At 47.0% G+C, this 61,701-nt stretch overlaps 1 protein-coding gene and 1 long non-coding RNA gene across 2 annotated transcripts; one reads left to right on the forward strand and one right to left on the reverse strand.

The window, feature by feature from the left end:
• The first annotated feature begins 3,356 nt into the window (after window positions 1-3,356).
• Window positions 3,357-9,671, forward strand: HMGB1 (high mobility group box 1). Its single transcript, XM_019447863.2, has 5 exons — window positions 3,357-3,498; window positions 5,745-5,907; window positions 6,132-6,277; window positions 6,767-6,941; window positions 7,972-9,671. The coding sequence occupies exons 2-5, from the start codon at window positions 5,758-5,760 to the stop codon at window positions 8,146-8,148; spliced, it is 648 nt and encodes a 215-aa protein (XP_019303408.1). The 5' UTR covers window positions 3,357-3,498; window positions 5,745-5,757; the 3' UTR covers window positions 8,149-9,671.
• LOC128776252 (uncharacterized) lies at window positions 9,132-40,590 on the reverse strand. The gene is made up of 2 exons (XR_008421353.1): window positions 40,073-40,590; window positions 9,132-10,973 (listed from the first exon to the last, which is right to left on the reverse strand). It is a non-coding gene; the product is annotated as an uncharacterized LOC128776252 (long non-coding RNA).
• Window positions 40,591-61,701: the final 21,111 nt, after the last annotated feature.

The raw sequence follows: 61,701 nt of genomic DNA on the forward strand, positions 1-61,701 counted from the left end.
GCTTGCGTGCACTCTCTCTCCCTCTCAAAAACAAATCAACATTTAACAAAAAATGATGATGCAGTTGGCATGTATCCTCACTTTTAGTATCCTAACATTTACTTATTACTTATTACTCTATTTTCCTGCCTTCTGATTTAGAGAGACCCCCAATGCTTATCTCCAAAGATGGAAGAGGAAGATTAAAACAATAATTTGCAGTAAGTACTCTTTCAGCTGTTAATTCGTTTATTCAACACACTTTATTTGGTGCTTGCCCGATGCCAGGCACCCTGGTAGGTGCTTGGGATACAAAGATAAGCTAGGGTGCCTGCCTTTAAGGGATGCAGTACAGTCGGACAAGCAGACCCATAACTGGATAAGCACACTTGTGAACACGATAAATAATGCACAGAATATTATGGGATCGCAGAAGAGAGGCCCGTCACCTATCCTGTAGAGGAGATTGAGGCAGGCTTCAGGAAGGCTGTAAACTGTATTAGGGAAGGTCTGCAGTTCAGTTAGCTAAATGAGGTGTGGGAGAGAGCATTCAGGCTTTTTGAATTAGGTATCTTTGTAATTTAAGATCAAACACCCAAGAACTCTAACGTACACGATATGCCACTTTCTGGCCAGTGATTCATGTTGAGGAAGGAAGGGGTCTACCTTCATGAATCAGTGAACATCAAGGTTGCAGGATTAGAGCTAGAAGTTGTAGGCTTTCTTGAAAAGCTTCTTTCCTTGTTTGTTATGCCTTTCCCTCCCTATATAATGGAAAAACAAACATGAGAAATGTTGTGCCTGTAAGTGGAGGTTTTTATATTCCTCTGACCTGGCCTCTGTTACACTTGGGAATATATAAAGGCATCTTCACTAGAATGGATGAAGGTTAGTGTTTGAGTCTAGGATTGAAATAAAAAGACTTCATTAGATTTGCAACCACTGCCCTCATAAAATTAAAAATCATAAAGAAAAACTCCAAGTTAACTGTACTTGATGCTTTCTAAATCATGGGTTTGAAGGGATGAGCATGACACAATTTGAAACCTTTGAAAGAAAAGTTTAATCTTTCCAACAACCCTGTGACCACCTCCATTTTATACTGAGAGAATTGAAGAAGCAACAAAGAGGTTAAAAAACTTGCCTAAAACACTCATTATGATGAGCACTGAGTGTTGTATGTATGTGATGAGTCACTCAATTCTACTCCTGAAACCAATGTTGTCCTGTATGTTAGCTAACTAGAATTTAAATAAACACCTGAAGGGGAAAAAAAAAAAAAAAAAAACTTGCCTAAGATTATAAAGTTGGTAAGTAGCAGAGCTGGGATTTGAACCCAGGTCTCTATTTAAATCTAGTGCCTATCACTCACCGCACCGTCCTGCTGAAATCGAAACCTGTGTGGGCCCGTACTTTCCTGCAGTTCTGTGACCATGAATTTAGCCTGGCAGGAGTTAGCTATTACAGAAAACTGGTAAAAATCGTGTCGTTGGGACAGGGCAAATCCAACATTGCTCCTGAAAAATGCCGATAGTGCTATCTTCAAATAATAGTCAGATTTTGATATCATGGACGCCGTTTAAAATGTAGACAATTTTTATGAATATTTTGTAATATAGGCCTCGAGAAGGTAAAGCAGAATTGAGGTAGATATGTAGATTTGAATGGATCGCAAAATGTGATTCATAGAGAAAGTAGACAAGGGTAAATATGTGTGAAAATAACAAAATAAAAGTTACCTTTAGATGTTTGCTTTTTAAATATTGCATGTACGTTATGCTAGTTTATATATTAATAGTATGCTGATTTTCACGTGCATTTGTATGTATTGTCCATTCCACAGGACTGTAATCCCTGAGACCAGCCTTTTTAAAAAGGTTATCTATAGGTCAGGAAAGGTTATCGAAGCCTATTCTCAAAGAGCCTAACAAATGGGAGCAAACGCATTAGCTTATGGATGCTTAGAGTGGATATAAGAAACGAAATTAACATAAGAAAATGATTTGTTTTAACTTAGATCTATCACATTTGGGAAGAATTGGCTGGTGGATTTAAAAGTGTATAAACATTCCATTAGAGGGTGAAAAAGGGGAAGTCTGTTATAACCGAATAGGGGTGTGGTCTGCATAGGCTAAGGAGGAATAGATAATAGTTTCATAAAAGACTGATAGAAGGATAGCCTTCAGAACTGGCCCGTGATAGCTAGTACATTTTCTTTACAGACGTAATAAGTATGTCTGTTAATACCAGCCAGCTTGGTGAGTTAGAGAAACCACAGCCTGTGGATTTGGGCATACGCACTCTCTGCCTGCATCTAATCCTCGGGTAACAATACACCTACAACTGCTGTAATCCTAGAGCAGTTACATGGATGCACTAAGTGGTGTGATGGGAGGGAAAGATAGCATCACAAGGATTCGTTTGATTATAACAGTAATCCACACCAAGTCAAAGAAAACAGCCAAACAGTTAAAAATGCGGTCTCTAATGAATTTGCTAATTCTAGCAGGCCCTCACGAACGGTTCCTGCTAGAGTACCCCGTATCAGAACGAGGGAGCTGTGCTTTAATTACATGGAATAATTATTTGATTTCCAGGAAGTTAAGACAGTGCTTTGTATTTACATAAAAAGTTCTAGACATGCTGGGAAACTCGATCAAACCAAGAGAAAGAGTGAAACTGAACGCCTGTTCAGGGAGTCAAGATTTCGGCTGCTCAGCAAGCTTGTCGTTCCGGCTTATGAGCCCAGAAAAGGGGTGTTTTAAAACCGGCTGACTGGATCGTGTCACTTGGTTAGAGGAAAAGCCCTGCCCTTCCCGAGATCTAGAGGGTAACGCAACCATATGCTGTTGAGGGGCTCGAATCTTGGCTGCCTTCACCCCTCTGCACTCGCAGACACCCCAGTTTTCAGGGGACGTGATCTCGTACCGTCGCCCTCACTTTTGAAGGTCTGTTAAAATTCTGGGGCCTCTTATCTCAGTGGCTTTGGAAGTGAGTTTGGGGTAAGAAGGGGGGGGGAGGCCTGTGAGTGTCTCTTTTGCCTGAGGAGTTGGAGACACTTGTGGAAAAGTCAGGCCCTTTTCGCCCCGGCGGCCGCTCCGGTGTGGGGCTGGCTTGGGTTAGACACATGCACACATACACCATAGAGCTCTGCTTTCCCGTAGCAGCTGCTGCCTCTGCCTCTGCCTCTCCCGCCTCAGCCTCTTTGCCCGGCATACACACACATTCAGATTTGCGCGCTGTTTCAATCCTTGATGACGTGTCCCCGGAGACAGCCAATAGCAAACGGGCTCTGGTCAGGACAATGGGAGGTATCGGGCCAATGAGCGAGCCCCGTGAGTTGGCGGTAGCCAATAGGAGCCGCGCTGGCTGGAGAGTAATGTTACAGAGCGGAGAGAGTGAGGAGGCTGCGTCTGGCTCCCGCTCTCACAGCCATTGCAGTACATTGAGCTCCATAGAGACAGCGCCGGGGCAAGTGAGAGCCAGACGGGCACTGGGCGACTCTGTGCCTCGCGGAGGGTGAGTCTGGGGCAGCGCCGCGGCGGGGAGAGCGCCTCCGGCAGCTCCCCACCCCGCGCGGTGGCCGGATCCCCGCGGCCGGGAGCCGGCGGGTCAGGATCCACACAAAGGCAAATGAGGGGGGACCGTGGGGGGAACTGCGCACGGAGCGAGCCTCTTCTCGGGCGCCGGGAGCCCTGCCCCGCGCCGGAACCCCGGCCCACAGGCTGCCTGAGGCGCTGCGAACCCCGAGCCCCGCGAGTTTCCACCCCCGGCGGCGTCCGCGCTGACTGGCGCAAAAAAATTTTTTTAATTAAAAAAAATTTTTTTAACGTGTTTTCGGCCCCCGGGCCGAATGTTCGGGCGGCCGGCGTGCGCGGGGGGCGGCGGGCGGCGGGGCCGGCGGCGGGAGGGCAGGCGGGCGGGCGGGCAGGCGGGCAGGCGGCGGCGCTTCCACGGGCTGCATTGGCCGCCGCAGAGAGCCGGGCGCCGGCGGCGAGCGCGGGCGGGCGGGCGGGCGGGCGCTGCGGGCGAGGCGGCGCGGTGGGCCGGGGGCGGCGGCGCGGGGCCGGGCCCGCCGGCCTGTGCCCGGGCGGCGGCGGCGGTGGCGGCGGCGGCGGCGGCGGCGGCTCGGCGGCGGGGGGAGCGGCGCCGCTGCGCTCGCTGGAACATGGCTGACTCGGCCCGGCGCTGCTGGCTGGAGAGAAAACAAGGCGGGCGGGAGCGGGCGGGGGAGCTGGGCGCAGCAGTTCCGAGGCAACTTTTTTTTTCCTCTCTTCCCAGCCCCGCGTTCTCCGTGCGGGGGCGGCCGGGGCGCGCGGGCCCGCGCGGAGGGGGACGGGGAGCGGCGGGCCGGTGGGCGCCTCCCGGGGCGGCCCCCCACCCCCGCGGGCCGGGAGGGGGGAGGGTCCGGGCCCGCGCGCCCCCCGCCCCTCCCCCCCCGGGCTGTAATGGCCGAGTGTGTGCGCCAGAGCGCGGCGCGCACCCCGCCCGCCTGCGCTCACACTCACACACTCACACACTCACACACACACACACACACACAAAGGGAAGGAGCCATATTCTCGCTCGCGCTCGCCCTCGCGGCGGCGGCGGCGGCGGCGCAGGCGGGGAAGACGCGCAGCGGCCATTCCGTGCGCGCCGGCCCCGGCGGCCGCGGGCGGAGCCAGCCCCCATTTCGAGCGGGGCTTCTCCCTCCGCCGAGCCTGACAAAATGGGGGAGGCCTGCGGGGCCTGCGCCGGCGGGCGGGCGGGCGCACGTGGCGGCCCCGGCGCGGGCGGGTCGGGCCCGGAGGCCCGGCCGCGGCCCCGCGTCTCCTCGGCCGCCCCGCCGCCACCGAAGTTCTGGGGGTGGGGGCCGAGTGGCGGGAAGGTGTGCGGGGCCCGTCTCGCGAGGCGCCCCGACTTTCGCAGATTGAAAAAAAAAAAAACAAAACAACACTCCTGGTGGGGGGGGGGGGCAGGCAGAGCCACGAGCAGGAGTGGCTTTTGTCCCTCATCCTTGTTTACTCGAAGAAACTTCAGACCGGACGTGTTTAGTCAGAACTGAAATACATCTCGGGGCCAAACCGATAGGAAACGAGGCTGCCTCGCGGTGGCAGCCGCACAAATACCACCGCCAACCCCCCCAGCCCGGGTCCCGGCGCTGGAGCTTTCTCCTCCTCCCTCCTCCCGGCAAAGTTTTGTGCAGAGAGTATTTTTAAAGTCCTCGTTGGGAAAACTTGAGATAGACGGTGGTTTAGGCCCGTAATTTGCAGACGCCGACTCGCTCGGGCCCTCACCTATTTTGTTCCCGACGTGGTGCCGACCCACGAACCGGCAGCGCCAGTTTTGTGGTCCCTGGTTCTGTTGATCACAAAATGGTTTTGTGCCTTTAAAAAGTTTTTAAATGTCCGCCTAGGTGTTCATTCGGAGCGGACACCCGCAGATGAGTAAGGATTACTGTATGAGGATGCCATTGTGTCTACGCTTTTTTGAGATCACACTGGAGGACCGTTGTGTGTGTGTGTGTGTGTGTGTGTGTGTGTGTGTGTGTGTGTGTGTGCGTGTGTGTGTGCGTGTGCGTGTTTCTTTTTGCTTGGCATAGCCTCTTCTAGGCATTAGCTATCCCTGCCATTTTCTTGTTTGGTATATTATGGGAGGTTCATGCCACTACTGTGTTAACGAACCCAACTTTGGTTTTCATTCACTCCCCACAAAGTTCAAGTGCTTGTAGAATCCCATAATTTCATTGCTAACCTCAACCATTTCTTTTTCTCTCTTTTTAGAAAATAATTAAACATGGGCAAAGGAGATCCTAAGAAGCCGAGAGGCAAAATGTCATCATATGCATTCTTTGTGCAAACTTGCCGAGAGGAGCACAAGAAGAAGCACCCAGATGCTTCAGTCAACTTCTCAGAGTTTTCTAAGAAGTGCTCAGAGAGGTGGAAGGTAAGGGGGCTTAAAACATAATTGAGGGATTTTTAAAAACTTAAATCCAAATCAAGGTCTTTAAAAAGCCTCGGTGCCACTTGCATAACGTGAGTAGGGATGTTAGAACAGGCCGCTGAGTGAGTACATGGCAAAGGATGCCGGTTTTAGTCCTGTTAGTACTTTTGCGACAGTTTAGTAGGATTTGGGTTACCGATTTCAGTTTACAAATGATTCTTTTGTAGACCATGTCTGCTAAAGAGAAAGGAAAGTTTGAAGACATGGCAAAGGCGGACAAGGCCCGTTATGAAAGAGAAATGAAAACTTATATCCCCCCTAAAGGGGAAACAAAAAAGAAGTTCAAGGATCCCAATGCACCCAAGAGGCCTCCGTGAGTATCTTACCTATTTCCAGGAGGGTTTTGCAGTAGAATCAGATAGAAATTTAGCAAGCCACCTTGTGGGTTTGGGGTGTGTAATCAAAAGTTTCTTAGCTGGTAAGTGCCTTACGTTGGTCTATTTGGATATTGTAAGTAGAATTCCTGTTGAATGGGAGGAGCATTTGAATTAGACATTGGCCTTCTTCACTTAATCTGTCTCCTAAATGTACCTTTCTTTTGTTTCTTGAGAAATACCATCTCTCCGAAATACTTAAAATTTCACAGAATTGCTTTTGGAGCGCTTGCATTTATCAATAGTACATGTTCAATTAGTAGCCTCCTAAGTCAAATAGCCGTGAATGGAGGTTTGGTTGTGAAGGGTATTTAGCATATTTTAATATTTGCACCCTGTCCGGTGCCTGATAGAAACCAGCAGCAGCTTTTATATAGCAGGACAACACACATTCCATAGTAAACTGAAAATTAAATTTCTCTTTTTAGTTCGGCCTTTTTCTTGTTTTGTTCTGAGTATCGCCCAAAAATCAAAGGAGAACATCCTGGCCTATCCATTGGTGATGTTGCAAAGAAACTGGGAGAGATGTGGAACAACACCGCTGCAGATGACAAGCAGCCTTATGAGAAGAAGGCTGCGAAGCTGAAGGAAAAATATGAAAAGGTAAGAAGTGTGCATTTGTTCGGTGTAATGAGGAAAGGGTATGCCCGACATTAGATTACACTTGGTACCTCATCTCAATTTCCTACTTTCTTGCTTTGGATTTCTAAGAATTCGGGGTGTAATGCAGTTTTCAGATTCACAGCTCCTTTCCGTGTGCCCCTGGCTGTAGTCTTAAATCTTTTCCATCCTTCAGAGAGTATAGAAGTTCAGATCAGTTGTTAATTTTTTTTTTTTTTTTTTTTTGACTTGGGTATAGCTTCCATACACTTAAGCTGGCTTTCTTATTCTCTGATTTAAATTTACTGGTAGTCACTTTTAGTCAAGTGATTATTTTAAATGGTCAGACACATAAAAATAGTCTGGGCAAGATAATGAAGACCGTGTCCTTCATAAACCTGTCCTGAAGTATTTGTGTTCCCTTCCTTCAATAACAGAAATCCCAACTTTATGAATTTCAAAAAAGTTATGTTGAACTGTGTAGTAAGTTGATAAAGAAAAAGCTTTATCTCCTATACTTTGAATAGGAGTAGCAAGTTAAATTTTAGCTTATTTAGTCATCTGGAAAAATGTTGATTTCTAGATGTTTCTTAATTGCATGCTTGCTGGCAGATTTACTTTTTTTTTTCTTTTAAGACAAAATTTCCTACTCCGGATTAGGGTCTGATAGAAACCTGTAGATTGCTGTTTTGCATTCAGAAGGTGGCAGTGTCTACCCTTTAATCAAAGTCTCTACATTCTAGTTTTAATCAACTAAAGTTAGGACGTGGTACCTAATCGTACTTCATTGAGGCGCACAACATTGCAAATATTGGACCATGTCATTCCATGAGTTACGGGTTATTAATTGCAATTCTCTCGGTGCGTTCAAATGCATTCCTCCGTCCTGGGCGTTTATGGGATCGGGGTGAGTGCAGATACGTGGTTATTTTCGCGGAACTGGGATCTTGATTTTTCGTAAGTTACTTTTCCTTCTCCCCTTGCTTAACTGTCCTGTCTCTCCTTCCACTTTTTCTTGACTTTATTTTGGAAGGATATTGCTGCATACCGAGCTAAAGGAAAGCCTGACGCGGCAAAAAAGGGAGTCGTCAAGGCTGAAAAAAGCAAGAAAAAGAAGGAAGAGGAGGAGGACGAGGAAGATGAAGAGGACGAGGAAGAGGAGGAAGATGAAGAAGATGAAGAAGAAGAAGAAGATGATGATGATGAATAAGTTGGTTCTAGCGCAGTTTTTTTTTCTTGTCTATAAAGCATTTAACCCCCCTGTACACAACTCACTCCTTTTAAAGAAAAAAATTGAAATGTAAGGCTGTGTAAGATTTGTTTTTAAACTGTACAGTGTCTTTTTTTGTATAGTTAACACACTACCGAATGTGTCTTTAGATAGCCCTGTCCCGGTGGTATTTCCAATAGCCACTAACCTTGCCTGGTACAGTATGGGGGTTGTAAATTGGCATGGAAATTTAAAGCAGGTTCTTGTTGGTGCACAGCACAAATTAGTTATATATGGGGATGGTAGTTTTTTCATCTTCAGTTGTCTCTGATGCAGCTTATACGAAATAATTGTTGTTCTGTTAACTGAATACCACTCTGTAATTGCAAAAAAAAAAAAAAAGTTGCAGCTGTTTTGTTGACATTCTGAATGCTTCTAAGTAAATACAATTTTTTTTATTAGTATTGTTGTCCTTTTCATAGGTCTGAAATTTTTCTTCTTGAGGGGAAGCTAGTCTTTTGCTTTTGCCCATTCTGGATCACATGGATTATTACAGTGTTTATCTTTTCATATAGTTAGCTCATAAAAAGCTCTGTCTACACCCTGCATACTCATGATGAGGGTAATAAAAGTTGAATTGAGACAGTTTTCATCCATAACTGAAACTCCAATCTTGATCAGTTGATGGCAGATTTCACATAGCCCAGTCACATTTACGAAGTGAAGAGTAACCACAGCATGGGATTAGTAGAATCAAACATTTTGAAAGTCTGTCCTTGAAGGACTAAGAGAAAAAGTATGTTCTAATCTTTACATGAGGACTCTACATTCTTGAACTCCCATTACCATGTAATGGCAGTTATATTTGCAGTTCCCACGTTAAAGAAGACCGGAGAATGTATCCCCAAAAGCGTGAGCTTAAAATACAAGACTGCCATATTAGATTTTTTGTTGACATTAGTCCCAGCAAAGGCTCTGGAAAAAAAAAAAAAAAAAAAAGTGCTGGCTGTAAATGTCTTCTATTTCTCTAAATACGGATTTCTTAGGAAACTTGACTCTCCATTAAAGGTATTTTTAATTAATTGGGCCAACTTCTAAAATGTATGCCACACTGAAAATCCGGTATATTTTCCTATATTGTAGTTTGCTCCTTTATATAAATCAAACAGGCCTGAGGGAAGAAGACGCTTAAAACTTTGTATTTCAGTAGGAGTTATCGGATTTGAATTTGATTTTTCTTTACGAAACCCAAACTCATTCATTAGGGTCATGTTTATCTACTTAGCAGTTTAGGGAACAATTTGGCAATTTTGTGGTTTTTGAGATTATCGTTCTCTTAAAGTGCCAGTGTTTTAAAATAGCGTTCTTGTAATTTTACACGCTTTTGTGATGGAGTGCTGTTTTGTTATATAATTTTGACTTGGATTCTTTCCATTTGCATTTGTTTATGTAATTTCAGGAGGAATACTGAACATCTGAGTCCTGGATGATACTAATAAACTAATAATTGCAGAGGTTTTAAATATTAGTTAAATGGCTTTCACTTAAGATTTTAAGGTTTCGTTATATATACATATTTTAATCTTTCCAATAGTATCTCTTAGCCGACACCATTTAAACAAGTATAAGGTCTGGCAAAGTTCTTCCCTTTAAAAATACTTGGTTTATAACTACAAACAGCTTAATGATAAAAAGTTTTTGTCAAACAATTGAGCGTGTTCTCCGAGGAGGCTATAGATCTAGGTGCGGAAAAATTAAATTTATTTTCAGTATGTTGGGTTGAACAAGATAGTAGCTTTTCAAAAGCGAGGCACCCGAAGCAGTTAAAACACAATAGTGATCATAAAGCTGAGTTTACCAATTTTCTAAGTCCATGGAGACGCCTCGGTTGTGTAAAACTTCATTGAATTCTTAGTCAAGAGGAACAAGCCCATCTCCTGACTTTCGTGCGCATCCTTGCCGTAGCAGAGGCACCGCCACGGTCGACATCTGTTGCTAGTAAGGGATCCAATTAAAAGTGGATTCTGCCTGAAGGAAACTTGCAACTTGGTGGGTATGTCATCTACCAGTGTTGTCAGATGCTGAGAACGGGAACGAGTTTTTTGGTGTGTTAACTGGCTTCAGATCTTGACAGGAAAAAGTCTTCAATCAGGAAGCTAATAGAGTCCTGTGTAGTGTTTTCAGCAGTATCCCTAGGGCTTGGAATTTTAGGTAATTCAGCATAAAGCCTTTGTGCAATTGGGAGGATTTGTTTTCAAGTTTATGTGCGAGAACTATTTTAATGTTTAGAAGTAGTCACAGCACGAGGGGCATAAAGATTTTCTTTAAAAAAAATTTTTTTTAATGTTTATTTTTGACAGCATGAGCAGGGGAGGGGCAGAGAGAGAGGGAGACACAGGATCCGAAGCAGGCTCCAGGCTCCGAGCTGTCGGCACAGAGCCCGACGCGGGGCTCGAACTCACAAACCGTAAGACGTGACCTGAGCCAGAGACGCTCAACCGACTGAGCCACCCTGGCACCCCGGGCATAAAGATTTTCTGAAGAAAGTCGGTATAAAGTTGAGGATTAAAGTTGGGGCACTTAACATCAGAGTGTGGATCAAAACCCAAGTCCCAGTTCCCTGACTTGCCTGTGTAAGGGTGGCACCGTGGCAGGTTAGTTGCTATAATTCTGGTAGTCTTCCATCGAGGTGTTGATATTTGCTGGACCTGTTCATTTTCTTGAGTCAAGTCTGAGAAAGGAAGTCTTTTTTTTGTGTCCTGTGCACCACAGGGATGAAAAATGGTGGTAGAGTTGTATAGCGACTAGCTATATGGAAAACTACACTGGAGAGACAAAATAGTGATGCTTTGAGTGAGAAATGCGGCCAACTCCCTTGCTTGGCATCACGTAATCTATGATGAAAGTTCAGATACAGGTCAGTTTGGTACAACACGCCTTCTGAAAGGCCCTGAAATAGCTCTCTTTCCGGTACCTGGCAGCCGCTTTTTGCATATGACGGTATCACTACGAATGTGAATAAATCGAATGCTGCCTATGGCTGGGAATCTGTTGCTCGGGTGTGAACCATTGGCTAGTAATTAGGGTCTTCTATTAGTTAAGGGATGGCGGGGAGTTCAAGCTTTTTTTATTTGTGGGGTTTTTTAATTCATTCTTAAATGACTTGAAAGGCCTTTTAAAACTACGGAAAAGCCAGAAGATGGTCTGGATCCCTATGCGGCAAAAGATGCAGGCTGGTTCGTTCTCTTGTCCTCTTCCAATAGCAAAGACACGAACGGTAGCGCTAACACTTGCCATAACTTGGGAAATTCCCTGGGTCGGAGCCAAGTTGCTCCCTGGAGTTAAAAGACAAAGATGTTGCTCTGTTCTAGGAATGCTGCTGTTTAACCACGTGCCGTGGTGTAGAAATCTACACCACACAACACCGGATGACACAAGCACGGCTTAATGGGCCGCCCCAGCATATGCAGTGCCCATATTCCGGTCTAAAATAAAACAGACCATTTCTGCCAGGAGGAAGTGTAATCACTTGGGCCTTTGGGCATGCCCGTTGGTTTGGACCCTCTATATAAATTGAACTTTCCGGTCAGCCACTGAAAAAGAGGGAGGTACTAATAAAGATCTGGGACAACATGAAGGGATTATGATAGATCTGTAAATAACGGCACGAGGAATGGTAGGCAAGGGTCGAGTCTGTGGAGACTGGAAGCCAGTGATGGTCAGAATATCCGCAAAAGGGGGAGCAGTTAAAGAGATCCTTGTGAGTTTTTACGATGTACTTTCTTTTCCTCTTTAGTCGTACAATTCAGACATGGAAGTGACGTCACATAGTATGCTATCCCATAATCTGATCAGTACTGATGGTAATTCACGCTCCCTGTTTTTTGCTGTGTCTAACAATACGGTGATGAGTATCGGCGTATATTCCTTTTAGGCGTAAGTCTTTACACTTCCTGAAGTAGAATTGCTGACTTGAAGGATATGTGTGTTTTAAAATTTGGGGCAGACCAGAGCCTCTGGGTGGTTCTGTCAGTCGGGCGTCCAACTTTTGGTTTTGGCTCAGGTCACGGTCTCCTGGTTCCTGGGTTTGAGCCCCACGTCCGGCTTGGGGCTGACAGTTTGGGATTCTCTCTCCTCTCCCTTGCTCTGCCCCTCCCCCACTTGGGCTCTCAAATAAACTTTAAAAACAAAATAAAATTTTTGGCAGATATTGACAGATTGCCCCCCAAACGGTTATGCTTCCCGTGAAACATCTTAATTTTTATGAGAAATCGGGATTTTTACTGGTTATTCTTTGGGTCCACGAAATACTATCCATCTTTTAACGATGAGAAATTCAAATACTGAAATATTGCCATTTGTTTAGAGCCACCCAAACACAAGAAGGCAGAATCAGAACTGAAAGACTGAAAGACTCTTGGGTTGACTATTGATTATTAAACTACCGAACAAAGTATTTCTCTCAAAAGTTACTGCGATAAGGAAATACTTAAGGTTTCCACTGTGTAAAAATGAGAAACACCCTTCATCCTAATCTGATAGTTTTATCTGAGGAGGGTGTTCTTTTTTTTTTTTTTTACTTTCTTTTTCTTTTTTCTTTCTTTTTCTTTTTTTTCTTTTTTTAAGCAAAGATTGCAAGATTTTGTATCGATCATTACAGGAGCTACAGCTGGCAGTTTTGGGAAGCGAGTCAGGCTACAAATTGTAGTTAGGGATCCTGCAGGCCCGATTCTGGGCTTTAGAAGGATGGCGTGTTATTTGCAAAGTGGGATGGATATTGAGAATCTGCCTGAAATGGAATAAACTTGACCACTGCTTCACCTCCTGGCCAGAGAGGGTACTTTAGAAAAGAAGGTCATACTCTAAGTGCATTTACAAATGCAATTGTGATAAGGAGCTTTATTTTTTTTTTAATTATTTTCTTTAACATTTATTTATTTTTGAGACAGAGAGAGAGAGCATGAACAGGGGAGGGTCAGAGGAAGAGGGAGACATAGAATCTGAAACAGGCTCCAGGCTCGGAGCTGTCAGCACAGAGCGCGACGCGGGGCTCGAACCCACGGACCGCGAGATCATGACCTGAGCCGAAGTCGGACGCTTAACCGACTGAGCCACCCAGGCGCCCCTGTTAAGAAGCTTTAAAGTGGAATTAAACTTAGTTCCTTAAGGTTACAGAGAATCTCTCATTCCAGGCTTTACCATATTTTTGTTCATTTGGTTTCAGAGATCATCTTCTAAGGTGTTCTGAACATAACCAGGTGAGAGAATAAAAGTCCTAAAACAAAATATCCATTGGGTGTGAGGGAATACTCCTAAAGGTGGAGAAAAACAGGCAGCTTCATTAAACACCCTCCGGTGCCAGTGCGATGCCCAGGAAGGGGTGAAGAGTTGAGACGAAAGGCTCCTCAGAGCAAGGACATCCAGTCCCAGTCCCCTCCCTACCCCGCAACCCGAGCTTTAGGGAGGCTCGGGCCTTGCCCTGCCGTCTGAAGTCAGCCTTCCTGGGACTCGGGCATAGTGCAGGGCTAGGCACACACCGGAGAGCGGGTGGCTGCAGGAGGAACAACAGTCGTCGTGGCTTTGGTGGCCTTCGTACGGCACCTGCAGGCTCACAGCACGCGAGTGGCAAAGGCTCCGGGGCTCCGGCAGTCCCTGCGTGTCTTTGCAGAATAGTGGTGGAGAGGCCCGCAGAGCTTCCGAGGCCAGGGCAAGGACCCAAAGCAGCATCAAAACAATGGAGCAGGGCCAAGTTCACAGTAGGCGCAAAAAAGAGCGGGAGTTCCTTCCCCTTCCTTGTAAGGACTATAGGAAGGAGCTGGAAGGCATCCTCCCTCCTCCTTCCTTTCCTGCCTGGGTTCTCCTGTTGATACGCAAGCACATTCTGCCATCGCTGTGAGCCCTCTCAGGACTTCCTCCTCCTATTTACTGGGACTCAGAACGCTTCCAGGCAAAACAAAAATACGACCAGAGGAACTTATAAGCTACCTGATTCTAAAGGGCAGAGAAGCATCAGAAAAATATGTGCTGCTGCTGCTGTGTCCTTAAGAATTGCAGCGTGAGGGGCGCCTGGGTGGCTGGGTCGGTGGAGTGTCTGACTTGGGCCTAGGTCACGATCTCACGGTTTGTGGGTTCGAGCCCCGCGTGGGGCTCGCTGGCTGTCAGCGAAGAGCCCGCTTCGGATCCTCTGTCCTCCTCTCTCTCTCTGCCCTTCCCCCACTCCATTTGCACGCTCTCAAAAATAAATAAAACAAAAACAAACAAAAAGAATTGCAACATGAGCTTATACAAGAAGGACGGAATGCAACACACTGCACACTACAAGGACTTCTGAAAAACTGTTTCCCCTTATAATGAATGAAATTTGCATTCACTAAAAGATAACAAGCAAGAAAATCAAAATCTACAATACTACTAGTCAGACTTAATATACTGTGTGCCCTTCTAATTTTTTATATATAACATTGGCATAGAGTTAATTAATTGAATGTATATAATTATAATTTTAAAAATTGAGGTGAGATTCACATAACATAAAATTAAACATTTTAAGGGGCACCTGGGTGGCTGAGGCATTTAAGCGTCCAGCTTCAGCTCAGGTCATGCTCTCATGGTTTGGGGTTCAAGCCCCACGTCGGGTTCTGTGCTGACAGTTCAGAGCCTGGAGCCTGCTTTGGATTCTGTGTGTGTGTCTCTCTGTCTCAAAAACATTAAAAAAAATTTTTTTTTAATGAAACATTTTAAAGTGAATAATTCAGTGGCATTTAGCACATTCACAGTATTGCACGACCACCGCCTGTCTAGTTCCAGACGTTTTCATCACCCCAAAAGGAGATCTCATACCTATTACCCCTCCCCTTTAGCATTTGGCAGAAACCAGCCTGCATCATCTCTATGGATTTACCTCTTCTGGATATTTCCCACAAATTCAGTCACGTGTGGCCTTCCGTGTCTGGCTCCATTCACTTAGCATAACGTTTTCAAGGTTTGTCCGCATTGCAGTATGAATCTGTGCTTCATTCCTTTTTACAGCTGAATGTTCCCCGGTGTGTATGTTTCACGATTCATTTAGCCACTCGTCCACTGGCGGCCCCTGAGCCTGTTCCCCTTTGGCCACTGTGACTAGTGCTGCTGTGATGATATGTGGACACATATATGGTGGAATCCCTATCTTCAACTCTTCGGGGTGTATACCTAGGAGTGGAATTGCCGGATCGTATGCTAGTTCTGTGTTTAACTGCTTGAGGGACCACCAAACTCGTCCACAGCAGCTGAACCATTTTACATTCCCTATAGTGATGTAGAAGTGTTCCAATTTCTGCACAACCTCTTCAACATTTCCCATGTTTCTTTCCTCCTTCCTTTCTGCCTTTCCTTCTTTCCTTCCTCTCTCCCTCTCCCGTCCTCCCTTCCTTCCTTTCTTTTCTTTCTCCCTCTCTTTTGTCTTCCTTCCTTTTTTATCCTTCCTTCCTTTCTCCCTCCCTTCTCTCTCTCTTCTTTCTTTTCTTTCTTCTCTTTCTCCCTATCTTCTTCCTTTCTTTCTTTCTCCCTCTCCTTTCTTTCTTTCTTCTTTTTTCTTCCTTCCTTTCTCCCTCTCTTCTTTCTTTTTCTTTCTCTGTCTTCTTTCTTTCTTTCTCCCTCTTCTTTCTTTCTCCCTCTTCTTTCTTTCTCCCTCTTCTTTCTTTCTCCCTCTTCTTTCTTTCTTTCTTTCTCCCTCTTCTTTCTTTCTCCCTCTTCTTTCTTTCTTTCTTTCTTTCTTTCTTTCTTTCTTTCTAGCCATGCTAGTGGGTGTGAAGTAACATCATTGTGGTCTGGGTTCACATTTCCCCAATTATTAATGATGTTGAGCCTCTTCTCATTGCTTGTTGGCCATTGTCTACCTTTGGAAAACTCTCTAATTCAAGGCCATTGCCCATTTTTAAATCGGGTTGTCTTTGGTTGTTGTATAGACACTTTTGTTTTCTAAAAATGGTGACATATTCCTTGTTTGCTTAACAGTCCGTCTTCAACAGAAGTTAATGTCATGAGCTATTGCTGTTCTGCATTCTTTTTAGTGCCTGCGTGGTATCCCACTGAATAAATGTAAAATCCTATAAATCATCCAGTTAATCTCATTAGTTATTAGACATTTGTGTAGTTTCCGATTTTTTACCGTTGTGAATAAGGCTAAGATGACTATCCTCTCCTTATACGCGTACCTCTGTACCCATGATTATTTCGTGGGTTGTGTAAATATATTCCTCAAAGTGAAATTGCTGAAGCAAAGGATGAGCCAAATTTGGGGGGTTTTACCAAGCTGCCTTCAGAAAGTTTTCACCCAAATGTAATAACTTAAAAAAAAAAAAAAAAAGGGCTATTCAGACAATTTTTACATATAAGGGATACAGAGTAGGGCCATGGTCTCTAAGGTTTTATAAAGGTTCAAGCCTATAGAAGTGGGGGAAATTGTGAAAGGGGTAAACCTTCAAAAGCCAGCAGATGAAAAGCCTGAAAAGCCTGGAGAGCCATTGGGTTGAAATGTCCATTCCCCTTTATACTTCTGTTATTTTACTACTTTTCAGGTTGAAGATTAACAGAAAGAGCTTTTATATTCAAGTAATTGCAGGACTACAAAAGGAGAACGTGTAGATCAATTGGAATGCGTGAAAAAACCGACAATTTTGCAAAAGCCCTCGAGCTTTCTTGCTTTTCATTTCACTGTATCACTGTTCTTAACAATAATCTACATAATTTCCAAAACATGCTAATTAATCATTTGTATCAGAGTTCTCTTCTTTAAATAAGGCAAGCCGTATTTTCACCTATGGTTTAAGACCAAGACGTAGATCTCCAATTTTTCTGGGGAGTACATCTTAGCGAATGGTGGCCAACAGATCAACATTAAATTGGATTAATCATAAAAAGCTCATCTCGTAGGGGTGCCTGGGTGGTTCAGTCAGCAAAGCATCCGACTTCGGCTCAGGTCATGGTCTCACGGCTCGTGAGTTCGAGCCCTGCATCGGGCTCTGTGCTGACAGCTAGGAGCCTGGAGCCTGCTTCTGATTCTGTGTCCCTCTCTCACTCTGCCCCTCCCCCGCTCATGTTATGTCTGTCTGTCTGTCTGTCTGTCTCTCTCTCTCTCTCAGGGATAAATAAACGTTAAGAAAAAAAAAATCATCCTCTAGTCAGTCCCATAGGAATCCATTTCATACATTGATGAGTATTGGACTTGACACTATATAGATCAAACCTGCAAAGTAGTATAAGTTTCATGTTTCTTTCAAGATCAACATTCCAAAACCTGATGTCATGAATTTTTATGCACTGAGCTTCTATAGATAATTATAATGGACCCTTAGAAATAAAATGGATTCTGTTTTTAAAAATTAGAGATATGTTGTTGCACAATAGCTCTATTGTAAACATATGACGGTTTTTAAAAAATTAAACGTTAAGGTCTTAGGGGTTTTTAAAGAATTGCAGTTAAGAATCAACTAACCTGAAAAAAAAAAAGATGCAGTTTGTTTACTATTATTTTTTGCTTTGTCTTCATCGTTAGGCCAAATCTAATTTTTTCTCACATTTAGGGCCAAGCTGTCTTAGTAGGCAATTATTAATAATAATGTTAACGGGGTACCTGGGTGGCTCAGTCGGTTAGGCATCCGACTTCCGCTCAGGTCATGATCTCACAGTTCGTGAGTTTGAGCCCCGCATCGGGCTCTGTGCTGATGGCTCAGAGCCTGGAGCCTGCTTCGGATTCTGTGTCTCCCTCTCTCTGTTCCTCCCCTGCTCACACTTTGTCTCTCTCTCAAAAATAAACATTAAAAAAACTTTTTTTAAATAATGTTAACACCTCACTAAAAACAAATCATAAGAATATTTCCATTTTGTGTTATTATAAATAGCTCTTCTTTCCAATGGGAAAAATTAAGAAACTACCGTTACAAACAGAAATAAATCTCAAAATATATCTTTACCAGCTCTCATGCCCCCGCCATCAAATTAGGATGAAGAGATGAAAAAAAATGAATAAATGCTCATGTCAGAGTTTAACATGTGACTTGACTTCTTTTTATTTAAAACTTGTAGACAAGAAAGAGTAAGGCATGTGGTAACTACACGGACTTGTCGAGGAGCCGGTGATAGTAGATGGGAGTTTGGGGATATTCTAGTCAAGCTTTGGCAGGTTAGGGGACAACATGTGGGCCAGAGATGATGACCAGAGGTACGGCGGGTCACAGCTCCAGCAGGAGCTCCCAGGTAACTGACTATGCAGGACCTGTTCCAGGGAATATACATATTTTAACATCTATTTATCTTGGACAGACAGCGAGACACAGAGCATGAGTGGGGGAGGGGCAGAGAGGGAGGGAGACACAGAATCCGAAGCAGGCTCCAGGCTCCGAGCTGTCAGCACAGAGCCCGACGCGGGGCTCGAACCCAAGGACCGTGAGATCATGACCTGAGCCGAAGTCGGCCGCTTCGCCGACTGAGCCTCCCAGGGGCCCATGTGCCAGGGAATATTTTCTACAGCTGTTAACATTCCCTTGATGGAAGAGACTCACTGAGTAGCCAATCAAAGCACTTCCTTTGAGATGGAACAGCCCTTTGGATCCACATTCCAGGGGGAAAAATCTAGAATCATTTTTTCCAGAGGTAGGCAAGTGGCTGCTAGGGGCAACATGTTGTGATTTCACCGCAATAGACTTGACGGGAGTAACTTCTGCTGGTTTTCAGAAATTCCAAGAAATTCCTAAAACTGTTACTCTTTCTCCTGAGGGCTCAGGCGTGTGGCTCTCCATAAAGTTTCTGGTGTCTTTAATTCCGGGGAGGGAGGCAGGCAGGTAAGTCATAGAAATGGTCAGATGACAGCTTATCATCTACTCTGGATGCTTTCCCAGCACCCAATTTTGGCTCAAAACGTAAAATAGAACCCATCCGGTGTCACTCCAGGGAGTTAAGAGGAGAAAGTCCGAGGAAGATTTTTAAGACATAAACTAGCAAAATATTTTCACGATGAGGCTGGTCAAAATTACCGTTGCAGTCTAAGTTCACACCCAGGATGAAGAAGTCTTTCGATTTTTTATACAAGGTTTTTAAAAAAAATTTTTTTTTTCATTTTACTTGAGAGAGAGCGCGCGCGCGCGCGTTCGTGAGTTGGGGAGGGGCAGAGGGAGAGGGAGAGAGAATCCCAAGCAGGTTCCATTCTCTGTGCCGAGCCGGACGCCCGGCTCCATCATTCCACGACCCTGGGATCACGACCTGAGCTGAAATCCAGAGTTGGACGCTCAACCGACTGGGCCGCCCAGGCGCCTCGTATTTTAAAATACAAGGAATTTGAAAGACATTCCGTCACCAAAATACGGCTGCTTTAAGCACATGAGGTACCGTCAGTGTATGATTTTATTGCGTGGAGGGGTCCTCTCCCTCACTTGAATTGGCCTCCCATGACTTCTAACAAAAAACGATCAAAGCAGGGCAAACACTCAAATGTCTTTTCCTTGAGAGTCCAAGGTACAAAAGAACGTCCCCTGGTCTGCAAATTCTGCGTTAAGGCTGACCCCGGTCTCTCCTTTCTACTCGGGTAGGTTCTGCTGATCCCACCAGATCCTTCCTCTTCGGACACAAATCTCCAGAGAAACAGGTGCCCGGGCCGCTGAGGTAGCTGGTGAGGACCTCAGGTACCTCTAGGGCCGGTGCACATCCTACAGATTTCTCCAAAGAGATCAATGGCTGTCATAGCCTCACTCCCCTCACCCTGTCCTGAATTCTGGACTCCAAAAATCTGTAGGCATTGGTGTCGGATCCACAGTTCCCTATCTCTAGGCACATTACCTTTGTGCCAAAGTCCTTGTGCACAAGATTTCTATTTTCCAGGGGTGCCTGGGTGGCTCCGTCGGTTGGGCGTCCGGCTTCGGCTCAGGTCACGATCTCGCGGCTCGTGAGTTCGAGCCCCGCGTCGGGCTCCGTGCTGACAGCTCGGAGTCTGGAGCCCGCTTCGGGTTCTGTGTCTCCCTCTCTTTCTGCCCCTCCCCCACTCACACTGTCTCTCTCTCTCTCTCTCCTTCAAAAATAAACATGAAAAAAAATTTTTTTAAATGACACGAGATGACGTGAAGGAGTGATGATGACACACATCAAATGAAGGACTGTAAAGACCACTAGCATTTAGTCAGGTCCCACCCTATGGGTCGCAAAAGATATAAGCCCACGAAGAATTCATTGTTTTAAGCCCCAAATAAATCCAGTTTCGTTCCATAGGTTTCTCACAACACCTCCGCCTAACGTGAAGTTGAGGTGGGACGGTAGGCGGCTTGCTCCTTCGGGACCTTCGTTCATCAAGAGCGACTCTGAGAGAAACCCCGCGAAGCCTCCTTCACCTCTGCGGCCTTCTAGTTTCATGGAGAAGACAGACAACGAACGAGTGAACAAATCCACGGGAAGGAGAACCTCAGATGCCACTAAGGGCCGCGAAGATGAGAAAACAGGGTGAATGAGAGAGCGCGCTAGCTAGAGGGTCTGGAGAGTTCTCTCCGCAGATCCAGGACGGGGATAGTTCCCGTGCAAACTTCGTTAGGAGTTCTCCAGTGGGCGCGGTGAGGAGAGGCTCTGCTCGGTGGTGACCCCCCTGGGGCCGGCCCTGGGGACCCTGCAGGTCACCGTTGCCCAACTTCCCCAGGCCTTCCCCTGGTCCCTCAAGGCCCTGCCCGTCCTCCCAGTTTTCCCAGTGCCCCCGCCCCCGCACCCCCCACTCTCCGCTGTTGTGTCTCACTCACGGCCTCCGAGGAGAGGCCTCTGTCCAGCTCTCAGGATGCAGAGGGCTGCAAATAGCCCGGACGGCTGCCGCTGGGGGTCGGGAGGCCCGCCAGCCGCTGCCACCGCGGGGGCCAGGCCGCCCGGGGCCTCCTCACGCCCCGGCACAACCCTCCTCGATCTAGGCCCGCTCACTAGGGCAGAGCATGGCTTTTATTTTCTTACGTGTGCACGCGTGATGACGGAAGGCAGGCGAAGAAGAGGAGGAACGCGCGCCCAGGAGGGTTTTCTGTTTACCTTGGACACAGACCCAGGGGTCGCTTGCCCCCAGTAGTTACCGCTCTCGTCCGGGGCGAAGGCGGGCATGACCGAGGAGAGGCAATCAACAGGGAACCGGGAATCAAATCCAACCCTCTGTGCTCTCGGTGCGTGGTCGTTTCACCTCAGGATCGGCTCGGGCTTTTTACATTATCACCTTAAAATTGCGTCCACCTGAGTTTTCCCCGAGCCTCAAGACCCACTTGCTCCTCCCGCCTTTTTCCTAAACTTAAAAATAGAAGCATCATCCATAAGGCCCCATGGGCAAGTTGTCTTTAAAGCAGGAAGCGGTGGGGGTGGCACCTGGGTGGCTCAGTTGGGTGAGCGTCTGGCTCTTGGTTGCGGCTCGGGTCACGATCTCCCGGTGCGTGAGTTTAAGTCCTGCATCGGGCTCTGCACCAACAGGGCAGGACCGGCTTGGAATTCTCTCTCTCTCTCCCGCTCTCTCTGCTCCTCCCCCTTCTCTCTCTCTCTCTCTCCCTCTCTCAAAATAAATAAACTTTAAAAATTAAGAAAGAAAGAAAGAAAGAAAGAAAGAAAGAAAGAAAGAAAGAGAGAAAGAGAAAGAAAGAGAGAAAGAAAGAAAAAGAGAGAGAAAGAAAGAGAAAGAGAGAGAAAGAAAAAGAGAGAGAAAAAGAAAAAGAGAGAAAGAAAGAAAGAAAGAGAGAAAGAAAGAGAAAAAGAAAAAGAGAAAGAAAGAAAAAGAGAGAGAAAGAAAGAAAAAGAGAGAAAGAAAGAGAGAGAGAGAGAGAGAGAAAGAAAGAAAGAAAGAAAAAGAAAGAGGCATAAAAGGAAATGAAAACAGACCCCCCTCGGTCTGCCACACACAGTCAGAGCCGAGATGGGCCCAGTCATGCGCAGCCCCAGTCAGATTTCCCCAAAGGAAAGTGGGAGAGGTAAGAGGAAGCAGAACGCCGTTGACACCCAGGGGCTTTACCCTTCTCCAAGGTTCGTGCGCATCTGCACGAGTGTGAGCTCGGCCCCCAAACAGAGGCCCAGCTGAGCTGGGAGGCAGGTGTTTGACCCCCGTGAGACCCACCGTTCCGCGAGGGCACGGACTGTGTCCTCTGAGGCCCTGCCTGGTGCTGGAGGGGAGTCCCGGTCCCTTTTGAGGCCCAGGTGCCTGGGCAAGGTGGCAGGAACCCCGGGTGGGTGCCGGGGGGCCAGCCTCATCTGGGCAGCGGCCCGCTGGGTGCGGGACAGGGCCCTCACTCCCTGCGCCCGGAGGGGGGCCGCGCTGGGTGCGAGTGAGGCCTCGGAAGGAGAAACCCCGCTCTCCCGAGGTCAGTGGACTGAAGGAAAAACACCGCTACTGAGATTGGCCCAGATTCTGCCCCGACCTGGGTCCTGGGGGAGCTGCTCAGGGCAGTGTTTGCTCCTCGCTCAGCTTCTATGTGAAAAGGAGAAAAAAGACATAATTCAGAAATGAGTGTCCCGCCTCGTAATTGTCACAGGAAATTGCTGCAAATGACCGTGACATTATATTGTATTTTCATCTTTCTTTCTTCTTTTTGTTTGGTTTTTCATTATGCAAACAAAACACACTGATGTTTATCATCTACATTAAGCACTCAGCTGGTATTTAATACACGTTATTTAGGGCACCTGCCTCAAAAAAAAAAAAACAACTTTGAACCAACCCGTACAGGCTGACAGGTCAACACCAATGCTATTATGAAATGACATGATTTGCCATGAATGGGAAGCCCCATTAAATTCTTACTCTTTTTCAATTAAATTTTAAACACACTTTAGCACATATGTCTGTTTCTTCCAGGTGGGTGTTTTGTTTCAGGCTTCCTTCCTGCTGCCCGGGAGGGTTTTTTTTTTTTTTAATTTTTTTTTTTTTTTTAACGTTTATTTATTTTTGAGACAGAGAGAGACAGAGCATGAGCGGGGGAGGGTCAGAGAGAGAGGGAGACACAGAATCCAAAGCAGGCTCCAGGCTCCGAGCCCGACGCGGGGCTCGAGCTCACGGACCGCGAGATCATGACCTGAGCCGAAGTCGGCCGCTTAACCGACTGAGCCACCTGCCTGGGAGTGTTTTAAGTATGCCCGAAACCCCCCTGAGACAGAAGGCGAGCTTACTGTAGAATATTAACTCCTCTGCCTATTATATCCATAGAGCCAGGCCTATCTCTCTCCCAGGGGCACCAGAAATTGCTTTGGGGCACTGTTTGGAGAGGCCTTGGCATCCAGAAACAAAAGAAAAGTGAAAGAACCCAACGCCCCAAAGAGAGAAGACAGTGAAGTCCCAAGACCTAAAGAAACAGAGTTGTAAGTGACTGGTCTTGAAAAACAATTCAAGCACAGTCACACGGCTTTGTGCTGGCACTCACGGGGCTCCCTGGTACTTGGGTATCCTTGGGCAAATATCTCATCTCCTGTGCCTCGGTTTCCCCATTTGTAAGACGGGCACAAATTAGACGGGTACTGATTTCCTAAGGTTTCACTAGCGTGCGTGAGGATTTAGTAAAAGAATCGGTGTAAAATGCCAGACACGGTGCTTCGACTTGGTGAGAACTTCATAAATCGTTAGCTATCGCTCTTTAAAATAATAATAACATGGGGCGCCTGGGTGGCTCAGTCGGTTGAGCGTCCGACTTCGGCTCAGGTCACGATCTCGCGGTTCGTGAGTTCGAGCCCCGCGTCGGGCTCTGGGCTGATGGCTCAGAGCCTGGAGCCTGCTTCCGATTCTGTGTCTCCCTCTCTCTCTGCCCCTCCCCCGTTCATGCTCTGTCTCTCTCTGTCCCCAAAATAAATAAACGTTAAAAAAAAAAATTAAAAAAAAAATAATAACAAATGTTATGATAAATTAGCTTATAATAATTCTACCTTTTCCCCTTCCCCAGCTTGGGCTTCACCTTAAGGCAAAACATAGTATAGTGACTTCATTCCTAATTATTTGAACTTGACGTCAGTCCTTCCCAATCACCTGGGTTGCTTACAAAGGTACCGAAGCCTGTGTCCCACCCCCAAGATCCTGATTTAATGGATCTTGGGCGTGGCCTGGGCTTTGGAAGTTTTGGAAACTCCTCAGGTGACTCTAACGTACAGCCAGCGCTGGGAACCAGTGCTTTGTGGTCTTGTCCTGATCAAAAAGGCAAACGGTGGGGTAGAGTTGAAATCCACTTAAAGCAACATGTCTGATGAGCTAATATTGTGACTCATTTTGCTGCATTAGCCATTTAAGTCAGCCACTCAATCGCACTTACTTTTTCACGGAATCCGTAAGTGTTGACTGATTTGACCAATTAATTCAGGAAAAAGTTTGATTCATTATAGTTATATGGCCATAGCCTCAAGCAAATTAAATTGTCTGAAAACCAGCTATGATGGAGTGGGTGTCGGGAAACTTTTAGATAATACGTTACCACAGAGGTTCACATTAATGAATTCCAGTCCATACATTTACTAAGAAGCTGGGTATTATATAAAAATGCTGATGGTTCTGGATTGATTTGGCCAATTCATTTAGTAAAAATTTGATTTTTCAGACTCCTGTAGCCACAGCCTACAGAAGACTGGATTTGTTGGGGGACCAGCTAGGATTACGAGCGTAATTTAGAATATAAATCACTACAGGAGTACACATTATTTAATTCTGTCCTGCACATTTGCTAACCAACTGGAGGTTAAGTCAAAATGCTGATCGTTGGAATGAGATTAATGTTGTCTCATCCTTTTGATCTTGTCCTGGGGGCCTTTGAAGGCACGTGGGTTGCTAGTGGATTTGTCCACCGTTGTCTGTGTATTATTAACCTCTTTAAAAAATTAATGAGTGTGTCGGTCCACTTAGTGCGTTGGCCATCCTGCTCCATCAGATGAATCATGAGTAAGGGAGCACTCACGGCCTCAATCAACATCCTGTCAACACTTTCCGTTACGGGCACCAAATGCTCAATTAGAAAGAGTCCCTGAACCTCGTACCCCAGAAGTTTTGTCTGCATCTGGCCATGAACCTGGAGCATCATGATCTCTTGAACCAGCTGGGCAGACCAAACCTTTCTGGGATGCACCCATAGTTGGACAAAACAAAATTCAACAACCACTTGTCTCCAAATGTTTTCTATTGAAAACATAAAACGGGGCACCTGGGTGGTTCAGTCTGCTGGGCGTCTGACTCTTGCTCTCGGCTCATGGGGTCACGATCTCAACGGTTTGTGGGTTTGAGCCCCTTGTGGGGCTCCACGCTGTCAGCACAGAGCCTGCTTGCGATTCTCTCTCTCCTTCTCTCTCTGCCGCTCCACTGCTCGTGCGTGCATTCTCCCTCTCGTAAAAATATATAAACTTTAAAACATAAAACAGCTAAAAATCAGGCAATTTTTTGTGTATGGGCTTCTTCCCCCACTGCAGAACAAGTTATTTGTTTTTAGAGCATTTCCTCGTAAGGGGCACAGGAACAACGTCAGAAAATCGAGGACAGGGCACCTGGGTGGCCCAGTTGGTTAAAGCATCGGACTCTGGTTCAGGTCATGATCTCACAGTTTGTGAGTTCAAGCCCTGCGTTAGGCTCTGTGTTGACAGCTTGGAGCCTGGAGCCTGCTTTGGATTCTGTGTCTCTCTCTCTGCTCCTCCCCTGCTCTCACGCTCTCTCTCAAAAATAAAATAAAACATTTTTAAAAATTAAAAAAAAAAAAATGGAGGCCAGAAGAAAAGTAGTTTAAATTTTTCTTTCTGATAGTTTTGTGAGAAAAGGAATTTTGGTTAAAGACTGAATTAACAAAGTTCATAATGGTCAAAAGTGTAGGAATGGAACGAGTATTCAGTAAGTGCCTATTAGGTGCTACACTCTCTGTACATAATCTCCTTTAATTCTTATGATGGCCCCTCAAAATAGTCCAACCCCAATTCATAGATAGGGTATTTGGGGTTCAGAGAGACGAATTAACTTGCTCAAGGCTGCACAGAGTAAAGTCACAAAAATGGGATTTGAACCCAAGTCAGTCTGCCCCAGACCCCACCCTACGTCAGGGTGGCCAACCCTACTGGTCTACCCAGGACTGATTTCCCAGAACGTGTGGAACTCAGTTTCAAAGTCACAAAAGTCCCCGAAAAACCAGAATGAGTTGGTTACTATACTTAGTAGCCAGAGGTTACCGCTCCCTTAGCCAGTCGGCCAGATTTCAGGCCCTACATCTACAGCTGGTGGGAGGGCCAGAGAGAGGGCCCGGATCCCTCCCTTATTTCAGAAAATAAAATATCCGACCGTATTATATTTCCAAGTCAATAGCACTTCCAGACAAATTACTATATCCTTAGATCACGTAGGTGAAGGATTAGCAAACTTTCTCCGTGAAGGGGGCCATTTTTGATCTTGTGGGTCATGGGGTCTTTGTCACAATGACTCAACTCTGCCATCGTGGCGGGAAGCAGCCGTGGACCACACGGAAACAAACGGGTGAGGTTGCGTTCCAAGAAAATCTTGGTTGCGAAAACCAGAGGTGGGCTGGATTTGGCCCGTGGATAGTTTGTCAAACCCCGATGTAGATTATTAATAAAGAATCCTTTGCCTAGATAATGCACTTTTGAAGACGAACTGTTTCTGGAAGTTGCTTTAATTGGAGTAGGGGGGTGCCTGGGTGGCTCAGTCATGTTAAACATCCGACTTCGGCTCAGGTCGTGAGCTCACGGTTCGTGGGTTCGAGCCCCGCACCAGGCTCTGTGCCGACAGCTGGGAGCCTGGAGCCCGCTTCGGATTCTGTGTCTCTCTCTCTCTGCCCCTCCCCTGCTCACGCCGTCTCTCAAAAATGAATGCCAAAAAAAAATGTTGTTTTAAATAAATAAAAACGAATTCCTACTGCACTCTACGTAAACTTTAGATATGCTCATTGGCTTCAGTATAGCATTTTCTTTAATGTGTGCTGGGGAAAATATTATTAGATCGCCCCAAACTGAGGAGCAAATACGACTTTACCACCAGCACTGCCTCTACCGTCACGATATTCGTTCGTGTGCGCCTTCCTCCACGCACAGAGTGCTTGCTCGGACTCTGTGCCCTAAACACAGATATGCCCCAAAGTGAAGCGTGCAACCAACACACCCTCAAGTGCAAAAGGAAGAGAGGCCACAGCGGGGGGACGCAAGCAGGGGGAGATGGAAACTTGGGGGCAACTGGTAAGGCTTGGGCTCTGAATAAGCCGTGCAGAGAGGGGGCTGAAACACAGATTAGCTCAGGACTACAAGAGACGCTTAGCCTTTGGAGAGAGCTAGGGGTCGTAAGGAGGACATAGTTGTTTTTTATTTTTATTTTTTTATGTTTGTTTGTTTTTGAGAGAGAGAGAGAGAGAGTAGGAGCAGGGAAGGGGCAGAGAGAGAGGGAGACACAGAATCCGAAGCAGGCTCCAGGCCCCGAGCTGTCAGCACGGAGCCCGACGCAGGGCTCGAACTCACGAGCCAAGAGATCAGGACCCGAGCCGAGGTCGGCGGCTTAACCAACGGAGCCCCCCAGGTGCCCCTAAGAGGGAATAATTTTAAGAAGGTATTCCAGGGGCAGCTGGGTGGCTCAGTCGGTTAAACATCTGACTCTTGGTTTCAGCTTGGGTCACGATCTCATAGTTTGTGGGACCAAGCTGTTAGCTCAGAGCCTGCCTGGGATTCTCTCTCTCCCTCCCTCTCTCTCTCTCTGCCCCTCCCCCCGCTTGTACTCTCTCTCTTTCTCAAAATAAATACGTAAACTTAAAAAAAAAAAAAGATAAAAAAGGTATTACAACAATTAAGAGTACATAAACACATATTAGATATTTAGATAATGCACGCACTAAGCGAAGCACTCTTTTCACTTAATGATCAAATAGAATCGGCTAGGCACCTGAGAACATTTCCCAATTGTTTCATTTATCAATCTAACCCACCGACTTCAATTTTCCAACCTTACACTTGTAAGGAAGGCGTTAATATTGAAGATTATAGTGATATCCAGTAGAGGAGAATACAGTCATAAAAAATTTAGCTTCTCTATGCTTCCATTGCTTTTCCTAAATTACTTATGAAACAGCAACAAATACTATTGGTGCTATTGGGAAAGCTGACATTATCCATTTATTTAACAGTGGAGTCATTAAAAAAAAAGAAAAGAGAGGAGGGAGGCTGGGAGCATGAAATTCACTATTGTAGTAAATACGGATCCTGGTATCTTGAGAAGCTGGAGAGCATCAAAACCCACTAAGCAAGAAAATGACATGTGTTGAAGCCAACGTAAACAGTTTTTATTCACTTTCCATATGCGAGCATATGAGGAGAACCCGGCATATTTTATATTTGTACATTTTGGGGAAACACGTAGAATGCTAATCATCATAAGATGAGCCACGTCCCTTCTGCTACTTAATGTTCCGTAACTGTTCGGGAGTGCCGCACGAGCAAAGCATGTGGGAATTAGCGATCCCGTGACATTTCAGTACTCGTGTGGATTTTGGCAGGGTCCAGACAGGAAGCAGCACACCTGAGTTGTCTCAGTTATGTGAAAATGTATTCTACAACTGTTTCCAGGACATGTGATCCAAATATCATAGTAACTTACCAAACACAACGCTCATTGCCAGAAACATTTTCCTTGAGCCTTGTGGACATTCTTTTCTGATCTCACCAGAGAGGGCAAGGTCTCCCACCCTCCAGAACCTCCCGAGAGCTTCCCTCTCTGTCCCAAAGAGGAGAGCGTTTTAGAGGCAGAGTCCGTACCTTTACACATGAACATGGTCAAATGCATGCATTTCTAGAGAGGCCTTGAAGCAAAGATCAGAAAAATGGAGGGCGCTTTTTTTGAAATATTGTTTCCCACACTCTAACGGCTATGCCTGCCAGACAAAACGTTTGCGACAAACTTTATAAATTTCCGTATTTGGGGAAGTCAATTGTGGGCGTTAAGATGGAAATAGAAGAGGGGTGACTGGGGGGCTCAGTCAGTTAGGCATCCGACTGTTGGTTTCCTCTCTGGTCATGATCTCAGGTTCCTGAGATCGAGCCCCACATCGGGCTCTGGTGCTGACAGCCTGGAGCCTGCTTGGGATTCTCTCTTTCTCGCTCTGACCCTACCAAACTGGCACGTGTGAGCTCTCTCACTTTCTCTCTCTCTCAAATCAATAAACATTAAAAAAAAAAATTTAAATCCTTTAAAAAAAAAAAAAGATGGAAACAGAATAAATTAATTAAAAGACGTTACCAATACAAAAAAAAAAAGTTACCGATAAGGTACACAAAGCCTTTACCGGTGCTTGGCACATAATATGTGCTCAACAAATAGTAGCTATTATAACTTTATGATTTGGGATATTCACGATTAATGGCAACTGGTAGCGCGTATGGACACATTTACAAACGTATACTCATATTTATGTCTATAATGGGTGTGTGTAAACACAGAAGTGCCTAACTTTTCCAATTGCCAAAAATAATCTTTGCTTGTGAATGAAGGCATTGCTGTTTGCCGTGTTTTCCTGCTGAGAGTTGGAAAGGAGAACACAGAGCAGAGGTGTGAAACAGCTCATTTCTTTCGGTAAATTATTAACCCAGAAGCCGCACCACAATTAATTCTATTCGGAGCACTGACGCCACTCTGGCCCACATGCTACCTAGCGGTGCCTTCATCACAGAATGACACGTTAGAATCAGAAGGGCCTTCAGACGTCATCTGGCAAAACGACCTCACGTCTCAAGTGAGGAACCTGGGGCCCAAAGAGGTAAGGTGACTGGCCGGAGCACGTGGTCAGCATCAGAGGGGTCAGGCCAACACTGGACTGTTTTTTTTTTTTTTTTAATGTTTATTTATTTTTGAGAGAGAGCGCGCAAGCCAGGGAGGGGCAGAGAGAGAGAGAGGGAGACAAAGGATCCAAAGGGGCTCCAAGCTAACAGCAGGGAGCCCCATGCCGGGCTCAAACTCACCAACTGTGAGATCATGACCTGAGCCAAAGTCGGATGCTCAACGGACTGAGCCGCCTAGGCCCACGCTCCACCTCTGCCTACCCCTCCATAGGTAGGGGCTGGTCGATCTCATTATTTGTAAGGCATTTCTCCCCCTCTGAAAAAACACGTCTCTCTGATGGCACTCGGTCCGTGTGAAGCCATTCCTGCTGGACTTGCCTCCTTGGCCTCTTGGGGGTGACGGCCTTGTAAGCTTCTCCGATATGGAGAAGAGGGATTAGGATTTAAGATCATTGAGCCAAAGGGGGCCCAACAATGTCCCTTTAACCTCACCTTTTCTGATCTGCTGTTGTAGCTATTCAGGCTCTATGGGTGCCCAGTAACGTCACCTCACTTTAGAATCAAAAAGACCACTACTTGTGTTTTCCAAGTGCGTTTTTAAATGAAGTCTTTGAAATAGGTCACGGGAATGTCTTTCTTTAGACACAGCATTTTTAGTGAAAATGAAGTTATTGGTGAGTGGAAGAAATCACTTGTCTCTGATTCTGATGTTCAGAGTGCATAGTCCAGTTGGGGAAATTAGCTTAAACCACGCATGCAGAACCCACAATGGAGTATGGGCCTGGAGCCTCCCCGAGGCAGTATTCGGGTCTCCTTTACGCTTGTATCTCCAGCGCTAACTGCTTGGTACAGTGTAGGTGCTCAATAAAGTTCGTTGGACAAATTAACAAAAAAATAAACAAATTGGGGTGCCCGGGTGGCTCAGTTGGTTGAGCGTCCAACTCTTAATTTCGGCTTGGGTCATGATCCCGAGGTCACGGGATCCAGCCCCGCATCGGGCTCCAAGCTAAGCGTGGAGCCTACTCTGGATTTTCTCTCTCTCTCTCTCCCTCTCCCCCACCCACTCGCTCTCTCTCCCTCTGCCCCTCTCCCCCACCCTCTCTCTCTCTCCCTCTGCCCCCCTCTCCCCCCGCCATCTCTCTAAAATAAAAAAAAAAAAAAAATTATAAAAAAAAGAAATGCAAGTGATTAAAAAAAAAAGAAAGAACAAACAAGCAAATTACATTTTCGGTTCTCCAAACGTTCCATGGGTATGGAAAAGCAGCTTCACGTGGGGACAGGCATTTGTGCTTTCTGAAATTGTGTCTCCCAAACTTGATGGGCTGGTGGCTACTTTTGGTGAGACCAAAAAACCAACCAACCAGCCCAAGAGAAAACCAAAGACTCTCAGACTTTTCCATCCATTTCATGGTAACTTATTTCCAGGTTTCTTGCCTTGGTGGGGTTGCACGCAGTATGGTGTTCCCATGAAGAAAAAAACTGAACGCTTGTTTCCTGGTTGACATTTTATTTATTTATCTTTGGGACAGTGCAACCGGGGTGGGGGGGGGGGGAGGGCGGGGACAGGCAGAGGGAGGGGGACAGAGGATCCAAAGCAGGCCCTGCGCCTACAGCTGACAGCAGCGAGCCTGACGTGGGGCTTGAACTCACGAACCTCGAGATCATGACCTGGGCAGAGGTCAGATGCTCCACCAACCGAGCCACCCGGGTGCCCGCCCCCCTTGCTGACATTTTAAACAACTCGTCTTTAATGAAACCTTTGCTTCTCTCTCGTTAGACGCCCAGCCGGCCTGACTTCTGATTACATTTCCCCATGCAGTGGCGAAGGATGCTTCAGAGCGCGTGCTGCTCGAAAGATGGCCATTCAGACAACCCTGTGTCGTAAAACGACGTGCACGTGGCCCGCTAGTAGGGAAAGGCGTTGCAGCAGAGTATGTGTGTGTCAGCACGGGCTGGACACCACGCTGGGGCACGAATGTGTATGTCTTAAGAAGCAACAGTTGAGAACGGATGAAAGACACAGCCTGGGCACCCTCCCAACGCCCACAATGACACCCCTTTAGGACAGCTCAGTTCTGCTCACTTTCAGAGGTGAAATTGGCATCCGAAGACATGTTTTTTGAGATGTGAGCGCTGAGGCCTCTCTATGTAAGTATCAGCAATGAAACATCTTGATATTGACCACATTTTCTGTCCCGGAGACATGAGAAAGGAACAGGACTCGCCTGGTAGGTCTACAGAACGCTCCGCTTCCTTTCTTAAAACCTTCCGTGGTGTTTTTCTACCTTTCATTTGGCGTTAGAGAAGGATGGATACTTTTGTCCGGGGGCCAAGAAGACTGTATGCCCTGTGTCTTTCACCCAGCAGGCTACATTTCACCAAAAAGAAGTGGTTTGTTTGGTTTGTTTTTTGTTTTGGTTTTTTTTTTTACCTGATTTTTCCTACGGCATTTAAAAACTCTGCACTGGACTTTGCCACGTTCATTTTTCCCATCCCCCAAGCACCACTGTGAGCTGGTGAGAGGAAAAACATTAACTTCACTTACGCCTGGAGAGAGGTCAGTGGGCATGTCTGGAATCACACAGTGACTCAGAATACCTGCCTGAGCACTTTCTTAATCAGTCTGAAGGCTGGCCATTCAAACAGCAGGAGATATTTACTCGTTTTTGGAAGTCTCTTAGGCTGTGTTTCCAAATGGTCAACATCTAGCTTAAGGGAGGGAAATCATTTCGTTTTTACTCACTACTCCAAGTCAACAAAGTGAAAATAAAAATATATTCAATAAAGTTGGTAGAATGGTTCTCTCACGACAAATCTACAGTTGGCTATTATTAAGCTAGAAAAGTCCATTTGAAAGAGGTCTCGGGGCACCGGGGGGGCTCAGTCGGTTAAGCGTCTGACTCTTGATTTCAGCTGAGGTCGTGAGCTCACGGACGTGAGATGGGGCCCCATGTTGGGCTATGAGCTAAGCGTGGGGTCCGCTTGGGATTCTCTCTCTCCTTCGCTCTCTGCCCCTCCCCATTCTCTCTGTGTGTCAAAATAAACAAATAAACATTTTTTTAAAAAGCTGTCTCAAGCTTTTGAAGGTGATTTCACGGAGTGTGCGTGCACCCTCATGACAGACCCCCCAACCCCATTCCAACAGTGACACTGTGAGCAAAACACCCCAAGGGGCAAGACCCACATCTGAGCCCACTTGACATTTTACAGTTTTTCTTACGTGTGGGCGACAGCTGACTTTCCAAGGATCTGGAAATCTACCTTTACCTAGATGCTTGTATTCCAGACAAAGTGTTACAGAGCTAAGAGAACACAAAAGCCACACGCCAGCAGTTTGGGATACCAACTTTAGGCCGGTTCATGTCATTAATCAACTCACGGCGATTATTGGTTCTAAATTTAAAGTCTGCCCTTTTACGTTCCACTGGGGTCGAAATCCCTGTTTTCTCTGAATTTGCACTTGTGGTAGGACACGACAATTCTCCTGTCCCCGCTTTGCATGCTAAACAATTCCAGTTCCTGGAACTCTCCAATCTTTTTCTAGCTCTCCCCCACCCCCACCCCCCAACATAGGACGGCTCCCTGAGCCTGCTGTGAGTTTCCCCCCATCAGGTTCTCTGGGGTGGTTTGGAAATCTACCCACACCAGCAGCCCTCACCCTCCAAAACAAAAAGCAAGACAACTCACACACATCTCCCCAGAGTAGCAGGAGGAATGGCTCATCTTCCCGGGGCTGGCACGTGTCATTTATTTCATATGTATGAGTACATACAGTTATCGGTGGGTTTCTTCGGCCATTGAATCGAGCAAATTAAATTCTAAAAGTTTAGCAACGTAACCAGAAGGCTCTTAGCAACCGAATATGGCAATGAAATGAAAATGTGTCTTTCAAGAAGACTTTGGCTGTGACCATGACCAGAGAAGAAAATCCCTAGGGTCCTTGGCAACATGGCGACTTCATGTTACCGGGGGAGACGTATGGATTTCTTCTAGCTGATGATAATCACAAGACTTGGTCCTACTGGGTATAAAAAAGGGAGCTTGAAGGAAAAGTTTCGTTACAAGTTGGAAGTAAAAGAAGCTAGGCTGATAAGAATTTCCATAGATTTTAGATAGGAAAAATTATAGATACTGGCTTCAGTTATTAAAAAGCATGAGCTTAAGCCTTTTGATCCCTTAATTAAAGTTCTTGTTCCAAAGATGTGTTCAAACACAACCTTTAACGGCAGCTCTGTTTCTAAAATAGTATCATAAAAGCAGGAGAGGGAACAAATCTGTATGTATCTGTACTACAGGAGAAATCTTATCACTAATTACTGAAGGGAAGGGCAGGAGTCCCAGCGTGCCTGGTAAAGATTTTACTGGAGAGGTACTGGGGGTGGGGTGGGGGAGAGCACGAAAATGCCATTAAAGAGAACGAAAGCCGAGGCAGGATTTAAAAAACAAAAAACACAAAACACAAACAGCCTTCAGAGCAGCTGGGCCAAGCCTCGAGTTGGAGACACTGTTTTTTTTTTGCCTGTAAAGTTTGCATCTGTCTGGTTCCCCTTCCCAAGGCCACCTGAGCCCCGATTTTAGCCTAAAATAAGACACCCAAGTTTTGGTGTGCGTTCAGGTATTCCAATCACTAAATGTCAGTTCAGTGAGGGGAAACACCAGGTACAACAAAAGTGGATTTCTCACGGTTGTTACTGTGGCCCGTCCAGATCCAGGTTCAGATTTTTCACCCTTACCCCACACCCCCCTCTTAACCGTCACCCCTGGGCAGCGGTGGGGGGGGGGGGGGGGTTATGAAGAGAAAAGAATGCAGCGCATTATCTCTTTCAGGTTCTCGAAGTAAACCTTGGGTTGTGGTGGGAATGTGTCACTGTGTCAATATCATGATGTCTGTATTCTCATTATATAGAGCAGCCAGATCTTGGGGTTTTTTTCCAACCCCAACTGCTCTGACGGGTGGTTCCATCCAGTGCTGGCCGCTTTCCACGGTGCATACGCGCAGACTCTCAAATTAAGTTCTAATGTAGCAGTTTGAACTTGTGCTAAGCACAGCAACCTGGCTGCTTTTTAGAGTGACCATGGGGGATTCGTGGCGTTTTAACACTGTGTATTACTAAAGACTAATACTATGTGCACATTAAATTGCTTATCTTGGGTTGGGGGGGCCCTGGGTGGCTCGGTCGGGTTGCATGTCTGACTTCAGCTCAGGTCATGATGTCACAGTTTGAGAGTTCAAGCCCCACGCTGGGCTCACGGCTGTCAGCGCAGAGCCCGTTTTGGATCCCCTCTCTCTGCCTCCGGTTTGCATACTCTCTCTCTCTCTCAAAAATAAATAACCATTAAAAAATAAAATAAAATAGGGGCGTCCGGGTGGCTTGGTCGGTTAAGCGTCTGACTTCGGCTCAGGTCATGATCTCACGGTCCGTGAGTTCGAGCCCCGCGTCGGGCTCTGTGCTGACAGCTCAGAGCCTGGAGCCTGTTTCAGATTCTGTGTCTCCCTCTCTCTCTGCCCCTCCCCTGTTCATGCTCTGTCTCTCTCTGTCTCAAAAATAAATAAACATTAAAAAAAATAAATAAATAAAATAAAATAATAAATTGCTTATCTCGTACTTCACAGCAGAAAAGTGAAATCCTTGTGTTTGAATGTGTTTCTCAAAGAATTTCCATTAACCCAGTTCACATATTTCTCAACAGGAAATCATACAGACTTGGAAGATGAAAAAAGACATGCAAAGAGTCAAAGACAAGAACAGACAGAGGTCAAATATACAAATATACCCACGTGAAGAGATAGAAATAAGATATTTGAGGGGCATTTTCACAAAAAGTTGACTCTTTAGAGAAGTAGTTAAAATCACACTTTTGGGGGCGTGGGGTGGCTCAGTCGGTTAAGTGTCCGACTTCAGCTCAGGTCATAACCTCAAGGATTGTGGGTTCGAGCACCGCGGCGGGCTCTGTGCTGACAGCTTGGAACCTGGGACCTGCTTCCAATTCTGTGTCTCCCTCTTTCTCTGCCTCTGCTCTGCTCGTGCTCTGTCTCTCAAAAATGAATGTTAAAATACTTTTTTAATAAAAAAAATTAAAGTTAGACTTCTTTAACCTGAATTTTCAGATGCAACTCACTTTGTAGAGTATTTGGAAAACTGAGATCCCCTCTCATTTTTATGAATAAAACTGGACTTGGATTTAAAAATACAAGGAGCTCAAGAATGCAGCAAAACATAGGCAGGACCCCCAGATCACACATTTAAAGGTAAGATGATCTTGGGGTGCCTGGGTGGCTCGGTTGGTTAAGCGTCTGACTTTGGCTCAGGTCATGATCCCACAGTTGATGAGTTCGAGCCCCACATCCGGCTGTCTGCTATCAACACAGAGCCCACTTTGGATCCTCTGTCCCCCTCTCTCTCTGCCCCTCCCCTGCTCCCTCTCTCTTAAAAATAAACATAAAAAAATTTTTTAATTAAAAAAATAATAAAGGTAAGATTATCTTTTACTGATAAATTCTTAAAAGTTCTGCTCAAAATAAGTTATGGAATATGCATGCAAAGTAGAGTTATTTTTATATTTGGTGTAATAGCGGAGACACTTCAAAAGAAAAGCACTATTGCAAAAGAACAAAACAAATGAGAGACCGCGGAATCACTTGGCTTTATCAAGTCTTCCCTTAATATTCTGTGAGAGAGGATATACAAGCTGCATTTAAAAAAAAAATTAACTGATTGCTCATGATCTCAGTTTTGAATTCGAACCATGAATCAGGTTCTCTGTGGTCAGCGCAGAGCCCCCTTCGGATCCTCTGTCTTTCTCTCTGGCCCTCCCCACTTGCGCTCGCTCTCTCTCTCTCTCTCTCTCAAAAACAAATATTAAAATCAAAATTAACGTAGTGTAGAAACTTCTGGCATTTGGAAATGAATGACTGATCGTGGTTAGAGCCTAGAGGAGCTGCAGACGCTTGGATAACCGAGAGCTCTCCGCCACACAGAGAATTGCCCCAGGACGGGGCTGGTGTAGACCAGGGTTGGGACAGAAGTCCACCTGGCAGGGAACTAAGGTAGGAGCCAGAACAAACAAGCCTGCAGCACATTTCAGGGTACAGACAGCAATCAAATACAGAAGTCCAAACAGGTTGCTCGTATGGCCTCTCTTCCCCACGGAGGCAGGGATTTTTAAATTTTGTGCACTGTCGCCTCCTCAGCTTCTGGGACAGTTCCCGGCTCAACTATGTGATGATTCCACGAACATGGACCAAGTTACAGAAGATAGATTTGCCAAAGGAAATTAAATCCCCCAAATATCTAAAGAGCGCCTATGCAGTGCTAGGTTAAGTACCCACCTATAATGCAGAAGTAACGGATAGGAAGCCCGGCAAGGAGACGTGAAAATGCACACTGCTGGGCTGGAGGACGGGCTGGTGATGGGCTCAAGGGCGTCCCTGGAAAGAATGGCATTGGTAGGAAACACTGAAACTGACACCTGTGTCAGGCCCTGGGCTTGGCGTTCAGTTCCCTGAGATCCCTGCACAGAAACCACTGCAGCTACCTTCATATACCTAATGCCGGCTCAGTGAACTTCTGGTAAGTGCTCATTAAATGTCTGTGAATTGATGAGCAGGCAATCAGGACCCAAGGAGGACACTCGATCTAGCTGCAGGGTCAGCATGCTGGCCAGGACCAGCCAGGGAATCGGCCCGTTGTTCCCTCCTGTTCTCCTCCTCATTCACTTGAATGACCAGAGTCAGGCTGCATCTGAGACTGTCAGAATGAAGTCTGAGAAGACCTCTAGTCCCAGAATTCAACACCAAAATGTGAAGCCCCGGGGTGCCATTTGAGACTTCCGGAATCAAAATCCTGAGGGGGGGTGGGGAGGGGGACCCAGAAACCAGCAAGATTTTAACCAAGTACCCAGGTAAGTCTCCTGCATGTCAAAGTTTGGATTCTACTAAAGCAGGATTTTGTAGGCAAGTAAAAAGATCTAATTAGAATTTCTCTCAAGGACCCACATTAGTAACTGAAATCCCAAGGGCAAGGAAAACTAATCTGGGTGGTTACCGTGGACCAGGTACTATTCAACATGCTGTCATATACAGGGGTGGCTGGGTGGCTCCGTCGGTTAAGTGTCCAACTCCTGGTTTCGGCTCAGGTCATGATCTCGTGGTTGGTGAATCTGAGCCCTGCACTGGGCTCCATGCTGAGGGCGCAGAGCCTGCTTGGGATTCTCTCTCTTCCTCTCTCTCTCTGCTCCTCCTCTGCCCTCTCTCTCTGTTTCTCTTTCAAAATACAAAACTTAAAAAAAAATTTTTTTAAGATGTTATCACATAGAACAATGTAATATTCAATAATCCAAGGTGGTAGTTTTACTACATCTAAAGACACAAGTTCAGGGGCACCTGGGTGGCTCAGTCGGTTGAGCGTCCAACTTCGGCTCAGGGCATGATCTCACAGTCTGTGAGTTCAAGCCCCGCACCCAGCTCTGTGCTGACAGCTTGGAGCCTGCTTCAGATTCTATGTCTCCCTCTCTCTCTGCCCCTCCCCTGCTCTGCTCTGTCTCAAAGGTAAATAAAAACATTAAAAAAAAATTTTTTTTTAATAAAAAAAATAAAGACACAAGTTCAAGGCCAGTAACTAACTTGCCTAACATTGCACAAGTACCTAGCGGGAATCCAAACCACGTTTAATTCCGGAGATCACCTGCTCCCCTACGTCTTGCTGCATTTTTTGGAAAGGCAGAATAGAGAGAACCGGGACATTCTGTAGTGCCTGTCTTCAAGAAATGTGCATAGAGTCAGTTACTGACTGGTTGAATCTGTCAAGATCAGTTTCTGAAAATCAAGATTTGCGGTTTTAATTACACACGCATTAAGTATAGACCTAGCATGCCTAAATCACCTATGACTTGAATCATCCTAATAAAAAGGCAAGCACTGGGTAAAGTGGCCTGTCTGGGGCAGAACTAGAACACTCAAGTGCACAGGGCAGACAAGTACCTGACGAATGAAGGCAGGGTGGGGAGGAATGGATAACTGTAGACTGTCCCACCTTACAGACGGCTGGGCTCCAGCCCACAAGTCCCTCCCTTGTGGCCGGGTCTCATATCTCCAAGAAAAGCCAAAAGTCCAGCTTTGCAAGTGGAAATATCCTGGTTTTAAACCATAGATAGCTAATTCAAAGGTTTAAAACACACCTGGAAAACCGAACACACAGGTCTGGAAAACATGGTGGCCTATGGAGCTCCAGCCTGCAACCTGAGGTCTGGAGTATACAAATCCCAGGGAGTTAAGCTTCACAGAGTCACTGGAATATTGTTCCGTGTAAAATGGTTTCGATCAGAGGCACGTGTCTCCGCATTATGCTTATAAGAAGCTATATCCGATCAGTGCTGCTGGTTTGATTTGATAAAACCCACACCGCATGGGTCTTTAGATTTTATACCGCGTGTCACATGTGGCCTGACGGCCAAATTTTTGTAAACTGAATTGGACCAATTAACTTATCATCTAGGGATGATTAACCTTATCATGCCAGTTTGCCAGTGATCATCAACTGGCGTCAGCCAACTGAAAATTTAGGATTCCCTGGCTTTTCAGTTCATTTTAAAGGAAAATGGAGTAACGCCTCTGGGGGGAAGAACCTTCCCTTTTAGGAAGCACCCCATACCGCATCGCTTTGTAGTAACCGCATTTGGAAATTTCCTAAGTTGAACTTGTCGGTACAGAACCATTGAAGCTGCTGTTTCAGAGCTAATGAGTGATTGTACTACATAGGATTCAGGTTCTAAAACAGCAACTTACAAGAAACGAGCTTTTTTCGTCCCTAGTATTATTTAATGATTTTATAATGTTAATTTACAAATGGCTATGAACAAGCCAATGTTTTTGTTGTTTCTAACATTTATTTCCAAGGTCTACCTAATACTCGACTCTTCCCAATATTGGCATCGCCCTAGGGGATATTTTCTTATCTATTTTACAGCAGGGTTAAAAAGAGAACTCTCCCTCGGCGCCTTTATTTTTGCAACGCGTATGCATTTATTTCAGGTTACCATGTGAGGCCACGTTAACCGACCAAGGCAGAAACCGTCATTAAATCACGTTAATACACTGTCAAAACGCCACCAGGCTAACGATGTTAAACGTAGCGTAGACGCCCGAGCATCGGTGTGAACGGATAAAAAAGGCACTTACGAGGATGACCCGCATAGATTCCCAGTTTCAAGCCCCAACAAAAAGCCTCCAGGAAGTGAAGTCGGCAGGTTCTAATTTCACTTATTTTCAGGGCTGTGTGTGCCTTTTTAAACGGTTATCGGAGTTTTTCCACCGTAAAAGCAAAGCGCGTCGGAGGAGTCTGGTGGATTTGGAGCAGAAAAGCCTCCTCTGTCCCGGAAGTCTGACGGAGCCGAGTTCCCGGAGCCGCGCGGCCGCCCGCCCCGATACACCCCTGCCGCCGGGGGCTGCCCGGGCTGGGCGGGGCCGGCGGGCCGCTTTGGGCTGGGGGGGGGGGGTTCGCCGTCGCGGGAGGGCCCCGCGGGGCCAACCCGAGCCGCCGGCCGGCCCCGGGCTTTAGAGAAACTAGAGAACTCGCGCGGCCCGCCCGGACTTGCCCGAGCGTCTCCGCTCCCGCGAGCGGCGCTTCCAGTCCGCGCCCCGTCCTCCCGCCGCCGGGCGGGCTCTGCGCCCTCGCCGGCCGCCCCCTTCCTCCTTCCACCGCCTCCGCCCCGCCCCCTCCTCTTACTTCCTCATCCCTGCTTCCTCCCGCCCTGCCCCCTCTCCCCCCTCCTTCCTCCACTTCTAACCCCCTCGGCGTCTCCCCTCTTCTTTCCCTCGCTTCTCCCTCTCGCACCCGCCTTCTCTCCCTCCCCACCTCTTCCCGAGCCCATTCCTTCCTTCTACCACCCCGCCCCCACTCCGGCCCCTCCCCCGCCCGCCCGCCTCTCACCTCCTTCCTCGCTCCTTCCTCTCCCACTCCCCCCCCACCTCCTTTCCTTCCTCTCATCTCCTCCTACCCCCATGTCTTCCTTTCTCCACCTCTGCCACTCCCCACCTCCTCTTCCCTCCTTCCCTCTCACTTCTCCCTACTTCCTTTACTTCCCCCCCCACCTTGTCCAACCCCCCTTCCTCCACCTGTGTCCCTACCTCTCTTCCTACCTCCCTGTCCTCGTCTTCGAACCCCCCCCCCCACGCCTGCCACCTCCTTCCCTCACTTCCTCTCCCCCTTCCCCCCTTTTCACCCTCTCCCAGCTCCTCTTCCCTGACATCTCCCTTCTCCTCTCCCACATCCTCTCTCCCATCTCCTCCTAGCCCCCACTTGCACCCCCCTCCCCCTCCGCCCATCCCCCACTTCCTCTCACCTCCCGCCTCCTTTCCCCACCTCCTCCCACTCCTTCTCCTCCCCAGGGTAGCCGGTGGCCCCTCGTTTCCCCAGATTTGGGCCGAGTGTGGTTTCAGGCCCTCAGTCAAGAATAGAGAGGCGAAAGCTTCCCCGGCACCCCCACCCCCACCGCAGGGGTGTCCTGGAGGGCCCCCCCGCAGCGCCGCTTTCTGCTTTCTGCTCCCCTTCCCGCCTGCGCCCCCCCTCCCCAAAGCCCTGCCCTTGTATCAAGGCCCAGCCCCAAAGGCCGCGCCCTCCGCTTTTCCCTCTGCTTCTCTTCTCGATTTAGCGATGATTGTGCTCTTGAAGTTTGGCACAGATAAAAGCCCAGTAGTCTTTCTTATCATAAAGAGGACAATGAGGGTCTCAAAGGGGGCTGGGAGAGAGGCGAGAGAACAGGGGAGCAAGTTGGTGCCGGTGTGCAGGTAGACAGGACCGTTTAGAGCAGAATTTCCTATTTGGACACCTGCGCGGGGGCGGGCAGATAGAAAGATAAGGTGGCCTGGACCGCGGAGTTCCAGGGAAGGAGAGTATGGTATTTCTGCTGCCAGAAGTGACGGCCACCGTCTGGTTCCCCACACCCCCCCCCCCCCCAACGCCCGCCGCAAGTTCAGTAAATCACGTGGGTCTGTTATTCTAATTTTGCCCTTTAGGACACCGAGGCCCCGATAGGCTAAGTGCTTTGGCCATAACCGCACAGCTCTTGGTGACAGGCCCAGGACTCACACTCTCCCACAAAAGAAATACACAGTAGTGAGGAGGGGGAGACGGCCAAGGCAAGTTAAACTTGGGGGTTTTAATGGGGCCCTTGCAACACATCCAGAAATCTCTGCTGGATTATGAGCAACCCCCTGGAAAAAACTGGGATTCTTGGGTCCTACACTGCGTTACGGGGTGACTTTCCCTGGAGACTAAGGGGACGGGTGCCGGGTGGTGGCGATGGGATATTTGTGGTTCGGCATGTGTGCCTGTTCCTTTCCTGTTTATCCCCGGCAAATACAAAACACACCTGTTTCTGTTAGGCTCCTCAGATGGTTTCTTTTCAGAAGGTTTCGCGCTACCACTAAGGACGTTTTTTGCTTCGGTTGCGTTTTCATTACTACTTGGTATCTACACACTCATACGTCACCAGAACACGCCCTAGTCCTCACCCGGCCATGAGATAAAGCCTTGATCAGCCCAGCCGTCTAAGAAAGTCGGCGGGAAGCCTGGTTCTTAACAATGTTCTACACCCGAAGCCTGGTTCTTAACATACAATGTTCTACACCCGTTCCAACGGAGTGCAGAGGGAATCGGTGTTTAGCAGAGGGAATCGGTGTTTAAAACTCTGTGTCGTGGAATAATACCTCAGGGTGCCATCCGATGGTTCATTTATCTCTAAAGCGCGTACGGCTGCCATATTGATAAATACCCCCCCCCCCCCCAGGAGTGCTAGGAAGTTATCCTTCTGGTTACCCTTTTTCCATGTTTATGAGTTAAGAACAGAAGCGAACAAAAGGAGGCTTGCTACACAGCCTGACACCCCAGCCTTATTTTTTGGTGGTGGGTGCGTGAGGCAGCTCCTGAGGCAGCCGGCCCAGTGAAGGGGGACACCAGTTCTCATGACCAGCTCTGGGAGCAGTCGTGAGTCCCCACTATGGAAGGGGCCTCTGGTTCCGGGCTGCTCCACCACAGAATCGGGCCATTTTCTGCAGGGTGGCCTACTCGGCCTCATCTTTTTGTCAGGACAGCCTATGTGGTGGAAGACAGAGGTGAGGCTTCCTCTAAGAAACTCCTCCGCCAGGGGCCTGAAGTCCTGCTTTCCTGGCATAGAGGAGGGAGCCCGTGGGACACCGGAACGCGGTCAGAGAACCTCCTCCTTCCCCGCAGGGCCCCCTGAGGAGGGGGAAACCAGCAGGGGAGTCAAAATGAAGCAAAGCCTAGGCTGATGCCTGCGGCTGACAAGCCACCTCCCTGTGCTCAGGAGGCCGGTCCCCGCTGGGATGCCCTGGGCCCCAGACCTCTCCTGGCCATTCCTGCTCGCATTCCTAGGGAATCCAGGGGCAAGTCCAGGCTGATGGGCTCCCCGAGGAACAATGGGCATGTGTTTGCCATTTGACCGAGACCGTCTACAAACAATGCTTGGATCCCAGGTCTGGCTCGGGGCAAGGGAGCCTCAGGCCCTTGCTGTGGCGGAACAGAGAGGGAGGCTACTCTGGGCTTTCAGCACCTCTTAAATCATCCCTGAGAGAGAGCCACTTACTTCCCCGCGCTCAGGCCGCCGCTGGCCGTGTCACGAGAAGATGAACTAACAGTAATAAAATCAAGATGAAGTTCTGCGTAAATCTTTCCCAGCTCACAAAGATGGGAGAAAGTGGAAGACGAAAGGCATATGAAAGACCATCTACTTCTAGCTCCTCATCCCGCAGCTGCAAAACCTGAGGCCCGAGGAAGCGTGTCGACCGCCGTCCCTGGCAGGAGGGAGCCTGGGCCACCGGCTTCCCACGGTCCTTGCTGCCCTGCTATAGCCCCACAGCATCTTCTGGCTTTCGAAAACCAGTCAAGGAGAAATCAGTCCTCCAGGAATTCACCTCCCTCTGCGTTTATTGTTTCCAGCTGCTAAAAATTGGCACCGTTAAAAGTGGGTCGCCCTGCCAGCCGCCGAGGGTCAGGGCTCTGGGGAGTGCTGATTTGGAGGCGCCGGGAACAGGCAGGTGATTGGAAACATAATTGCCAGTCTTCTCCCGGGCACCTGGGGATTTCTGTCACTCAGGTCCCTGGGTGTGTGGCCCTCGGCAAATACTCACCCGCAGAGTCAATTGCGAACTCCATCCGACTCTGGTCCTCCGTACATTTGTCCTCCGGGGATGGAAGGCTGGGGGAAATATTTCCTAATCTATACATTTGCGTTCTGGGGAGGAAAAGCTGGAGAAAATATTTGCTAATCTAGTTGGCCTCGCCCGATGCAAGCCCTCAGAGAGGAAATGCATATTTAGGACCCACAGCGCTCTCCGCTCTCCGGGATCCTTTACCAGACCGATATAAAGGGGGAAAAAAAAACAAACAAACCTCACAGATGGTTCTGGCTTTCTCTTCGCCTCATTTAAGACCTTTCGGTTGCAAGCAATCCGCTTGAGCTGGCTCAAGCAGCCAGGGAAATGTGTGCAGAAAGCAGCGTCTTCCTGAAACTCAAGGGCAGATGGGTGCCAGGAACCCAGGCAGGACACCTTCTCCAGCTTTTGTCTCCACATCAGGTCTCTCTGTGCAGTCAGCTTTCCCTTCTCCACGGGCCGGGCCGCCAGCCCCAGGGCAAGACACCCCCTTAACAACTACCACATCTACTTCTTCTCTAGGGAAGAGATTCTGGCCCAGGACGAAAAGTGTGAAGGGTCCAGCCTGGGTCAGGTGCACAGCCCGATCGAAGTCAGGGTGGCCACAGGTGGGATCCCCTACCGCGTGACTGGCTGCCACTCGGGTCTTCCAGACAGAAGAAGGAAGCGCGATGGGCAGACGTTTATAAAGCGTGACTATCCTGGGCTTCAATCAAATTAGTTATTGACATAGAAAACGTGGAATGGTGCGGGTGGGAGTGTTGAGGAACGATTCAGACACTGGAGCCTAATTTCCGGAGTGATAAATTGTCTCTCTTCGAGCTGTGTCTTTTTAGGTAGCAGTTTCCTTATGATGCAACTCCTATCCTCTGGGCACTATTAAGAAAGCCCATCAAACAGACATCTTAATCTTTTTTTGTGTTTTCAATGTTTATTTATTTATTTTTGAGAGAGAGAAAGAGTGAGCACAGAAAGAGAGGGAGACACAGAATCTGGAGCAGGCTCCGGGCTCCCAGCTGTCAGCGCAGAGCCCAGCCTGGGGCTCGGACTCACGAACTGTGAGATCATGACCTGAGCCAAAGTCGGACGCCCAACCGACTGAGCCACCCGGGTACCCCTAAAAAAATTTTTTTAATGAATAAACATTCATTTATATATGTGTATATATACACACACACACACACACACACACACTATTTATACATTTATATATAAAAATATATATATACTATTTATACATATATAAAATATATATACTATTTATACATATAATATATACAGTATATATATATTATATATATATTATATATATAATACACATATATATACATATATACGTATGTACATATGTATATGTACATACGTATATATGTATATATATATACATACATATATATGTATATATATGTATATATATATGTATATATATATATATATAATATATATATATATACTGTTATTTTACTGAGTCTGAAAATTTGAGGTTAAAGAGTTTCCTGACAGGAGTACATCTTTGACAGGTATTAGATTTACTGGTGATTCAAGTTATAGCAGCGCTGATCTGTTATTATTGTGTTTAAAAGTATGATGTGTTTTGAGAAAATTCAGTGTAGGTAAACAGAAACCTACATTAGAAAGTACTATACTTGCGTTACAAAAGGGTTTTTCATTTTTAAAATACTATAGTGGACTTCCACAAGGCATGATCAATAACCTTATTGAACAGTTCATGTATACTTAAAATACAATTCGCATTGTCACAATTGATTCACGACTTTTCAGTTACGTGCATCATACATTTAGGAAGGTAAAATTGTATTGTACAGTTACAGTAAACTGTAAATTGTATTGTACAGTACAGCAGGAAGAGAGTTTCTAGTTGTGGCCAGTGACTAATGTCAGTGGAGCCTTAGGACAGGAGGCAAAGTGGAGAATTGGTAAAAGAGAGGGGCCAGAGGAAATACGACCTGTGAGGTGTTCTACTTGAACTTCATTTCTTTGTTTGACAGTATGGTGGGGCTGAAAGGTCAAGGCAGGGCATGTAAATTTCAGTATGGCATCAGACAAAATTCTCTTAGAGTGTCTTTGTTGATTCTTGGAGAGATGTAGGGTAGAGGTAGGGCCAATTAGATTGGTTTGTAGCTGGCTGAACAATCAACTTCCCAAAAGTCTTGAAATGGATCCATTTCAATTTTGATGGAGGTCCCTAGTGACTTGCCATGGGACTCTGCCTTCAGCCCCACTCAGTACAATATTGTTATAAGTGATATCCTGAAGACATCTGTGGGTGACCCATATGGGAGGAACAGCTTACACATTAAGATGCTAGAGCCAGGGTCCAAAAATATTTTCAAAGTTGGAACCAAGTGTCACGTCTCATAAGATAGAATTTAATAGGGAAGCATCCCACAGTTCTGTACCTAAAAGCCATCCAGACAAGTTGAGGATGATTGGAACCTGGCATGTTTAAATGGAACCAGGATAAGGCACGTACAAAAATGTACCTGTAAAGACTTTGTTATGAGTCGGCCACCACCCGGCATCTAGGATGTTTCCGGAAGCTCCCTGGTATCGGTAGATGTTATTCCAGGGAACAGGAGGCTGAGGGGAGAGAAGAAACTGAAGTGGGGAGTGTGGTTTAAAAGGGCGATATGCAAATGAAAAAATAAAACCTTCTTTTTTTTTTTAAGACTGAACTCCTCTGTTTTAATGTTTTATTTTTGAGAGAGAGAGAGAGAGAGGCAGAGTATGAGCTGGGCTGGGGCAGAGACAGAGGGAGGCAGAATCCACAAAGCAGACTCCAGGCTCTGAGCTGTCAGCTCAGAGCCCGACGCGGGGCTCGAGCCCGTGAACCACGAGATCATGACCCGAGCCGAAGTCAGACGCCCAACCGACTGGGCCACCCAGGCGCCCCAAAAATAAAAGCCTTCTTAAAATGGTCCACGAGAGGCTTTAGATTGTATCATTTGAAATCGCATGTCTAGAATAAAGGAGGGGATTGGCCCGCTCTACTCCGCAAGTTAGCCCTCTCCTGAAATGTGGGGGGCAATTCTGGCTTACTGCCTCTTGTGGAGACTTTGACCAGCTAGAATCTCGCAACTAATATGGAAGAAGTCTTGAAATGATGTCATGTCTCTCTGTCGTGCCGCTCTCAACAGGGCAAATTATGGCCCTAGACCTTCAAGGCCACATGACTCCTGCTACCTGTCAAACCTCCCTTCTCTCCCTTCTCCATTTCAGCCTGGCTCGCCTCCTTGCTCTTTCTCAAACGTCGAGCGTTTATCCTTGTGGGGTCTTTGCTCTTCCCCTCACATAGTCACATGGCTCACCCCTCAGTTCGGTCACATCTTCGCCCCTGTGTTACCTCCTCGTTTGGACCTCCCTTAACCTCCCAACCTAAACACTCCCAGTCTCTTCACCTTGCTTTTCCTTCAGTGTATTTATCATTCCCTGACATTATGTTATAAATTTACTTAACTGTTTATTTTCTGTCTTCGTCAATAGAACGCAGGTCCCAGGAGGGCTGGGGCTTCGTTCGGTTCCCCTAGCCATTCCCTTGCTGCTGATACACCTTAGGTACTCCCTGAGCACTTTTTGACGAACTCGAAGGCCACACTGCAAACCCACAGAAGGGAGGCCTCCGAGAGCTACAGCAAACATTGAAGGAACTACTTTGTGGAAGAGGCCTCTCCCACATGGCCAGGCCACAACGATGAGTGGGCGCTCAAGGCCAAGGAGCTCTGGGACCGACTCTCAAATATTTCTCAGAGTTGGAAAGGGTGGGCGGGCCGCCTGGACCATCCCCGCCACAGGTCATGGTTCTTCAGAGGTGAGAAAGTTACCCGGCAGAGGCATTGTTTGGGACTTGAATTCAATGACACTTAAGACTTTTTTTCTGTTCTAGGGGTGCCTGGTGGCTTAGTCGGTTAAGCATCCGAACTTTGGCTCAGATCATGATTTCGGGGCCTGGGAGTTCGAGCCCCGCATCAGGCTCTGTGCTGACAGCTTAGAGCCTGGAGCCTGCTTCGCATTCTGTGTCTCCCTCTCTCTTTCTCTGCCCCTCCCCCGATCACATTCTGTCTCTCTCTCTCTCAAAAATAAATAAACATTAAAAAAAAAAACCACTTTAAATAATAATTTTAAAAAAAGACTTTTTTCTATCCCAAATTTTAAGAGATTGTCACAGGTCAGACCACCTCTTTCTTGTGAAAACATTTCTGAATTTGGTCTGCTGGAATAGTTTTGCCCAGCCTTGTAAATAATTGCAAATGTTGCCTTCTCAGTATCTTTCTAGATAAGATATGGCATCTGTTCCAAGGTGAATGATTTCAGCACTCAATAGCTGAGAGAGGAAATGAATTCTCCATTGTGGCTCCTAGGGCGACTTAGGTAGTCAGGCATTATCCCGGGATGGACAGACAGACAAAAGGGTAAACCAGATTTTGGTATGCTTTTTGAACGAGGCCAAGTTTTCTTTCCGAACATCGCACTAACCATTTAACCCAGAGCTCAGAGAACACCGAACACAGAGGCCTGTGTATTTTTATAAATTAAAACAAACAAGAAACTCTTAACAGTGCTTGCAGAGGACTCTGTGTTTCTCACTTGGGGAAAAAGGGACAGAATATCAGTGTGGAGGGACTCCAGGTGCCTTCCAGTTAATATCTCCAGCACTGACTTACTCCCACAGTCCTGAAGCAGGCCAAGAACAGAGATACGCTTGAAAGTGTGCCATGGGAATTTGTGACTGCTTCTCTGGCTGTGTGATGAGATTTTAGCTGCCTGTAAATGTCTGGGGTTGGAACCCCATGGCTAGTGTTCCGTTAACCTAAAAAGTAGGAGGGAAAAAAAAAAAAGTCCTTCCCGAAATTCTAAATTTATAAAACGTATTTCAAAAAGCAAACAAAAAGCCCAAACATCATGTCAGCACGTTAAAACAACCACTACTGAGCGAGATAAAGGCAGACACTTCTTTCTCTCCCAACAGTCAGATTCTAGAATGTGATTTCAGGAGACGGGGAGGGAAGTATATGGATGTGTTGTACAGAAAGGGAGCCAGTGAAGCCAGGTCAGACCCAAGACGGGAAATGGGGGTGCTTCTATTACACCTAGGACATCCTGGGTGTCCTAGGACATGGGACAACTGATGTACTTCCCTGGACACCAGCACCTCATGGTGACTTTCCTAGGGGACTCTACGTTGTTTGGGTTGGCCTTCGGGTCCTACCCGGTGCTGCTGACTGGGCCTCCCTTTCCTGGGTCCTCTTGTACCCTACAGAGTAAATCAGTGGAATCAAGACAGCTAACCAGGATGGGCCGGGGGTCCGAGACGCATCGCAATTGTTCATTATGTTTTCCTGGCCTACTGCACGCTGGGCTACCAGTTCCTTAAGGACAGGGACGATATTGTCACCATTGTCTCCCCCGCACCTAGCACAGCCCCAGCCCCAGCCCCAGCGTCAGCCCTCCGTAGAGGTATTGTTGTTATTGTTAAATGACGTGAAAAGGTCCAAAGAAATGCAAGCCCGCCTTAACCTTCTTCTAACCAATGGCACAGATTACATATTTTTCATGAGCGCGTGGTTTTCTTCCTCCATGTTGTTTTGGACCCTCAAGTAATGGGCATCACATACATCTTGTCACCTGATGGATTTCTCTGGTGGTCTGGGTAGTGAGCACAGCGTCTGAGTCCTTGCTCACCACTGAATCTCCCATACGGTGGCCGGCACCCCATCGATGATCAAAAAACGTTCGTTAAATAAGTAAAAAAAAAAAAAAAAAAAAAAAAAAAAAAAAAAAAATATATATATATATATATATATATATATATATATATATATTAAATTAAATTAAGTTTAAAAAAATAAAGTAATCGCTACCGGCCTCACTTGCACCTACCCGGCTGCTGACATTACCCAATAAAGGGGCCTCTTTCAAAACTCGACGTGTTAGGAAACTGAATTTCCCTAAAGGGAAAAGCTGTGAGGACAGCAGGCCCTTTTTCCTACTGCTTTCTGGGAAAGGTGAGGAGAAACAGGGGACAAAGGTTCCCAGGGTCCTGGTCCTGCACTGCCCGATGGCCTTTCAGAGGTGCCCCGGAGCCCCGGCCTCGCTCATCAGACCATAAAAGCCCCAGAAAGGAGAGCGGTCAGGTTCGCAGGCCAGGAAGGCATTTCGTCCCCCGCGCGACGAGGTAACTCGTCTCCCACCAAGGGTTCCAAAGGCGAGGACGGGGAGAAATGTGGTGGGGGGACAGAGGGCGACGCGGCTCTCTGCTGCCCCCGCCTCCCGGGGCCTCCATTTGGTGAGTTCACCGTGGGCCCCAGAGCCAGGAGAGAGACACCTGCCGGTGGCTCGCGGCAGTGCGTGTCCCCGCGAGTCCTTGGGACGCGCACGCAGGGCCCTGGGAGGCCGGCGCCGGCGGGGAGGGGGCCGCGCAGCACGGATCCCCCCCTTCCTCGGCGCACGACTTCTTGGACCCGGCATAATCTCTTCTTTGGACGTTCTTCGGATTTTGTATTTTTTTATTTTTTTAAAAACACACATGTTTACGTATAGGGGAGACCAAGTGTCCCCGTGCCTGGGCCCTTCTGGACATCTTGAGCCAGCGAGACTCCCCACACCTGCTTCTCTGGCAGTTGCTAGGCTAAGGCAGTACAAGAACAGACTCAGCGGTCCTTGAAAGAGAGGGCAAAGTCTCACTAGGTTTCTCTTTCTCTCTTTCTCTTTCTTTTCTTTGTCTTTCTTTTCTTTCTTTCTTTCTTTCTTTCTTTCTTTCTTTCTTTCTTTCTTTCTTTCTTTCCCTTCCTTCCTTCCTTCCTCTCTCTCTTTCTTTCCTTTCAGTTATTTATTTATTTTTTTTTAATAGTAATCTCTGCACCCAAGGTGGGGCTCGAACTCAGGATCCCCAGACCAAGACTGAGTCAATCCAGCGCCCCTCACTAGGTTTCTTTAACGTTGTCGGTTAGCCGGATTGCTTTCTGGGACACAGTCACCCTCACCGGTATTCGGCTTCAGGCGGAGTCCCAAACGGGTGCTTGCCCCCACGCCCTGGGTTTCTGCGCGTGCATGGGAGGATGTGCAAGGCAAAAACGGCATGTGAAGCCATAATGAAAAATGCGAGTTAAGTGCCCTGAGAACAAATACCTCACGATGAATGAGCCTGGACCCTTGGGAGTACAGGCTGGTGGGAACCTGGCAATTCTTATTCATAGTTTGCCACGAACCAGAAGAAAGAACCCCATGAAGACTGAAGAAGTAAAAAGTCTTCTTGGGGCTGCTGGTCTGGAACGAGTCCCTGCAGAAAGAGGGGAATTGGAGTCCTCGGAAGGCAAGGGACGAACAGGGCATTCTATTTCAGGAAAACGGTGGCTTAAGGTGAGATGCTACTGGCCAGGTAGGGTCTGTGGACCACGTGACCCACAGGGACCCGCAGCCGGTCCTCCTCAGTCCGGTAAATGCATGGAACCTCTGGAAATTCCTCTGTGAAAGCAGCCAGTCTCAAAACTGCTCTGGCCTTCGGGGAACTTCTTAGAAATGCAAATTTGAGGGCCCGCCCTAGATCTACTGAATCATAATCTCTGGGGGTGGGCCTCAGTCTTTAAGAAGCCCTGTGGGTGATTCTGATGTTCTATAAAGTTTGGGAAGCCCTGGATTAGGAAATGGAGAAGAAAGGAGCTGACTGGATGGCAGTCCAAGTGCGGGGCAGTGAGAGCTGAGCTCCCCGTGTATAAATAGGGGGGAATATAGGTGTACCACCGACGGGTATAGGATATGGGGAAGGGGATTCAGTTTGGGAGGGGGAGAGCGCCAGATAAAGGTCATTTTGGGCCTGTTGAGTTTAGTGTGAGGGCAGGGCACCCATATCAAAATGCCTCGAGACAGTTGGAAGTCAGGGCCTGACACACATTGGGGAGAGCGGGGATGGGGTCACGTCACCTGCGTGGAGTGGAAATGAAAGAGGGGGTCCGCTGACTGTGATCAGGCAGAGACCGGAGGACAGAGAGTCCAAAAGCCTGCAGGGAAAAGCTGGTCAGAGAGGAAGGAAGAAGCAGCACAAACAGTGTGGTGCCACTGAGGCAGAGAAAGGAAAGAGATCTCAGGGTTGGTGAGTTTGAGCTCTGTGCTGACAGTGGGAACCCGCTTGGGATTCTCTCTCTCCCTCTCTCTCGCTGCCTTTCCCCTGCTCACACAGGACTCTCTCTCAAAATAAATAAACTTTAAAAACATAGGTATATATATTTGGGTGTCAACTATACTTTGATTTTTAAAAAGATGTATTTGGGGACACCTGGGTGGCTCAGTCCGGTTGAGTGTCAGACTTTGGCTCAGGTCACGATCTCATGGTTTGTGGGTTCAAGCCCCGGATGGGGCTCTGGGGCTCTGAGCTGACAGTTCAGAGCCTGGAGCGTCCTTTAGATTCTGTATCTTCCTCTCTCTCTGCCCCTCCCCTGCTTGCATTGTCTCTGTCTCTCAAAAATGAATAAACGTTAAAAAAAAATTTTTTTAAAGATATATTTTGAGTGGGGGGGGCTACATCATTTCTGTGGCATTCTTGCCAAAAATGTCTAACTTCGGTACAATCATGAAAAAATATTAGACCAACTGAAAGGGAGGGACATGTGACAAAATAATTGATCAATACTCTTCAGAAGTGTCAAGGTCATAAAATTCAAGGCCGATGAACTCTCATAGATTCAGGAGACCAAGGAGAAATAATGAAATGCCGCGTGAGACACTGAATGGGGTCCTGGAACCCGAAAAGAGACATTAGCAGAAAACGGGAGTCCCTAGTTCGGTTGATAGAACAGCACCAATGTTAATTTCCTGGTTTTGACCATTACACTGGGGGAAGCTGGATGAGGACTAGGGTTCCTGCTGCTGTAACAAAATGGCACAGATTGGGTGGCATTTAAATGGAAATTTATTTCTCAGCCTCTTGGTTGGAAGTACAAGATCGTGGTGCCGGCAGATTCCATGTCTGGTGAGGGCCTGCTTCTCCACTTACAGATGGTGCCTTCTTGCTACGTTCCTCGTAAGGTGAAAAGGCCTAGAGAGCTCTACGGAGCCTCCCTTGTAAGGGCACTAATTCCATCCCTCCCCGAGGGCTCCCTCCTCATGGCCTCCGCACCTCCCAACGCCCCAGCTCCTAATACCATCACTTTGCTCGTTAGGATTCCCACCTATGAATTTTGAGGGGGCACACGCTTTCGGACCACAGCAGGGGCTGTACGGAAATCCTGTGCCGTCTTCCTGCAACTTTTCTGAAAGTCCAAAATGAGTTCAGAACACAGTTTAAAAACAACACGTATTTTTGTCTGTGTGAACCGGGCGGGGGAGGGGACACGAAACAAAATGCGGTGAGTGGCGGTGAAAGAAGTTTGGGAGCCACACTTCCCCGGGGCGTGGAGGGCCTGTGCACCTGGCAGTGAGGGTGAACTCCTGCCCGCTGAGGTCCTGGGAGACTTTGTGCGTGTTTGTCGGGGAGGATGAGAAGCTGCAGGTAAAGGTAAGGGGTCATGGTCGGAGAGGGGGCCGGGCTTGTCCCAGCGCGTGCAGGCTAATAGATGCAAGCCTCCAGTTCTGCTGTTCGACAGATGCTGTGGATTCCAGAAGGAGAGGAATTCTGACCCCAGGAAATCTGCGAGGTGGGCAGGCAATGTGGATGTTAAAGCTGTCACGGCGATATCCTGTTACAACCCACAGCAGCCACTTGGGGAGAAGTTATAGGCCAGAAACGGATCCCCTGCTCCCCAGGGGAGAGTGGCATTTGTCAGTCTAGGGGTGTGTCCTTTCTTTGATTTTTGCTTTTTGGGGTGGGAGAAGGAAGAGGACCTAATTTCATCATCTAAGTTTCGCAATCAAAGTTATGATCGAAGACTTATTTTATAATGTTTATTTATTTTTGACAGAGACAGACTGTGAGTGGTTTAGGGCAGAGAGAGAAGGAGACACAGAAGCAGAAGCAGGCTCTAGGCTCTGAGCTGTCAGCACAGAGCCCGACGTGGGGCTCGAACTCATGAGCTGTGAGATCATGACCTGAGCCAAAATCGGACGCTCAACCGACTGAGCCACCCAGGCGCCCCGAAGACTTATTTTATAATTGAAGCCTCTCTGAAACCCCAAAGCCCTAGGCAGATAACTGTCCCTCCTTCATGAGGAATCCTTCAAGCAACCTGGAGGAATGGAAGATTCTGGTAATTCATTAGCTTCTAATTTCACAAATGTTTTGAGTTAGAGCCTAGAGCCGTGGTTCTCAACTGAGGGCGATTTTGCGCCCTCCCTGCTCCCCGTCCCCCCGCCCCAAGACGTTTGGCATTGTTTGGAGACACTTTTCGATTGTCATGACAGGGTGTGCACAAGACAGCCCTCTACCCCTCAACAGAAAATTATCCAGCCCAGAATGTCCACAGTGCCGAAGTTGAGAAACTCTGAATTAGAGGAGATGAAAACCTGAGGTCTGTTTATGGTTAGGAACGTTGCCTGGGTGCCTCTCACAAAAGAAGGGTATTAAACTTCATTTCTTGGCTTCGTTTCAAGTGGATAATTATAACCTGCCTACCTAAAATTTACACTTTAATTTTCAATGGGTATCTTTCTTCAGTTCATGCTTAAACAGGCTTGGTGTGGCTGTATTCTTGACAACAGGGCGATACTCTGTGCCTGAGTCGGTTACAGGTCAATAGCAGGTGAAACCATTGGTCTTGAAGTGATTTGAAATCTTTGGGCAGTAAGCACGAAAACCAGAAAGCTAGGATATTATCATCATTAGTAATTATTAGTAATATTACAGCACTCATTCCGCCACTCTCGGGATCCCCACAGGATTGCCATCAGTACTCAGGTCAAAAGCAGATTCCTGACCTTCGGTCGAACGAGACACCGCCCAGAATTAATAGATCAGCAGTTAAAAGCAGGAGCTGTCGCTCTGCTCGGCAGGGCTGCCGCTCTCAGCGTCTGAGAGGCTCCGAATTGGCAACATTGAGCTTCAAAGCAAATCTTCAATCTTCTATTTGTACTGGCTGTTCCCATATTTAGAACAGAGCGGCACATACTTGTCCATTGCTTCAAGGCAAGAGCAAACTCTGAAGGCATTAAACAGAGGCTTACTTCAAGCCAACAAGAGAGCCCCGGAAAAGTTAAGGGCAAGGCTTCACCTCTCTCTCTCCTTCCATTCTCAAGCTTTGTAATAATTCAGGGTGGCAAAACTTAAAATCACAAGTCAGGCTGCCAATTAATTGACAAACCGAACGATTACCTTTTTACGAGCCACGCCGATCAGTTTATGCAACCCGTTTTGGCTTTAAAGTAAAAAAAACAAAACAAAAAAAAAACCCAGTATTTTAATGTGAAACAAGCCTAGACAGCTACATATTGGTATACAAAGAGCAGGCTGGGTTTTCTTTAGTTTGTAAAGGTTTTGTTTGTTTGTTTTTGTTTTTTTGTTTTTGTTTTTTTTTTTTAAGTTTTCTTTATTTTCCCCTAGGATTTCTGTCTTTAAAAGCTTGTGGCAACCTCACCCTTAGAGACGTGAGCTTTGGCAAAGTATGATTTGAGGATTTTAAATAGTGATGTATGGTGCTTCTTTGCTTGACATGTCTTTATTTAAGTAGGTTTGGAATGGAGACTCTCCTGGCACGGTTCTTCCTTAAAAATCCATATTATTTCATAGTACAAGTGCTTTCTTTCATAAATGGGTAACATGCCACTGACTTTAATTCGATTTTAAGTTTTTTAAATGTTTATTTATTTTAAAAAAAATTTATTTTATTTTATTTTTATTTATTTATTTTTTTTGAGAGAGAGAGACAGACAGAGCACGAGTGGGGGAGGGGCAGAGAGAGAGGGAGACACAGAATCCAAAGCAGGCTCCAGGCTCCCAGCTGTCGGCACAGAGCCCGACGCGGGGCTCGAACTCACGGACTGTGAGATCGTGACCTGAGCCGAAGTCGGACGCTTAACCGACTGAGCCACCCAGGTGCCCCAAGAGTTAATATTTACTGGCTATTTAGTATGTGCCAGCCTGAGTCCCAAGATTTTCTGTGGAGTGACTCACTTAAGCCTTGTCACTGGCCCCTTGACGAAGCTGTTACCTGTGGCCACTATTTCACAGCTGAGGAAACTGAGGCTCGCAGAGGTCAGGTACTTTAAACCCAAGGTCATGGAACAGAAAGACTCTCTAGAATTTGTAACAAGCCATCTGTCTCTAGAGCCCTTGCTCTTGACTCTTCCCAGCAAACATGTTTAAAACCTGAGTAAGATTAGCATGTGAAGGGCGCCTGGGCAGCTCAGTAGGTTAAGCCTCAGACTCTTGATTTCCGCTGAGGTCATGATCTCAGGGTTGGTGAGTTTGAGCCCCGCAAGGAGCCCCGGGCTATTAGCTCGGAGCCTGTTTGGGATTCTCTCTCTCTGCCCCTCCCCCCCCCCCCCACGCTCTCTGTTTCTCTCTCTCAAAGTAAATAAATAAACGTAAAAAAAAAAAAAAAAGATTGGCATGTGATAATTATATAGTTTGCTTTTTAAACGTTCCAAGCTGTTTTCACACTCAGTGCCCCTTTTTGCCCAGGAGGCATGACGGTAACCAGAATCCTGGAAGGAGTCTTTTCACAAAGATTAGAGTTGAAGATGGCTAGACGCGGGCACACACGCTCCCTTTTCCGATACAACTCGAACGGGAGGCCTGCTCGCACACACTGGGTGTCCCGAGAGAGCACGTCAGTTTTCTTTTCCTTCTCCCGAAGATGAATTTAGCTGGTTGGGTGTTTTAGGTTGCCTTTCAGCAATACCTTTCTTTTTCCGCGCTTTTCCTGAATGGGATGCAATTGATACCCCTTTGAAGTTTAATTACACCTCTGGCCTCGCGTTGCACGGAACATTCACCCACGGCTGTGCTTTTGGAAGCGAAGTGTATGGCAGGAATGACGTATTTATCTTGGAATTGAGACTTGAGAAGCAAGTTCCTCCCTTGACCGTGGCCTGAGATATATCACCTCCCCGCCTGGGATTCCAACCTCAGGTACAGAAGGGAGCCAGCAGTAAATTTGAACAGTAAAGAGAGTAGGAAGACATTTGCCATGAATGTAGCTGAAAGCAGATGCCGGGAAAAGGACAGCCATCTAACATTTCGGTGGGCTTTTCGAACTGGCGTGTTCAGTGCACCTCCCCACCTTCCCACTCACCGTCCTGCAGTGGGAAAGACAAGAATGGCTGGCAAATCATCACTTTCAACAAAGTCTGCCCTGGCTTAAATATGGCCCTGGTGCATCAAGTTGAATACGGAACAGGTTGATAACATACAGACGATTCTATGCTTCCGAGACATGTGGCAACCTGTTGGCATCATCTGGGAGGCCCTTTGAAATTAGTTCCCAACCTGCCCGGCTGGCTCAGTCGGTGGAACGTGGCCTCTTGATCTTCAGGGTGGTGAGTTCAAGCCTCACATTGGGCAGAGAACTTTATTTAAAGAAAGAAAGAAAGAAAGAAAGAAAGAAAGAAAGAAAGAAAGAAATCTTTCTAGATCTAGCACCTGCCACTCCCTATCCTGCAGCTATACCAGATGGCCTGCACCTTTTTAGTCCAGGTGGGGTAAAAGGCCAGTGGGGGCCACATTTCAGAATTCCCAGGATTGGTTTTCTGCCTCCTCTAGGCTGTACCTTTGAGACCGGGTGATGTGGTCCCGAGATGACCAACTCAGGTGGCCCAAACCCGCAGAGACAGAGAGTATTCAATATCTTACTTAAAAAAAAATTTTTTTTTAATGTTTATTTATTTTTGAGACAGAGACAGAGTATGAGCGGGGGAGGGTCAGAGAGAGGGAGACACAGAATCTGAAACAGGCCCCAGGCTCTGAGCCGTCAGCACAGAGCCCGACAAGGGGCTCGAACTCACGGACCGGGAGATCGTGACCTGAGCTGAAGTTGGACGCTCAACCGACTGAGCCACCCAGGTGCCCCTCAATGTCTTACTTTAAAGTAAGAGACACCTCATGCCTCCACACATTTCATTCATGTGGATCCCTCATCGTGGGATGCTTTCCTTTATTTTGTCTCTAGAATTATACTTTTCCTTCCATATCCAATCATTTTCCAGCGACCCAACCCTCTGACTGAGATGCCCCCTCCATGCTGCCATAACACCCTGGGCTCCTGCGTTGTAGCACATGCCCCGGGGAGACCTCTTGGTGGTATCACTTCGTCTACATTCCTACTAAACTATACAGATTCGGGGCGCCTGGGTGGCGCAGTCGGTTGAGCGTCCGACTTCAGCCAGGTCACGGTCTCGCGGTCCGTGAGTTCGAGCCCCGCGTCAGGCTCTGGGCTGATGGCTCGGAGCCTGGAGCCTGTTTCCGATTCTGTGTCTCCCTCTCTCTCTGCCCCTCCCCCGTTCATGCTCTGTCTCTCTCTGTCCCAAAAATAAATAAAAAACGTTGAAAAAAAATTTTTTTTAACTATACAGATTCATTCTGGCTGCTCGTAGGGGATCAGTATGGTTGTTGAAGAAACGATGTATCTTTCTTTCTGACAGAGCCTATTTGGGAAACAATTCAAGTCCGAAGATTACTTAGTGAATATAGAAGGCCCGCGGATGGGCTGAGCCAGAAAAGTCCCGAATCCACGTCTGAAGCCAGCTATCCTGTTTCATAGCCTTGCCACTCCGCCAGGTTGTTCTAGGTTCTTTAAACTCTCCCTTTTTCAGGACACCTGAAGGGTGTGGCTCAGTCGGTTGAGCGCCCGACTTCGGCTCAGGTCATGATCTCACGGTCCGTGAGTTCGAGCCCCGCGTCGGGCTCTGTGCTGACAGCTCAGAGCCTGGAGCCTGCTTTGGATTCTGTGTCTCCCTCTCTCTCTGCCCCTCCCCTGCTCATGCTCTCTCTCTCTCTCTCAAAAACAAAACAAAACAAAAAAAAAACATTAAGCTCCATTTTTCAATGCTATGAGCATCTCTGTCAGCTCCGGTGCTATCAAAAGGACCCCCAAGTGGGTAATAATGTCCTTGGTTTTAAGCTTGGCCGTGACTGCAGTAAAGAAAAAAACCCAGGGGCGTGTGGGTGGCTCAGTTGGTTGAGTGTTCGACTTTGGCTCAGATCATGATTTCATGGTTCATGAGTTCCTGCCCCACATCGGGCTCTGCACTGAATATGGAGCCTCCTTGGAACTCTCTCTCTCTCTCTCTCTCTCTCTCTCTCTCTCTCTCCCCCTCCCCCACTCATGCACGCATGCTCTCTTTCAAAATAAACAAATAAATTTTGTTTTTAAAAAAGGGAAAGAAGAAAACCCGAGAAGACTCTCTCCTATGTTGAAGAAGTGATGTTCCTTCTCACCTGGGGATCATGAGTGGAGCTGGCCCAGCTTTCTGGGGTGTTCCATCCGCAGAAGTGTCCCATGTCTGTCTGCCTCTGGGCCCCAGCGATGCCATCCACCTGCTTTTTGAAAGGGTGTTAAGAATGCTTCTGTGCCGGTGGCGATGCAGGACACAGAAACGAGGAGGAGAATTTTCCCCTCAGAGACAGCTCTGCGTGAAGGGAAAGGAGGGGGCCTTCAACAGCTGGGAGGAGGGAAGCGGAAATGTTTGCTCAAAACGGTTCCCTCACTGCTCGCTGCACTGACATCCCACCATCAAGTCCAAAGACCTCCCGGAGAGGCTTACAGACTTAGGAGTCTATTAACCTCTGCTAACACATTAGCACAAATTTATTGTGCGAGGACAGGGAGGGTCCTGTAGGAGCCTTTTGACCATTTTGACCTTGTAGGAAGGCTTCTGTAAGATCTATAAGTGCAGGGAATAGAGAAACTTCTGGGCAGTATGAGAATGCTAGCTTGGACCATTCTCTTGGTCATGTTGGAGGCCTCAGCCAAGCTCTCCGTGTGTCATTATATCCTACAGTTCTGCATGGAAGTTACTCTGTAGCCACTAGGACCTAATCAAGTGTAAATACCTTAAAATGCCATCAGAAGCCTGAGAGGCACTGGTCAGATGTTATCAGTGACTAATAGTGCATCTGAATTGCAAGATTTCATCCTTTTTTACGGCCAAGTAATATTCCATTGTGTATGTATACCTCATCTTCTTTGTCCACTCATCTATCAAAGTCTTGCTATTCACGACAACACAGATAGAATCAGAGGATTATGCTAAGTGGAAGAAGTCAGACAGAGATAGACAAATATCTTGTGACTTCTATTCGGAATCTCAAAAACAACCCTAATGAGCAAACGCACAAACCACAAAACAAAAAACGGAAACAGATTCGTAACTGCAGAGGGCAAACTGGCAGTTGCCAGAAGGGAGGAGTGTGTGAGAGTAGATCAAACAGAGGAAGGGGCTTGAGAGGTACAAATTTCCAATTACAAAATAAATAAGTGATGGAATATAGTCAATATTGTAGTAACTTGGTATGGAGATAGATGGTAACTATATTTATGACGGCGAACATTTCACAATGATGTAACTGTAGAATCATGTGGGTACATCTGAAATGAGTTATCACATGTCAACTACACTTCAATTCAAAATGAAAAAAAAAAAAATGAATCTGATCTCCCCTGAGTCTCCAGCATTCAGCACAAGGGCAGGCCCGCCCATCCCTTCATCTCCCCGAGCTTCTGAGAAGACTGGGCCATTCCCTTTTTCATTTTTCCATTCTTTGTGGCACTCACCTCAATATTTTACACGTAGGTGTTCAATGAATATTTGCGAATTGAATTGAATGCAACCGCCAAGGATTTGTATTTGGATGAAATACTACCTTTGGAGAGCCCAAAGATCTAGGAACTTGGGTGACTTTCGTAGCTTAGCTGGAACAGTCTGTCAATGGTGAGCCCATGAGACCCGCTACGCAGTCTGGAATTTTCCAGACGGCATTGGATTGAAATAATCTATCTTGCCCTCTGCCTGAGTATACTGTACAGATCTTATTATACCCGAGTTCTTAATTTGGGACTTGAAAAATGTGACTGCTGTACCTGTGGGACATCCAGCATAACAACAATAACATAATGATGCCACCCAGTAAAGTGAACGTTTGAGAAGTGCCCAGCACGGAGCTAAGTAAGCACTCTTCCAAATGTCATGATCACCAAGGAACCAGGTCGATGAGAGGGTAGGCAGCGAGGATCTCTATTTACAGCTTAGCCTTTCTTCCGCTTTCCCTACAGACTCTTCCACCGTCTTAAGGTTCTTCATCACGGGCTCAGTATGGGTCTGACGGATGAAGGAGGACGCAGGGACCAAGTTGCTGGAAAGCTGCAACAGAAGTCCCCCATAGAGGCCTGTTTTCATGTTTATGGATTACTTATGGCAACTGTTAGCGGTTAATATAGACATCAATCTAAGGCCACCCTAACCACCAGCCTTATTTCTTCCAAGGAGGCCTGGGGTTTTTCCAAATGAGGATTATCCTTCTTTTCTAGAAATTCAACGGACCTTGTTTACTTAGAGTTAGGAAGTACAAGCTTTGTATAAGAATAGAATATTCTTTATGGTTTCCGGTCACACGCACTATCCTCTTGTATGCTAAGTCATAAAAACGAGGGCAGGGAACATTTAAAACTTGGTGTCTCTACTCTCTTCTGATGCTTCCTGGGATCTTCTTCTCTCGATGAAGGAAGGCTTCAAGGGCTTCCCCTGAAGCCCAGCTG

This window comes from Panthera pardus, unplaced genomic scaffold (genome assembly GCF_024362965.1).
Source record: "Panthera pardus isolate Hobbes unplaced genomic scaffold, ASM2436296v1 HiC_scaffold_1, whole genome shotgun sequence".
Taxonomy (NCBI): domain Eukaryota; kingdom Metazoa; phylum Chordata; class Mammalia; order Carnivora; family Felidae; genus Panthera; species Panthera pardus.

Coding starts and splice junctions, on each gene's coding strand:
- HMGB1 (XM_019447863.2), top strand. CDS start 5,758: ATGGGCAAAGGAGATCCTAAGAAGCCGAGAGGCAAAATGTCATCATAT. Junction 5,908..6,131: donor AGTGCTCAGAGAGGTGGAAG/GTAAGGGGGCTT, acceptor ATTCTTTTGTAG/ACCATGTCTGCTAAAGAGAA. Junction 6,278..6,766: donor AATGCACCCAAGAGGCCTCC/GTGAGTATCTTA, acceptor TTCTCTTTTTAG/TTCGGCCTTTTTCTTGTTTT.